The sequence below is a fragment of the Schistocerca gregaria genome, unplaced genomic scaffold (genome assembly GCF_023897955.1).
Source record: "Schistocerca gregaria isolate iqSchGreg1 unplaced genomic scaffold, iqSchGreg1.2 ptg000066l, whole genome shotgun sequence".
Classification (NCBI taxonomy): Eukaryota; Metazoa; Arthropoda; class Insecta; order Orthoptera; family Acrididae; genus Schistocerca; species Schistocerca gregaria.
In genome coordinates this window covers 12,741,427-12,813,515 of record NW_026061707.1, presented here as the reverse complement: position 1 = coordinate 12,813,515, position 72,089 = coordinate 12,741,427, and the positions used below count along the sequence as shown (strand labels likewise).

General features: G+C 44.6%; 4 non-coding genes across 4 annotated transcripts; all 4 read left to right on the top strand.

The window, feature by feature from the left end:
- The first annotated feature begins 14,833 nt into the window (after positions 1-14,833).
- Trnak-cuu (transfer RNA lysine (anticodon CUU)) lies at positions 14,834-14,906 on the top strand. Its single transcript has one exon. It is a non-coding gene; the product is annotated as a tRNA-Lys (tRNA).
- A 5,532-nt stretch (positions 14,907-20,438) lies between these two features.
- Positions 20,439-20,511, top strand: Trnak-cuu (transfer RNA lysine (anticodon CUU)). The gene has a single exon. It is a non-coding gene; the product is annotated as a tRNA-Lys (tRNA).
- Positions 20,512-32,429: 11,918 nt separating this feature from the next.
- Positions 32,430-32,502, top strand: Trnak-cuu (transfer RNA lysine (anticodon CUU)). The gene has a single exon. It is a non-coding gene; the product is annotated as a tRNA-Lys (tRNA).
- Positions 32,503-32,840: 338 nt separating this feature from the next.
- Positions 32,841-32,912, top strand: Trnat-agu (transfer RNA threonine (anticodon AGU)). Its single transcript has one exon. It is a non-coding gene; the product is annotated as a tRNA-Thr (tRNA).
- Positions 32,913-72,089: the final 39,177 nt, after the last annotated feature.

Below are 72,089 nucleotides of genomic sequence, written 5' to 3'. Positions count from 1 at the left end.
TGTAGACATGTGTGAAAGACATGTTCTGAAATGCAAGTGTTGTTGTTTGGAGAGCACATCGGTTACGTGTCAGATGTGTAGCCAAGGAGTAATGGGTCGCCATAGCTGCAAATATTAGAAGGTAATATGATGTGTTGTCAGCTGGAGTCTGATGATGCAGGCGACCGTAAGGCCGAAGTACGCAAGAGTACCGCTAGGCCGCGCCCCTTTAGCTCAGTGGTAGAGCCATGCTGTAGTAAACCAGAGGTGGTAAGTTCCATCCTCAGAGGAGGAAGACGAATTTTGGAAATCAGTTTCGCGTCGTGGCCGTGTAGCCAACGGTATCTGTGATGACGAACAATTAGCGACAGGCGTTTTACTAAGAATTACTCTCAGATGTGATTAAGGCGGATGGCGCAGATAAAGCATTTTTTTTTAACTTTATTTCAACATCAATAATAGTTATATATAATAACCCACTCCCTTAGTTGATTAGTGGGCCTGTATTATAATACAATGATTATTACAAATATGCAGCTCTTAATTCTAAATTGTAAGTGAGCTACAGGTGTTTCACAATAATGGGCACCACTAATATTATTGTCTATACCTACAATTAAATACTACTTCTTATCACTAAGTTCTAACATCTGCAGCGTCACATATGTGCCAACAGAGAGTATAAACCTACTGATAATTGCCTTGCTCTTCGAGCTAAACCCGAAGAGCATGCCCCTGGCACTGGGCAGGCCAAGATGTTATTTCGCTGCACTTTCCTAAACGTAAATATCCTAGTCTAATTCCTACAAACTAAGCTTATCCTAAGTCAAATCCGGTGCTTTCCATTTTGGTAGAGTTGACCCCTACTCCCCCTATTCCTGCACGCGGCGGATCCCAACTATGGTGGAAAGTCGGCCAGTCCGCGCCCAGGCGGTATGGGAACAGGGATCCAGACGAAATCGGTGTATATTTCTGAGTTTATTTTAATTCATGTCCCTCAGATATTCCATCAACACCTTACGTGATACCTCGTTTGCCAGAGTGTTAAGCAGTTGAAAGGTATCTTCGCGTCTTAGAAGTTGGTATGTGTCTTGGTTTGGTAGTCTGTCTCGGAGTGTGGTTGCAACATCATTGAAGAGAGGACACTCGTAGATCACATGTTCAGGAGTACCTTCCGGAACGCCACATTCACACGCGGGCGTTGCCTTCTTCCCAAACCGACATAGGTATGTCGGGTAGGGTCCATGTCCAGTGAGAAAGTGGATCAATCCCCTTGTTGGCTCAAAATACTTCATTTGCAAGCGTTCCCTCACGTCCGGAATGAACTGAAAAGTTCTACGTCCGGTTTCCTCCGTTTCCCAAGTCCCCTGCCATAATTCTTCTCCCCTTCTCATAATTTCCCTCTTATTTGCCACCCTCACCCCCATAATGTCTTCAATTTTGCCTTGATTCCCCTTTTTTGCCCAATACCAGGCTGTTTGCTCCCTTATCTTTATATCTAGTGGGCAGAGCCCCATTATGACTAACAGGGCCCCCCCTGGAGACGTTCTATAAGCCCCCACAGATCGTAATATCATACTTCTTTGCACCCTTCTCACTGCCATGGCAGGCACAACCCTCGTGAGTCTGTGCGCCCAGACTCCCGAGCCGTAACCCACCACTGAGGTTAAGATACTATTATGATATAGTTTAATGAGGTGTGGAGGGAGGTGAAATCTTTTGTGTCCTATGGAAATGAGATTATTTATAATTTGTAGGGCCTTTTGGGTTACGGTTTCAATGTGCCTCCCGAAGTTCCATTTCTCATCAATGATGACTCCTAAGTATCGTGTGTCACGTCTTCGTAATACTGGTGAACTGTCGATTCTAACTGTCGGGTTCCTGGTTAGTTGTCCTTTCAGCAGTAAGTAAGTTGACTTACTTGGTGAGACTGTCATTTTGGTGGTGTGGCACCACTGTTGAAGTTAGTCTATGGCCCTTTCTATCTTAGGTTCAATGTCATCTCGGCTCCGGCCATCGACCAACAGGAGGAGGTCATCTGCATAGGCTATCACCTCTAGCACATCCTCGCATTGTTGTAGGTTGTCCAATAAAGGCTCCATATGGATGTCCCAAAAAAGCGGTCCAAGGACCGATCCCTGGGGACATCCTTTCGTGATCACCTTACTAACTCTCTCGCTAGAGGATGATAGCCAGACCTCTCGTTCCTCGCAATAGCTCCTCAGGCAACCATATAGCGGCCCTGGACACTCTTTCTCCCGCAAGCAGGAGAAGAGCGAAGGCCACCACAGGTTGTCAAAGGCGCCACTGATGTCCACCATGATGCCCACCACGTATTTATGCGGGGTTGAGCCGCAGACCTCGGCTGCTAGGGCGATTGCATCAGATGCCGATCGCCCCGGCCTGAAACCGAATTGCCTGCTGCTCATCCCGCACAAAACTCTGTGTGCCGCCAGCCTGTCAGCCAGCAACTTCTCTAATATTTTACCAAGCAAGTCCAACAGGCAGATTGGCCTGTATGACTTCACTTCCGCTGGATCTTTATCTTGTCCTTTCTTTATAATGACAACATTTGCCTTTTTCCATCTCCTTGGGAACTGTTGTTGCCTTAGGCATTCATTATATAAATGCGTTAATGGCGCAACCAGCTAGGGGGCCAGGAATTGCACCACCTCCGCCACAATTCCGTCTGGCCCAGGAGCTTTCCCTCTTTTGAGAGATTTTATGTGTGCCGCCACCTCCTCTTCCGAGAAGGGGTAGACCGCTTCATCGTTGTTATATTGCACTTGATCCTCCTCTCGCAGTTGCCGCTGTGCTTCAGTTTCCCCGTCCGCATAGTCATCAGGCAACAGGGACTGGAGGAGGACCCCAGCAGTTTCCTGCCAGGACTCCGTCATCCCGCCCCCGTGCCTGACAGTTGATAGCACCATAGGAGAGCGGATCTTTTCCCTCACTAACTTGTAGGGAAGTCCCCATGGATCCAGCACAAGTTGACTGAGCACGTAGCGTTCCCAGCTCCGCATCCTGACCTCGCGTAGTTCCTTTTGGAACTGTTGCTTGGCCTCACTATACCGCAACTGCCATCTTTGTTTCTCCTGCCAGACGACACTGCGCTGGTAGTACCTCCTTAGCCTTCTGACAGACTGACGCAATTCCTCTAGTTCAGGCGTCCATGGTGACGGAGAGGCCGCCATGGCCCTCTTCCTGGTTGGTACAGCAGCCCTCACCGCTCTAGTTATGGCGGTCACTATGTCGTCAGTTCTGTCGTTTACGTCTATATCTTGTTGTGCGTCCCCTCCCGGTAAAGGAGGAATTTCGCACTCCCTCGCTAGCCGCTCCCAATCTGCTCTATTAAAGTTATATTGCAATTCCCACCCCATGGCCCAGCGGCACTCTCTATCCCCTATGGCGAAAGTTTTTAAATTATGGTCGCTTGTGGTGCCATTCCCTATTACCTTCCAATTTTGGAGTATGTTTGTAACATTCGGTGTTGTTAGAGTTACGTCAATATTTCTCCCTTGTCTTCCTCCCGCCGTGTAGGTAGGAGGATTGCCCGGCCTATTAGCCACCACAAGTTGTGTTGCCATAATATATTCTTCTACCTTCTCACCATTTGCATCTCGTGTGCCACTGTACCACAGGGGGGATTTGGCATTTATGTCAGCTGTAATTATCAACTTTCTCAACGCAACGGCGTGGTCACTCTCGTTAGGTGATCTAAGTGTGTTTCAATATTATCACTGTACTGAAAGTACATGTTTATTATGAAGACGATTCCAGTTGGGGAATGCAACTCCACGACGTCGCAGTGGGTAGTTGTGAATTGAGAGAGCGTGGTGACTCTCAGGAGCTTATTTGTTATTATTATCGCCGCTTTCGGGACTTCTCCTTTACTAATTATCTGCCATGTTGCGGCAGCAAAAGCGACCTTTCCAGCTTGGGAGTATGGCTCCTGTAGACAGAGCACATCTAATCTCCTCTCCTCCACCTCCCTTCGGAGTTCCTGCATTACGAGTCGGCTGTTATGTGTATTTAGTTGTCCTATGTTAAACTTTGTCATCAAGGGAAGTATGTATGTATGCGGTCATTTGGCCAGGTTTTAGACCAGTCAAATGCAATTCTTCCATTGGCTAGAACTGCCTGCTCGTAAATGTCGTCTAAGTCGAATTTCTCCCCTCTCCTTTCGAAGACTTTTCGTAGCAGGTCCCGCAGGGCTCCGAAGTCGGTGGGGAGATTCACTGATTTTAGTTGGATTCTGTCAACAGCCTCCATCACCGAGAAGGTTACCCTTCTTCCTTCTTCATGTCCTACACGAACCACATGTCTCAGGGCTGTGGTCAGGGTAGCCGGCTGTTCAAGTCTTGCTAGCTGCATAGTATATTCCAAATTAGGGTAGACCCTCACAGGATCCACAGGTGGCAATCTGACCACTGGAGTACTCTGTTCGGTAGAATTTATGCTGGAGCTAGTTACTTCATTTTCTTGAATCGGTTTCTCATGCTTGTTCTGTTTCTCTCCAGAGACTGTTATGGCCGCAGGATGCCCTTGCCGTTTCTGATGTTTTATCGGCTCTGCTCCCCGGCTTTCAGAGGAGGGAGCTGCTGCTATAGGGAGATCTGTTTGTATTGCTATGTTCACCCTTTGGGGCTCAGTTTGAATGGCTATATCTGTTGTTTCAGTTTTTTCGGCGCCCGTAAGTGATCTCAGAAATAACTTGAATTTACTTGCCCTCATAGCGTCCCTCCTCCTCTTGCTCGGGGACTTATGCTTCGGCATCCTGTTCGGTATGCCGAGTTCAGCCATAATCAGTTCTGGAGATTAATCTTTGTTCCAACATTCTGTATTTTGGGCAATTCCGACCTACGGCTCCACAAGACTTCTTCCCTCTGCTTTTGCATGGTATGCAGATTTGTGTACCTTTACAGACCTTGCGATTATGGCCACTTTCTCCGCACTTGGTGCACGCCGGCTCCCTGGTGCACAGCCTGAGAATGTGGTCCAGGTCACCACAGTTGTGGCAACGAGGTACCACGACATAGTCTCTAGTGTTGATGGCATGGAAGCCAACATAGATCCTGCCCATTGTTGTGATATTCTTCCACATCTGTGCTGTCACTTCAGCGACATGATGTACAACATCACGACCTCGTGGACCCGTTTTAAATCTAAGTTTAAAACAATTATTAAATTCTTCAACGCTTAAGTGCTCAAAATTTTGTGCCCTGATTGTCTCTGACAGCTCTTCGTTCATCATAATAGATGGCGCGTCATAAAGTATGACGAGAGGATTTATTTTTCTTGGTGGCTCACATTTCACCACTGAGTTCAGCTTTTGGTTCTTCAACAGCTTTTCTTTATGCTCTTCCGAGGCTACTTCTACGATGACTGAATTCCTACTCGGTTTGATTCTCTTTATCTTTATTTTTTCCTTCACAGGGTCCACGGTTTTCGTGAATAACTCCTGTATTTTCTTTATGCTTGTGTCTTGTCCAGGAAGTGTTCTCAAAAAGACTGCCGTATCTGGCCTCTTAGTTACCTTGTCTATAGTCTCTCTGGTGGTGTTGGGCTTGGTGGGAGCTTGCGCTGCCACTGCCGCCCAAGTTTTCACTGGCTGCTTTCTTAGTCTGTTGTTTTCTTTTACTAGTTCTTCTAGCCTTCCTTCTAGTTTTGCATGGACGATGGCCCAAGCTGCCAATTCATTTTTAATGGCTGACATTCCGGCTTGGCTGATCTTGCCATTTTTTACAGATTGCTCCATGAGCGTAGTTATTCTGGCAAGCCTTTGCATAACCGTCTCATTCTCGACCTGTCCCAGCTCGTCCTGAGGAGAGGGATCAGGCGCAGTAGACGCACGTTGAGGCGCACTCAAATCACTCATAACTGCCGTCGCCATGATTTACGAGTGATATAAAAAAGAGGTGGGAGCCCGTCTCTTACCCTGGACCGGCTCCTCTGGCATGGGGGGGGGGGGGGGGGGGGACTTCTTGCAGCTCGCCCACCGACCTCGCCCCAAGGTCAAGGCCCTCTCGAACTGCCGGGTTCAGCGCGCCGTTGCCAGCGCACTGGTCCCCATCGATGGCTCCGTCATCGGCGATTCCACGCGACGCTCCTCGGCAACTGCACCCCGCACTCTGGAGAGGCGGATGCACCTCTCGCCCTTCGCTGCCTACTAGCACGAGTTTCCACCTTTCGGCCAAGGACCCACTCCTACTCAGGTGGCGGGCCGGTCCCCCAGACGTTCGGCGGTCTGGACCCAGTTAACCGGGCCCAGGCGGTGTCACCACCTCCTGGGTTTGGCAGAACACGCCCCGGTTACCCAGGGGCGCGGCGAAGCGCCCTTGCCGACTCGCGCCGCGATCCCACGCCGACGAACGAAGTCGCCGGCATTCAGAGCTCCTGCTGGTCTGGGCCCTGCGAACTAAAGGGACAGATGTTCGTCTCTCGACACAGCTCCCCCTGTGCCACGCACCCTTCGCTTTCGCATCGGGTTGGGTGGCAGCTCTTCCTTTTGTCGCAAGGCACACCCCGGCAAGCCCGAGAAATGCCAAGCTTAACGTCCGGCACCACTTGAAGGCGGAAAGAGCAACTTGAGAAGGAGCGGCTATATATGACGCATCACTTCCCCTGTGGGCACGTCCGACTGGAAGCGATACGCCCCAGTGCGAACCTCTGTGCCTTATGGGGCGCCGGCGAGGACTGGCCCACGCCAAAAAAAAAACGCACCGCGAAACGACAGGTCCCACGCCAGACAGATCCACGTCAGACAGGTAAAGCATTTGCCAATGCGGTAAAGCATAAAATGTAATTCTGACTGCCTCGTCCCACCTTATGTTTTAGATAAAGCATTTGCCAAAGCGGTAAAGCATAAGGTGGGACGAGGCAATCAGAATTACAATTTATAGATGTATTTCTCACATATCTCAGAGCCTCTCGCGGTCGTCGTCGTCGTCGTCGTCGCCACCGCGTCTGCAGAAGTAACAAATGGCCATCGTAGCAAATGCGGCGAGGGACGCCCTGCCTTCGATTCCGAATGCACAAAGTGTGTGGTCTTGTTTCCCAGTCTATATCTGGTCGGTCTCGTAAGAGGTTGAATGTAACGAATGGGTGGGAAAGAGCAAGGGGCAGCGGCTGTGCAGAACGAAAACACAATTCCTCAGGGTGTGAGCGTTACGAGATGAGTCGTATACAAGTTATAGTTGGTCGTCAGTGACCGTGTGGCCTAATGGATAAGGCGTCGGACTTCGGATCTGAATGCTGTCACGCTCGTGTTTTTCCAGTTCTGAAAAAGAAACATACCGTTTTAATGTAGCAATTGAGCAGTAAGAAACCGTCTGAATGTTGCTGTTGACCATTTTTTGCTTGGAGTTGCTCTTGAGCTTGAAACACACACAACAAGACCGGTGTTAACTAGCGAAATGGTCGGCAGGGTGCCGTCACCGCGAGTTTTGACTGGCACTTGCACATCTAAAACAACGGCGGAAAGTAAATCGTTCGGCTTTTGAGTCACATCAAGTATGTGTGTTAATTTTGACGCCACTAGCTCTGCATGTTGTCATGCAATTAGTTTACCTCTCAGAAATGATTATGAAATAAAAGTTAAGTACGTGACGAGTGTGACGTTAGGAAAACATTAGGCAGCATGGAGAGAATCTGTATGGGACCACCCAACCCAAACGAGTACTGTGTGGCGTGCTACCTGGCAGGTATTAACCGAGGCAGCCGGCTAGCTAAGTCGGTAGAGCGTGAGACTCTTAATCCCAGTGTTGTGGGTTCGAGACCCACGCTGGGCGGAACGGAATTTTGTTCCGCTGCAGATGTAAATTACCGTTTTCTGATTAACGTGATATAATGTAAATAGCAACTTTAAACTTTGCCTACGTCACTGTCAGTCCCAAGGAAACTGTATTTGAACGTGAAGGTGATTTTGTAGACATGTGTGAAAGACATGTTCTGAAATGCAAGTGTTGTTGTTTGGAGAGCACATCGGTTAAGTGTCAGATGTGTAGCCAAGCAGTAATGGGTCGCCATAGCTGCAAATATTAGAAGCTAATATGAAGTGTTGTCAGCTGAAGTCTGATGATGCAGGCGACCGTAAGGCCGAAGTACGCAAGAGTACTGCTAGGCCGCGCCTCTTTAGCTCAGTGGTCAGTTCCGCTTCAGACGCCGTGCAGTGTGGACGTGCCTAGTCTTCCGCTCCGCCGTAGCGTTACGTATAGTGGGATATCGTTTGTTTACGTGTAGTGTTGTACCTTCTGTAAATTTTTCTCCGTCGCTGTTTCGTTCCTTGTGTTACTTTCTGTGTGTATTTCAGTGTTTTTGTTTAGCGGTTTAGACCGCGTAGTTTTTGAAAATGTCGTCTCAGGTTATTCCTCGTCAGGCTACAGTTAGTTTTGCTTTCGACAAGTCCACCCGCCATGTGCAACCTAGTTCCCTTGAGATTCATGATTGGTTAGTAGATACCTTTGGCATTAATTCGGATCAGGTGCACACTGCATATTGTGATACAGAACTCTATGTTTTCTTTGTTAAATTTATGGACCCCCTTCAGGTTGATAAATTTATTTCCAAATTTGGTCATCAGGTTCTCTTTCGGCATCGGGATGATTCTGTCAGTACCGTACTGCTTTCAAATGCTTCCATTACGTACACCAGTGTTCGTGTTTACAACCTTCCGCCGGAGGTGGATAATGTGTATCTTAAGGAGGGTTTACTCAAGTATGGTGATGTTAAGAGTATTCGCCTTGAACGCTGGTCCAGCCAACATCGTCTGCAGTGTTGCAGTGGTATTCGTTCCGTCGAAATGCACGTGAAGCAGAATATTCCCTCGCACCTGCAGATCGGTGGATATCGTGTCCATGTAACATATAGTGGTCAGGTTGGCACCTGTTTCTTGTGTAATGAGAGTGGCCACGTGCGTACCGACTGTCCGCGGAGGGTTTTTGTGTTAAAAAATTCTCTCGAACAGCGTCGCAAGTTAACGGTCGCTGACCTCGTTGCAGGTGGTTCTGCTCTTGGTGTCGAACAGTCCAGTGGTAGTAGCGCCCAGTCGCAGGTTTTGCACGCCCCTGACACAGAATTTCCTCCTTTACGTGCCAAATCTGATGTTGTTCCGTCGGTTCCTCAGGTGGGTGTGCCGCTTTTGAATAATAAACGGCGTCGCGCACAAGATGGAAATAGTACGGATGAGGATCTCCCCGAGATGCCCCAATCCGAGAGACCGACATCCTCCGAGCCACAGAGTAGTGTAGATGCTCCCTGTTCCCCTGAAGTAGCTGTTCCGGTAGCGGCTGCTGACGCCCCTCCGGCTTCCGACGCGGCTTCTCTCGAGTCGGCTCGTCGGTCGGGCCTGTTGGCGCCTCCTTCCGAACCGACTTCGTTGTCACGACAAGTTGAGCCGCAACAACTTCCTGCTTCGCTGCCCCATACCTCTGCCAGCGGAGCTGCTCCGCCTCCTTCCAACTTAGCAGCTTCGGAGCTTCCTGCTCACGTTTCGCCTCCGTGTAGTCCATGTTTGCCGGAAGCTAGTATTGGTGTAGACCAGTCCGTTTCGTCGGATGTTTCCCCCGCGCCTCCGGACCCTGACTGTGGACCGGCGCGGGTGGTGTCGGATACAGAACTTGACCCTCCTACGTCACCGGCTGCTGCCGCTTCCTTGCCCGTCAGCCGACGCAAGTTGCGCGTTCAGCCGAACGTCAATGCTGTTCGTAAAAAACCGAAACGTAAGGGATCCGCGGAAGGGGGTAGCAGTCCCCTTCCCTCGGATGCCTCCGTCTCCCCTGCTATGGACTGTGATGTTGATGCGTCGGTGTAGGTGATTTCCTCTCTCGATTTTCTCTCCATGGTTCAAGCATACACCTTTCTTACCTTAAATGTTAACCGTATTGAGTCCGACGTTCGCATTGCCTCTTTGCGGCAGTTTCTCTACGACTCCTGTGCGGACGTAGTATTTTTGCAGGAAGTATTGTTTTCTGATCTCTCTCTACCTGGATTTCAAACTGTTTTTAATGTCGCACCGGATAATTCAACAGGAACTGCTCTTTTCTTTCGAGAAGGTATTCCTGTTACTGACATTGAATTCCTTGACTCTGGCCGTGGGATTGGTTGTCGTCTTTTTGATCTCTGCCTAGTTGTTTTGTATGCCCCCTCTGGTTCGTGTCGCACTGTGGCTCGATCGCGCTTTTATAAGGAAGAGCTTATTTATCTTTTGCGCAAGAGTCCTCGGAGTCTCCTGCTCGGAGGCGATTTTAATTGTGTTTTACGCCCTGAAGACCAGTCCCCCAATTTTAATTATTGCCGAGATTTACATGACTTGGTTCGTACCATGCACCTGCGTGATGTTTGGGAACACAAATATCCAACCCTGGTGATATTTACGTATTTTACCGCGTCCTCATGCAGTAGACTCGTCAGATTCTACTTCTCTGATTTTTTATGTTATAACATTCTTTCTGTCGATGTTATTCCTACTAGTTTTTCTGACCATTGTGCTTTTACTGCAACTGTAAATCTTAGTCACCAACCAGCAAAACTTTATCGTTCCCAGTGGATGTTAAATGTTTCCCACCTTGCCGACAGTGCCATTGACGAAGTTGTAAGTGCAGTGTGGGAGCGATGTCTTCGCTCTGTCCCGCGTTACCCCTCCTTGCTCGTTTGGTGGACTGCGTTTGCCAAGCCCAAGATTCGTCAGTCTTTGATTTTTTACTGTGCCGCAAGGGCGCGTGATTTTAAGAACACGTATGAATTTTACTACTCTGTCCTGCGTGAACTGTATGACGCGGCGGGTCCTTCTCCTCTGCGGATCCATGATGTTCGTCGTATTAAAGCCAAGCTCTTGACCCTCAAACGACGACAGTTGGATGGTCTGCGAGTAAAGTCGAAATCTCACTCTCTTGTTGAAGGTGAACTGACTTCTTTGTACCACCTGCTGCGGCATCAGACTCGACGTCGTCGCACCTTCATCTCTTCTTTTATGGTGGATGATGGACGACAGCTTATTGCACAGGAGGATATGACGCATGCTCTTCATCAGTATTGCGCTAGTCTCTATTCTGCCGATGATTCTGGTGCGTCACTTTCTGATGATGTCCTTGAGGATCTTCCTGCGACGATCACGCCTGACGCGAACGGCGACTTTCTCCGGGAGTTCCAGGTAGATGATGTTTTCTATTTTATTCCTCGCTCTCCGTCCGGTAAATCGCCGGGTCCAGACGGCCTGCCTAAAGAATTTTATCTCCGTTTTTGGCCTCTTTTGGGTGGCACTTTTACGCAGATTTTAAATGAGATTGTCAGGGGGATGGATGTGCCAGCCGATTTTAAAGTAGGGAAAATTGTTTTAATTCCGGAGTCCACTGGTCGTTTATCTGCTGCCAATCTTCGTCCGCTCACATTGCTGAACTTTGATTACAAGACAGCTGCTAGAGCGCTCAATAGTCGATTGTCTTCTCTGCTTCGGGGTGTGATTGGTGCACATCAATGTTGTTTTCCTGGTAGATCTATTCTGACCCCAGTAGCCGAATATCGGGATGTTGTCTCGGTTGCGGCGGTTACAAACGTTCATTGTGCCTTTGCTTTCCTCGATTTTTACAAGGCTTTTGATCACGTCAGTCATGTGTTTTTAAATCGTGTTTTAGATACAATAGGTTTTAACGCTTCATCACGTGGTGTTCTTGGTAATTTGTATAGGGGAATAACTGCTCGGGTGTCAGTCAATGGGCAGCTGACGCCGCCCATTGCTATCCGCCGAGGGGTACCTCAGGGTATTCCGCTCTCTATGTCTCTATTCATATTGTCCCTGGAACCGCTGCTTCGGACTCTTGCTTTCAAGCTTCAGGGTATGACCCTCTCTGGTGGGAAGCACACTGTTAAGGCGTACGCGGACGATGTCGTTGTTCTCCTCCGTCAACGTGATGATATCACATTGTTGAAAGGGGCAGTTGATGCATACTGTTGTCTCTGGAGCGCGTCTCAATCAGGGTAAATGTAAGTTCCTTAATATTCGTGGGTTTCGCGATGCTGATGTCCCTTGGGCCACTTTTGTCGATCGCCATACCTCATTGGGGATTAGCATTGATCGGTGTCCCATAAAAATGGCGGCTCTTAATTGGAAATCTGTCACCGAGAAGATACAGGGGGCTCTGATGGTCCATAAGCAGCGCTCTGCGGCCATTTTGCAAAAAGTAAGAATTTTAGACACGTACGTGTTATGTAAAGCCTATTATGTTGCTCAGCTGATCCCACTTCCCATAATGGTGGCGAAAAGGTTGCGCCAATTGTCTAGCAGGTTTATATGGAAGGGTCATCTATTCAAGTTGCGTTACGAGGTTATGACGAAACCGCGTATCTCCGGAGGCTTGGGCCTCACTGACATTACTCGCAAGGCATCTGCCTTGTACGTCCGCCGTACGACTCTCATTGTTACGCAAGAAGTGACTTCAATTACATCCAGAATTTTTACTGTTCTGCGTCCGAAGAGCCTTGCTCCACCTGTCGACGTCGGTCGCCTCAATTTTAAGTTGAAACACGTCCGGGAATTTTATATTGCGGTTAGTTACCTCGGTGACGTCTTCTTGCGACGACCGGTGCCAACGACCAAGAGCTTGATTGCCCGTTGTGAGGGGCTGGCCGGTCCCAATCCAATCGAACTGGCGTCTCCATCAGTGTCCTGGAGGAACGTCTGGAAGAATGTTAGTCTGCCGATCAACTCAATGGCTGTGGCGTCCACATGGTATAGGGTAATTAATAATTTGGTCCCCACCAACGTACGACTGCACCGTATTGGTCTTTCTGACACGGACAACTGCACTCGGTGTGGTCTCCTGGACACACTTAGGCATCGATTCACCTGCAGTGGGCACCTTGCTAATTGGCTTTGGCTCAGGAAACAACTGGCTTTTGTCACTAGGACTGCCGAAACCGCTTATACCATTGACATCATCGTACGGCCCGATTCTTCCTTTTATCCGCGAACGAAGCTCAATACCGTTATGTGGTTGCTTGGACACTTCGTACATTTTGTCAATAGTTGTCATGAAGAGGATGAACACCTAACGTTTCGGCAGTACATCGTTACTGCTTACTGGAACCGATTGCGCTTGCCAGGACTCCTTAAAGATTTTGCAAATATGCTTAGCCTGACATTTGAAAGGGAGGGTGTTGGCTAAGGTCACCTGTGTGAGCCGATTTCTTTTACACTGTAGCTGGTTTTGTCGCCTTTATGTAAAATTCTTCTCTACACCTGGACTGAAGTTTACGTGGACCTTTAGGGCGAACAAGAGAAACAAACGTAAGACCAAGAACCAAAACAGTAGGGGAAATTACGACGCCGTTGTACAGGTGCCATTCGGAAAGAGGACGGTGGAATCATCGTGGCCAGGCCTCGGGTTTCGACCCCTGCCCGCTTTGTTTCCGTAGGCCTGAATCTGATTGTCACCCCTAACTTTCAAACAATGGCAGACGAAAACGACACAAAATAATGGTAAAAAAAAGAAAAAACGGGGCAGAGCACTGGTCTTGTAAACCAGGGGTCAATAAAAAAAAAGTGGCTAGGATACCTGGCTCTCACCCAGTATTAAAAAAAAAGTGGTAGAGCACTGGTCTAGTAAACCAGGGGTCGTGGGTTCCATCCTCACAGGAGGAAGACGAATTTTGGAAATCAGTTGCCCATCGTGGCCGTATAGCAAACAGTATCTGTGATGACGAACAATTAGCGACAGGCGTTTTATTAAGAATTACTCTCAGACGTGATTAAGGCGAATACAAAAAAAAAAAAAAAAAAAGTGGTAGAGCACTGGTCTAGTAAACCAGGGTCGTGAGTTCCATCCTCACAGGAGGAAGACGAATTTTGGAAATCAGTTGCGCGACGTGGCCGTATAGCAAACAGTATCTGTGATGACGAACAGTTAGCGAAACGCGTTTTATTAAGATGTGATTAAGGCGAATGGCGCAGATAAAGCATTTGCCAAAGCGGTACAGCATAAGGTGGGACGAGGCAGTCTGAATTACATTTTATAGATGCATTTCTCACATATCTCAGAGCTTCTCGCGGTCGTCGTCGTCGTCGTCGTCATCGTCGTCGCCGCCGCCGCTTCTGCAGAAGTAGCAAATGGCCATCGTAGCAAATGCGGCGAGGGACGCCCTGCCTTCGATTCCGAATGCACAAAGTTTGTGTTCTTGTTTCCCAGTCTATAGTTGGTCGGTCTCGTAAAAGGTTAAATGTAACTAATGGGTGGGAAAGAGCAAGGGGTAGCAGCTGTGTAGAACGAAAACACAAATTCTCAGGGGTGTGAGCGTTTCGAGATGAGTCGTATACAAGTTATACTTGGTCGTCAGGGACCGTGTGGCCTAATGGATAAGGCGTCGGACTTCGGATCTGAAGATTACAGGTTCGAATGCTGTCACGCTCGTGTTTTTCCAGTTCTGAAAAAGATACATACCGTTTTAATGTAGCAATTCAGCAGTACGAAACCGTCTGAATGTTGCTGTTGACCATTTTCTGCTTGGAGATGCTCTTGAGCTTGAAACACACACAACAAGTCCGGTGTTAACTAGCGAAATGGTCGGCAGAGTGCCGTCACTGCGAGTTTTGGCTGGCACTTGCACATCTAAAACAACGTCGGAAAGTAACTCGTTCGGCTTTTGAGTCACATCAAGTATGAGTGTTAATTTTGACGCCACTAGCTCTGCATGTTGTCATGCAATTCCTTTACCTCTCAGAAATGATTATGAAATAAAAGTGAAGTACGTGACGAGTGTGACGTTAGGAAGACATTAGGCAGCATGGAGAGATTCTGTATGGGACCACCCAACCCAAACGAGTACTGTGTGACGTGCTACCCGCTAGGTATTCACCGAGGCAGCCCGGCTAGCTCAGTCGGTACAGCATGAGACTCTTAATTTCAGGGTCGTGGGTTGGAGCCCCACGCTGGGCGGAACGGAATTTTGTTCCGCTGCAGATGTAAATTACCGTTTTTCTGATTAACGTGATGTAATGGAAATAGCAACTTTAAACTTTGCCTACGTCTCTGTCAGTCGCCAGGACATCTTTCGATTGTCAGTAGCACCGTTTTCGTTAAATTAGCGAGATCCGACATGTGCGAGAAAATTGTTGCATCTTGTGGTGGTATCCTAACGTTTAAACATAGCGATGGAAATGTGGGAGAAGTTGTTGTTTCGCATGCCGGCCTAGGAATACTGACTGTTCGAATTTTTGAACTTCCATGTAAAATAACCAGTGAACAGATAAACGCAGTGCTTTGTCTTTACGGTAAAATCATAAGCAATATTGCGGAACGCTGGTCTAGTGCACATAAATTCCCAGTTCTTAACGGGGTGCGGCAATTAAGAATCGAGCTGCAGAAGCACATCCCGTCTTATGTTCACGTTTGCGGGTATCGTGCGATAGTAATGTACGATGACCAGCCTCGAACATGTGCAGCATGCAACTCGACAGGTCACGTGCAAGCCGAATGCATGCAGAGGCGAGTGGCGCAGCTGCCTATCGGCGGGGCTGCCACGCCCCCCTCAATGACAACACTGTCTGTAACGTATGTGGCCGTGGCGCGTGGGCTTTCGGCTACACCCACGGTCCCACAAGTTAGTGAAACCACTTAACTGCCTGCGACTGTGAGACGAATAGAGACTGCTGAAACGCCTGATCAGAGTCAACCTAAACCAGCAGAAATATCGACGTCTATCGTAGTCACCGAAGAACGGGCATCTGCGTTGCAAACGGCTGCGTCTCCACCGGCCGATGCTACTCCACGGGGGGAATCTCAAGCAGGTGATGATAAAAGCCCACAAAAGTGTGCATCTCCCAGAAAAACTAAAAAACGGAGAGTTGCCCGCCAGGATGCCGAACTGATTGCACCGGTTCTGCGCGAAAAGGCTAAACAGATCGGTGAACAAATCAGTGCAAAAGCATCTGATAGCACAAACCATGATCATCCCTCAGCTAGTTTACCATCAGTCCTTGACAATGTCTCAGATGCTCTACCTCTGAACCCCGAACAGTCAGCTACACTTCGAGCCGACCGTGATAACCACATGATCGACCTCTATCCTGTTGAAGCGTCAATAACCACCTCGACAGGCCCACAGCCAACTAGTTGGGCAGACGATACAGAATCCAATGTCGAAGTAGACAGTATGGATACTTCAGAAACGGTGACAGCCATAACTTCGGTCCCCAAGGACGACGATGTTAATGAGAAAGGTAACGCCTCGACAGAAACTACTGTGCAAAAAGAACTCGCGACTGATCCATTTTCAAACGGAGAATATTTTTAACTCTGCCTTTACAGTGACTGTCCATAGATGTTTTTAAATTGCTTGCACAGTGCATTTTCGACGTGGTTTGCTTTTCCAGCGCTATTTATGATTGATATTGGACGGATTTTAGGCATTGCTTTTGTTTAGTCACCCACAATTCAGCCACAGGCCTATCGACTTGCTACTCTAAATATTAATAAGATACGTAGCGCTTGTAAATTACAACATTTAAAGGACTTTTTATATGCAGCTGATGTAGACATTTTATTTGTCCAAGAAGTAACAGAGGTCGGACTTGATTGCATACCAGGTTATAATGTGATTACTAATCCTGGAGCCGGTTGTGAACTAGGTACAGCTTTTATTGCCAAGGAAGGTATTATTATCACTGACGTCACAGAATTGCCGAACAGTAGGGGCATTGCGGGCACTTTTTATAACAACAGACTAATTAATGTATATGCCCCATCCGGTTCCAGTAATAGACGTCAAAGAGCAGATTTTTTTAAAGGAGAAATAGTTCCAATCTTTGGCGTCCGCCACGACAATGTTATCTTCGGAGGTGACTTTAACTGTGTCATCAGTGCAAAGGACCAGACTCCCAATCTTAACAGATCACTTGAACTGGAACGAATTGTACGAGACTTAGGCTTAATTGACTCTTGGGAGCTCAAGCATGGGGCTGCACCTGGGTTTACCCATATTACGACCCATTCGGCAAGCCGTCTCGATCGAATTTATGTCACACCTAATTTGAGGAATAACATTCTGCAGTCAGAAGTATGGCCAGTGGCGTTCTCAGATCATGCTGCATACATCTGTACTATCACTCTAGACCGACAACGAACGTATCGATACAGGGGCCTGTGAAAATTAAATATTTCACATCTTCAAGACTCGGCGTGTCAAGAAGCCTTCCTCCAAACCTGGCGAGAATGTGAACAGAGATTTGCCTCTTACAATACAGCCATTGATTGGTGGCTCAGGTGCGCCAAACCTAAAATTAGGTGGTGTTTCATGAACTACGCACGGGAAAAGAGCTTTTGGCTTCACAGGACGATCCATTTCTATTTTCATTGTCTGCGGGAACTGTATGCGCTCGGCACTTCGGCCGTCGAGCAATGTAAACGAATTAAGAAAATCCAGGCCAAAATCCTAACCCTAAGGAGGACGCAGCTAGAAGGCTACAAAGTCAGGTCGCGGGTCCAGACTACTGCACACCAAGAACTCACCTCAGTCTACCATATGATCCAAGAAAGTAGGAAAGGATCCCGTAAAATTCTGACGGAGTTAACTGCTGAGGATGGCGCAACGCTGACTACGCACAATGAGATTAAGGCGGCGGTGCTTAACTACTTCACCACCTTGATGTCAAAAATAGAAGTTAACGTGCAAGTGCGGGACGATCTTTTGAATAATTTGCACAACAGAGTCAGTCTCGCGAACGCGGAACAGCTATTAGCCGTGGCAACCGAAGACGACGTGGGATATGTCATCTGGGAAAGTGCTAAGAATAAATCCCCCGGACCTGACGGAATTCCCGCCGAATTCTATCAAAAATTCTGGAACACCATAAAGGCGAAGATCACTTGCATGTGTAACGAACTTCTAGACCACAACAACGTGATCCCCACCAGCTTCTGTGAAGGCGCAATCGTTCTAATTAAAAAAACTCAGGCGGTGCCAACGTAAAAAATCTAAGACCGATAACGCTGCTCAACAGCGACTATAAAATCTTTGCGAGACTATTGGCCCAAAGGCTTAAATCCACGATGACCAGCATCATTGGCCCTTACCAGACCAGCGTGGGCAAGGATCGGAAAATTCAACAGACTCTATGCGACTACCGTGATTTAATCTCCATTGCGGAAGTCTGTAAACTGAAATGTGCCATCATGTCCTTAGATTTCGACAAAGCCTTTGACAGGGTAAACCACCAGTATCTCTTTCGTACCATGTCTGCGATGGGTTTTCCACCTGGGTTCGTTGCCATTATACAACAGATGGTAGCGACTAATTCATCCAGAATCATCATCAATGGCCAGCCTACCCGAGCAATAGAGATAGTCAGTTCCGTCAGGCAGGGCTGCCCAATGTCCATGGCGCTTTTTGCGATTGCCATTGAGCCTTTGTTAGCTACCCTGACGAAAAGTTTACAGGGCATCGTCATACATGGATCCCGAGTTGTGTGCAAGGCGTATGCAGACGATGTCGGTTTCCTTATCATAAATAGAACTGAAGTGGAAACCGCACTACAGACAGTCAGGCAATATGAGCAAGCGTCCGGTGCACAACTAAACTGGACAAAGTCTGGAATATTCAATATTGGCCGCGGCCTAGGATCGCGCCCTCACAGGCAACTACGTTAGCTGAAGATCTTCAAGTGTCTTGGAATTGATTTTCAGCGTAATATCCGGCACACAATTGCAACCAACTATAGAAAGCTTCTACAGACTATTCGTGCCGGCATACGGTAACACAGTGTACGAAAACTAAATGAAATTCAGAAAGTCACGGTCGCAAATGTATATCTCACCTCAAAACTCAATTATATCGCTCAAATTTTACCAATGTCTGCACACACTGCAAAACGAATTATGTCAGCATTAGGACAGTTTGTCAGCCATCGTCACATTTTTAAAGTTCAGTTTGACACCTTAACGCTGGCCACAAAAAATGGTGGCTTAAAGCTTGTCGATGTTGGAAAGAAGGCGCAAGCTTTATACATATCAAAAACTTTCCACCAATGGAAACACTCAGCAGATAGTCTCGCTGCTCACCTGCTTACTGAGATAGCTCCGGCAAACCTCAGTCCACCCATCACGGTGCAACATATTCCAAACGGACTTTATCATTTAAAACGGTTTTTATTGGAGTACAGTTATGCACAGACAAGGATCCCCGTACAAGCAATGACGGCAGTGAAACGCGTGTACCAGGAACTCATGAAAGATAAGAAGCCAAATAACGTCGAAGACAAATACAATTTTTACGACTGGAAGGTAATCTGGTTGAACATCCATTGTCCACACTAGCCGTCAGCAATGCAAGCCACTTGGTATTTCGCAGTTAACAGAAAATTGGCCACTAACTCCAAACTACATAACATACACCTCGCAGAATCACCTTTATGCATCACGTGTAATTTAATAGATACTGATGAACACAGATTTGTGTGCGACAAAGTAAAAGATATATGGGCATATATCACGAACAAGTTGGCGCTCATCAGCAGAACATCTCCCAGATATATAACGCCTGCTGCCTTTCTAACGCCGGATGATACTCCGTACCCACGGACGAGAAGGAACGCACTAAACTGGTTAAAATCCGCTACAGTACACTACTTATTTACAAAAGAAGAAAAGAGTAAAGAAGACTTCTGGGTCTATCTTACAACTCAGCACCATCTGCTAATGAAAACACAAAACTACAAGGATCACTTCGCCAACTACCTGCTCAAAACTGCGACGTAAAATAAAGAAACTAACAGGTCAACTGATTGAATTTCATGTTACTGAAAGTTCAGCAGATATTCACTGCAAAAAGGCGGACCATCTATAAGGCGAATAATATATCATGTTGACCGACTCCCAAGTTACAACCACACTGAAGGATTCGATTGGCAAGATTTTCAAGCTTCATTTCGTAAGCAGAAGAAAAATAATAATAATAAAAAAAATGGATAAGGCGGCGGTCTTCGGATCCAAAGATTGCAGGTTCAAATCCTGTCACGGTCGTTTTTTTCCAGTTCTGAAAAAGAAACATACCGTTTTAGTGTAGCAATTGTGCTGTACAAAAACCGTCTGAATGTTTCTGTTGACCATTTCCTGCTTGGAGATGCTCTTGAGCTTGAAACACACACAACAAGACCGGTGTTAACTAACGAAATGGTCGGCAGAGTTCCGTCGCCGCGAGTTTTGACTGGCACTTGCACATCTAAGACAACGTCGGAAAGTAACTCGTTCGGCTTATGAGCCACATCAAGTATGTGTGTTAATTTTGACGCCACTAACTCTGCAGGTTTTCATTCAATTCCTTTACCTCTCAGAAATGATTATGAAATAAAAGTGAAGTACGTGACGAGTGTGACGTTAAGAAAACATTAGGCAACATGGAGAGATTCTGCATGGGACCACCCAACCCATACGAGTACTGTGTGACGTGCTGCCCGGCACATATTTACCGAGGCAGCCCGGCTAGCTCAGTCGCTAGAGCATGAGACTCTTAATTTCAGGATCGTGGGTTCGAGCCCCACACTGGGCGAACCGGAATTTTGTTCCGCTGCAGATGATAATAACCGTTTTTCTGATGAACGTTATGTAATGGAAATAGCAACTTTAAACTTTGCCTAGGTCTCCGTCAGTCGCAAGGAAACTGTATTTGAAGGTGAAGGCGATTTTGTAGACATGTGAGAAAGACATTTTCTGAAATGCAAGTGGTGTTGGTTAGAGAGTACATCGGTTACGTGTCAGATGTGTAGCCAAGCAGTAATGGTTCGCCAAAGCTGCAAATATAAGTCGGTGATATGAAGTGTTGTCAGCTGAAGACTGATGATCGAGACGACCGTAAGGACGAAGTACTCAAAAGAACCGCTAGGCCGTGCCTCTTTAGCTCAGTGGAAGTCGCGCCTGTGACACCGTGCTGATCGGACGTGTAAAGTGCTCCACTCCGCCACGTGTTTACAAGTCGTGATAACAACTTAAGTGTTCTCTTTATCGTGAAGTGTTTTTATTTAGTGTATATTGTTCTTGAGTTTGATTTTCATTCTTGTGTTCTTCTAGCGGTTCCTTTGCTAGTTATCGTTTTGCAATGTCCAGGTTATTTCCGAGAAAGTGTACACTCTGATTTGAATTTGACAAGTCTACCCGTTCTGTGCAGCCTAGTGCCTTGGAAATACCAGATTGGGTTGTGGATGTCATTGGAATTACCTCTGATCAAGTGCACACGGCGTATTATGATACCGAGGAATATTGCTTATTTGTAAAATTGCTGAATCCTGTATTACTGGAAGAGATTCTGACGAAACACGGAGGGAGAGCTGTTTTTCGACACCGGGACGAGTCTGTAAGTACTGTGCTCATTTCCAATGCCGATGTGGAGTATACCAATGTGCGTATCTTTAACCTACCCCTTGAAGTAGAAGATTGTTATCTGAAGGAAGTTCTGTCCAAATTCGGGGATATCAAGCAGATTCGTAACGAACGGTGGTCAAACCAGCACAGGTTACAATGTTACAGTGGCGTCCGATCAGTAGAAATGCATATAAAGCAGAATATACCCTCGCATGTTACCGTTTGTGACTATAGGGCTCATGTTACTTACAGTGGCCAAACTCCCACATGCCATATATGTAATGAGAGTGGTCACCTGCGTCATGACTGTCCCAGGCGAATGTTTGTGCTAAAAAATTCGCTACAGAAGCGTAAAAGTCTTACGTTGGCTGATGTAGTTTCGGATAACCCTATCGTAGAGGGTGAGGTCCCTAGTTCTGCCGTACCTTCGGAAGAGCTAAAAGAATTTCGCCCTGAAGAGTTTCCAGCTCTGGTAAGGAGAGACAATGGTGCTAAGCCACCCGCGAAGGTCGATGCCACGACTAATAAGAGGCGTTGAACTTGTGACAGCCGTGACTCTGATGATAAAACCTTCAGTGCGCACGAGACCGCGGAATCGGTCGTACGGGGGATCGCTTCGGGTACTAAAGTTATAACCGGTGCAGCGATTGTGGACGATTCTTCTACCGCAATTTCAAGCGTCGATACTTCCGTCGACGCCGTTCAGTTACCACAGGCTCATGTCTCAGAACTTCCGCAACAGCACACTCAGGAAAGTCAACAAGTAGATATGGCTCACGTATCTACTGGAAGTACTCACATCGCGGCTCGCCGTTATGGTATACAAACAATGTCTCCGGGAGCGGACGGTACACAACACGTGGCAACTGCTCCGACCCTAGCCTCAGAACAACATGAATGTCATCAACTCCGCGACGGTATACAAACACAGCAGCCTGGGACTGTCAGTGACAACAAACAACTTCGGGCAGCGAGTGTTGCCAAACAAGCTGATAGTGAAAGTGGTGGCTCAGCTGATCGCTCGCCAGCGGTTTCGGCGCATGCGCTCCCGGCGCAAGATGTGTCGGGAGAGACGATTGACATCACCCAAGACCCTCCCACACCTCCGACTGCAGCGGTGCTGCAGAGTGTCCGTCACAGGATCCAAGTACCGCCAAATGTTAATGCTGTCCGGAAAAAGAGTAAAAACAAAGATGCAAGAGATCAACTCAGTGACGCTCCAGACAGGAATTGCGCGGCCGCTACTCACATGGAATGGCATGGAGATGTGGGCAATTAACGGCAGTTGATCCCTCCTTCTCTCAGACGTCCTGTTATTATGTCACAGGCCTATACGATCACGACCCTCAATATTAATAAAATTTGATCAGAAGTGAAACTGCATGCATTAAAACAATATCTATATGAGCCCGGTACTGATATACCACTTTTGCAGGAGGTGTCGATGCCACAATTTACTCTTCCTGGGTTTGTCGGCATTGCAAATTTTTCCCTGGAAACGACCGTGGGCACCGCAGTCTTAATTAGAGAAGGGATTCCAGTTACTCAGATCGACAAATTGGAATCGGGTAGAAGGATCGGGATCACTGTTTTCGGCGTCACCATCATCAACTTGTACGCACCTTCTGGCAATACCTATAGAGCGGAACGAGCTACTTTTTTTCTTTCGGAAAAATCCCCGACACATTATCATTGGTGGTGATTTTAATTGTGTCTTATCCAGGAAATATCAGTCCCCAACTTTTAATTATTCGTCTGAATTAAAGCGCCTCGTGACCGACCTCAAACTTAAAGATGCGTGGGAAATTAGGTACCCGACATTGGTACGCTTCACTCACATCGTCGCATATTCCTGCAGCAGAATCGACCGGATTTATGTTTCCGATGTTATCGAGAATGATTTATTAAAAGTAGAGACGATCCCCTCCAGTTTCTCCTATCACAGTGGTGTCATCGCGTGCTTGAAATTACTTCCCCAACCCACGCGATGGTATAAAGATCAATGGAACCTGAATGTGTCTTTGTTATCGGATGTTTTGCTGGAGGAGGGGGTGCGTCGTGCTTGGGAGCAGTGCTTGCGCGCTACTCACAAGTTTCGCAGCACTATAGAGTGGTGGACTCTGCAGGCAAAGCCGAAACTGCGAAAAGTTATCATGTCATTCGGAATTGAAAGGGCGGCGGAAATCAAAAAGACGATGGAATTTTATTACACAATCTTACGGGACCTGTACGATCGTGCAGACGCGACGGCCACCAGAATTGACGACATTCGGAAAATAAAGGCAAAATTAATCAATCTGAAGAGGATGAAACTGGACGGCCTTAAGATAAAATCTAAAGTGACGTCGGTCAGAGATGATGAAGCAGCGACTCTGTACCACCTCCTCAAACATACAAGGAACAGGAGGCGGACTTTTATTGACGCCCTGAAACTCGAGGATGGAACAACGGTTGACACATAACGAGAGATTGTCACAGCACTGCACAACTATTTTGTCAAAACCTACGCATCAGTGACTCTACACGATGACTGCTATGATGGACTGTTTAGTGCCATTTCATCTACCGTAACTAGGGAAGACAATGACTCTATCTCGTTGGCCTTCAGTAATAAAGATGTTGTGGGGGTTGTCTGCAGTTCGCCGATTGGGAAATCGCCGGACCCTGATGGCTTACCAATTGAATTTTACAAGCAATATTGGCACATCATCGGGGACAAAATCACTCACGTCGTGAACGAAGTCTTGCAAGGAACGTCTGTCCCACCCTTCTTTAAGGAATGTAAAATTGTGCTTCTCCCTAAAAACAGAGGTACTAAAACTATCACCAATTTCCGGCCAATATCGTAGTTAAACTCGGATTATAAGATCGTGGCTCGCGCAATTAACATGAGACTCACGCCACTCACTGCTAAAATCATTGGCCAACAGCAGACATGCGCCTTCAGGAGAACAATTCTGCAAACGGCTGCTTTTTACCGCGACGTCATTGCGTTAACGAACGCTAGTAACATGAAATGTGGGCTGATCTTTCTTGATTTTTTAAAGCTTTTTATCTCGTAAATCATGCTTACCTTCTCGAGACTATGCAAAGATTGGGCTACTCTCGGAACACGATTGACATGATTAAAAACGCGGCCATGGGAATCACTGCAAAACTTTCTGTCAACTCACGACTGACGCGACCAATACCAATCAACCGAGGGGTTCCACAAGGGATCCCTCTGTCTATGTTGCTTTTGTACTTTTCCTTGAACCTCTGTTACAACAGTTGCAGACGAAACTCACTGGGATTACAATTTCTGGGGTAAAAAGTGTAATCGGAGCTTATGCCGACAATGTGGGTGTAGTGATTCGCGATGTCGATGATGTCACCGTATTAGAGGCTGAACTTCGGAAATACTGTCTGGTGTCAGGAGCGCAGTTAAATGAACACAAAAGCAAATTTCTGAACCTCTGTGGCCTCCAGCATTTGCGTGTTGATTATGCTAAACAAGTCAGAGAACACAAGGCTCTGGGGATCATGTTGATGGCGTCCTCTCTACAGATGATAGCGGCAAACTGGCGAGATGTAGCACGTAAAATAAATGGAGCCCTAATTGATAATTACCATCGCAGCCTCAACCAATTTGATCGCATTCAACTTATCAATGCCTGTATCTTATCAAAAGCCTACTACATGGCGCAGCTCCTGCCGCTCCCTGCTGTCATTGCTAGAAATACTATGTCGACGATAACAAATTTTATTTAGCGCGTGGAAATTTTTCGTGTATCTGCCAAAACTGCTACACTCCACCCCCTGAACGGAGGGATGGGCTTAGTCGACATCAAGAAAAAGGCAGCGGCTCTCTATGTCACAAGGACGGTCTCTATCCTTACCAACTGCCCTTCGGGCATTACGGCGCAATTATTCTATGCTGTCAGGCCGCAAAGCCTTGACCCCCCGCTGAACATTCAGACCATCAGTTACAAGCTCAAATACATCCGCGACTATTTCCTTGCATGCAGCTACATCAGTCAAGAGCTTAAATTCTCGACATTTAGCAGCTACAGCAATATTGGCATACTGGCGACAACATGAAGGACCAAATCCAATTGTTACGAAGTGCAGTGGCATCAACTGGGATATAGTGTGGCGTAATGTCAGTTCCAGGATCCTTACTTCAGCCGCTCGAACTGCATGGTACAAAGTAATCAATGAAGTGATTAGTACAAGTGAGAGGCTACATAAAATCGGACTCAGTGATACAACTCTGTGCCATAGCCGTCAACTGGTGGATACCGTTATGCACAGTTATACCTGCGGAGAACGTGCACGAAATTGGAGTTGGCTGAGAGAAAAACTAGCCATCATTACGAGGACCACAACCACCAACATACCTTCAACTATGTTGTCTCGACCCGACGTGCGATTTTATCCGCCGTCGAAAAATAATGTAGTTATGTGGTTGCTGGGCACCTATTCCAGCTATGTTTTTAATAAACTTGGTGGTGACGATCACTTAGAATTCAAGCTGTTTATGGACATCGAATTCGCAAAAACCTGCGGATATCCTAATCATGGCAACATTTTCGGCAATATGCTTAAATTAACATTTAATAGAATGGGTATAGGGTGAGACATGTGAGTGTAAGTGGGTGGGCCCGGGCCGCAGGACACCAGTGGTGCCGCGAAGAGGCCCCACTGCTTCTGTGACGCGTCCTGGTTCCCACCCCCGCCACTCGCAGACTCCAGTACGCCGGAAAATGAGGACAATTCTTGTGTTAGCAACGGAGCTATTTTTTTTCTATACTTCTCCAGAAACAATCAGAGACAAGCAAAGAAGAGTGTTTTAGTTGTTGATAAAAAAAAGCTCAGTTGGGAGAGCGTTAGACTGAAGATCTAAGGGTCCCTAGTTCGAACCCGGGTATCGGCATGCGACCTTTTTGAAGCTGACGCCTATGGAATTGCTCTGCCTTTGTGACAATGCAATTACCGCTGAGGATGTGAATTACTCCGCCCTGTAGCTGTTCTGATTGTCTAGTGCTTACAACAAGAGGGATATAGTACACACAGTCTGTAAAAAAATAAAAATAAAAAAAATAAAAGTGGCGGAGCGCTGGTCTAGTAAACCAGGGGTCGTGAGTTCGATCCTCACAGGAGGCAGACGAATTTTGGAAATCAGTTGTGCATCGTGGCCGTATAGCAAACAGTATCTGGGATGACGAACAATTAGCGACAGGCGTTTTATTAAGAATTACTCTCAGATGTGATTAAGGCGAATAGCGCAGATAAAGCATTTGCCAAAGCGGTACAGCATAATGTGGGACGAGGCAGTCTGAATTATATTTTATAGATGTATTTCTCACATATCTCAGAGCCTCTCGCGGTCGTCGTCGGCGGCGGCGGCGGCGGCGCCGCTGCTTCTACAGAAGTATCAAATGACCATCGTAGCAAATGCGGCGAGGGACGCCCCGCCTTCGATTCCGAATGCACAAAATGTGTGGTCTTGTTCCCAGTCTATATTTGGTCAGTCTCGTAAGAGGTTGAATGTAACGAATGGGTGGGAAACAGCAGCTTGGCGTCGCCCGCAGCTGTTGGTACTGTAAGTAGTACTTCAAGAAAGTGATGGAAGATGTGTTGAGACGTTACACGCTACGATTTGGATTTCCGTATGGATATGCTTGACCTCAGGTTCATGAACTCGTTGACTGGTTTTACGATCGTTTAGGACTGCGAGATGAAGTAGTTCTTGGCTTTTCATATGATTTTCTTGCGAACGCTGTGTATGTAAAATTTGTTAGTGACGATCCTTGCGTTCGTATTATGACCCTCACGGAGGGCACAGCGGATTTTGTGAATTCTAAAGGCGAAATATGCAGTGTCTGTTAGTCATGCTGGCCTAGGGCTTCGAAACGGCCGGATATTTAATCTGCCTTTCGAAGTTAGCTTCGATAGAATTCGGCAAGCTTTGTCTCCCTACAGTAATGTCCTGCAAATTCATGCCGAGCAGTGGAGGGGTTACAGACATTTCAATGTAGATAATGGCTTTAGGAATGCGAAAATTGATTTGACGAAGCACATCCCGTCCAACATTTTGGTGCAGGGTTTTCGAGCGGTGGTGATGTACGAAGGACAACCGAGAACTTGCGTAATTTGTGGTTCTACCGACCATTTAAAATCTGCTTGTCCCCGTGTCCGGGCGGGTCGACGAAGAATGCAACATCGTCTTACGCCTCTCGATGGGCAAGATGACAATCGGTTGTCTTACGCCCAGACTCTGATGGAGTCGCCTGTGACACACCCGACGCTCCACCAACCGGCTGCGGTGACCCCAGACGCCGGCGCAGTTGTTGTCAACAACTCTGCGACAACCCCCCAATGTCCCGTTCGTAGTGATGTCACCGATGCCGACAGCCACGCTGCACACCTGCAGGTTTCCACGACTGTCGGCCGTCGTGCCGACCATGCAGGACCGACTCCCGTCATTACTCCAACCATGTACGCTGAGCTGAAACAGTTGTCGGATGGTGGCGACAGGTCGCGCATTTCTTGCACCCCTGACGTTGCGCCCCACACACCCCTCCCTCCCGGCAGTGACCAATCTGAGGAAGGCTCTACGCACAGCCTCTTGACGGATACCAAAACCGTTTCTGACGCCGACGCACCTCCCCAAAGAACGGGGAAATCTAAGCGGGCGGCACGGAAGCAGAGTGAGGAGGAGATACGCACTGGAAAAGAAACTGCAGCGCACCATAAAGCAGATCCGAAAAGACGGCAGTGACCGCGGCAGCACAGATGAAATGGGTTCCGTCGCCCGCCACGTGGGGGAGGCCGATATGGACATGCATGTCGACCGTCCGAGTCCTGAGCTGATGGATACTGGCCATCAGCATACGCCATCCGAAAAGTCTTGGGCCGACGACAGTGAATAAAACGGACCCTTCCTATCCCCACCATGCAAGATTACACACTTGCCACAGTTAATTTAAATCGGATCGCATCCGATGTCAAACTTAAATGTTTGACCGACTCTCTACATGCAGCAGATATCGATATAGTTTTCTTCCAAGAAGTTGTGTCACCCAAGGTTAGAGAAATACCTGGGTATGATGCCATATTAAATCTAGGCACTGAGACGGGAACTGCGATTTTATTCAAAGCTGGCATCGCTTACCAACCTACAGCGATCTTAGAAACGGGACACGGCATTGCCGTCCAATTAGAGGATTTGCTTCTCCTGAACGTGTGCGCCCCGACAGGGTCCGCTGGCAGACGGGACAGAAGTGATTTTTTTAGGGCTGAAGTTGTGCCATTATTAACAAACATTCGTCTGAAGATCATCCTGGGTGGGGATTTTAACTGCGTTTTGCGAAAAGCAGATCAACGTCCGAATTTTAATTTTTGTCCCGAGCTACTAATGTTAACAGATGGACTGCATTTAAAAGATAGTTGGTGTCACCTTCGACCACACACGATGGGATATACCTATGTGAGCGCTGCTTCTTCCAGCCGTCTGGATAGGTTTTATGTTTCTCAAGATCTTTTAAATACCATTCGTGATTGTGAACTATGGCCGCTCAGTTTTAGTGACCACTCCGCATACCACATAACGTTACGGCATTTGCGACAGAAGACATTTTTGGGACGCGGCACGTGGCAGCTGAATGTCTCTCTGCTAGAAGAAGCGGACTTAAGGCGTTGCCTCGTTGCCACGTGGCAGCAGTGTCTCCAGAGGCAAGCTCGGTATAGGGAGCGCATTCTTTGGTGGACGGATTTTGTTAAGCCGCGGATTCAGAAATGTCTTTGCCAGTTTGCCAGGACCAGGGCTTATTGGAGGAAACAGTCTCTAGAATTTTATTTCCTCGGTTTACGCCAGCTGTACAGCGATCCCTCCGCATTGTCCGACAACCTGATCCGCATCAAGCGTATCAAAGCAAAACTTACAGCTTTAGTTCGTGAAGCACTTGTTGGTAATCGGGTACGATCGCGCTCTTCTGATGACGTTTCCCACGAGTCCACATCGTTATTCCATATCATACGGGAAAAGAAACGTGGTAAACAAAAACTTATTGCTCATCTTACGGATGCTGGGGGGCATCTGTACAATGAGCAGGGTGCTATCAAGGCGTATGTCTTCAATTATTTTCGAGAACATTATTCTGAGTCAGATACCGATCTATCGGCGGGGGATGATTTTTAACCGACATCGCCTCCACAGTGGATCAGGATGATAACGCTGATCTCTTGGCCAATGTCACCTACTCTGAAGTTAAGTCCATTATTGCGTGCGCTGCCAAGAACAAAGCTGCCGGCTTAGACGGCTTACCGGTCGAATTTTATTCACGGTATTGGGATGTGATCGGCGACGAATTGACCCAAATGTACAATGAATTGCTCTCGCATGCTGCCTTCCCCCCGCAGTTCACGCAAGGAATGGTTGTCCTGGTTCCTAAAACATCAAATCCGACTATGTTAAATGATTTTCGGCCCATTACGTTGCTTAACTCCGATTTCAAGATCTTGACTAGGATTATAAGCAACAGGCTTAAAGTGCTTCTTGGCAAAGTACTTGGCCCTTATCAGACGAGTGCAGTCAGTGGTCGATCTATGTTAAATGCCCTGTGTGAATATCGTGACCTGGCTTATTTAACTTGGATTACCAACACTGATTTGGCGTTACTGTTTCTCGACTTCGATAAGGCGTTTGACAGAATTAATCACGGATTTTTATTGCGCACAATGAGTAAAATGGGATTCAGTCAGCGTTTTCGACAGCTTATTAAGAAATGTATCTGCGGAACGTCTTCACGCGTGAAGGTTAACGGCCAGTTAACCGCCCCTGTGCCTATACGACAAGCAGTACGACAAGGGTGCCCCCTTTCCATGACTTTATTCTCGATTGCTATAGAGCCACTTCTTAAAAAGTTTTACATAACTTTACATGGGTTGCAAACGTTAAACAACAAAACGGTCTGCCACGCCTATGCCGCCGATATCAGTGTGATTATTACTACCACTGAAGAGCTGGGGTCAGTTCGTCGGATTGTCCATCAGTACTCTGTCGCTTGTGGTGCCAGACTTAATGAGCGAAAGTCCAAAATCATGCCGTTGGGTCGTAATCCGAACTCCATCGATATTTCTTGGTTGGAGAAGACCGAACATCTGTGGCATTTAGGCCTGGTTATATCACCACATCCCCAGGCAATGCTCAACGCGAATTGGGAACGCAAGCTTACCATCTTACGTGCGGTGATCAAAGAACATAACATGCGGTCTTTAGACCGGATGCAGAGGGCACAGTTTATTAATAGTTACGTTTTCAGTAAGCTCTATCATACTGCCGCTGTTTTACCAATCCCAACAGCCATTGCGAAAAAATTTTTAGCACTTGCTTGCTGGTATGTCTGGAGAGGGAACATCTTTAAAGTTTCCTTTAAAGCTACCTCGTTACTTCGTTCCCGAGGTGGCTTAGGCGTCAAAGACCTTGAATCCCAATGTGTGGCTACTTTTTTAACTCGTACTTCCCGCATACTACACAGTAACCAAAATAGCCTTACGGAACAGCTTTTCAAGACCTTACGTCCAAAGGAGTTGTCTGCGCCAACGTATGTGGGACACATTCATCCCGAGCTCAGCTATGTCTGGCGATATTATGTGGAGCTCAGCTATGTTCAGGATAACCCGCATCCGTTCCACACGGCGGAGATCTATCGTGCTCTTACTAAACGGCAGCTGAATAACCCAATTGAGAAGAAACATTTAGGCATAAACTATAGAAATATATGGAAGAACATTAGTTATCCGTTCCTTCGTTCCAGAGTTCGATCTGTTTGGTATGACGCTGTCAATAAGGTGATTCCCACTGGAGAGAAATTGCACAAAATCAAGCTGCGGCCCACCCCGTTTTGTGCCAAGTGTAACCTAGTGGAAACCCTGCCGCATCTCTTCCACTGCAGGGATCAAACACAGATATGGCAGTGGACACGAAAGAAACTCGCTGTCATTAATAGGACGTCGGATACTTCCATTCAACTTCAAGACGCGCTCCGACCGGACTGGCAGCTTTATCCTCAATCTAAGAATAATAGTTATGTCTGGCTCATGGGCCAGTTCGTCTATTACATGCTCGTCCATACAACGGCAACGCTACACGATTATCAGATGTACCTCATCGAAGAGTACTATGCGATTAAGAAATTGCGACAGTATAAAGACCAGTTCCAATATTTTCTCACTATTGCTTTAAGTGATGGAAGAATTTAAGTTTCTAAATCCATTGGGCGGAGTTTTTCTTTTTTTTCACTACTTTGTTATTATTGTTATTGTTTCCATGGATTGGTCTGCTCCGCACCGTCAGATGTGGGTGATTTGCACCATGGATCAATAGACGGTACAGAGTACATCGTGCACTCGGCCTCGAACATTTAATTGTATTTTGGTGTTCCTTTTCGTTTTGCAATGAAAGCACTTTACTTTTGGTTCCGCAGTGCGACACCCTGAAGAGGATCCTCATTTGTTTACTTTCATTTCGCATTATCTTTCATCAAAGCTGCACAAAGATTTAGTAAGAACCAGAAGTTTTCTGCAGCTTCTATTATTCCTATCAAGAGGACTTATAATACGGGAAATGGTTGTTTGGCATGTCCCTGCTCTATGGTGCCCCCACGTTACCAGCGCGCATCTTCAAACGCATAGCATGCTCAAGGTTTTGAGAAGCAGGAATCCACAATCAACCATCTGGCAACAGAATTCACCATACCAATAAACGACATGGAAACTGGGAAAATTATTTGTACGCGAAGACCAACTTAGAGTATCTGCTGTGCTGGATTTCATAGTGTGCTGCGTAATCCTAAGACCAGACATGGATTTATTTTAACATTCTGTTTATATGTATAAAAACACTGGCGCACATGATGCCACTTTAAAAATTAATACAAAAATGAATAATACACAAATAGCCATAACATAAAATCACAAAACCATGCGAATGAGTGCGGGGTATGGCAGTGACATCGTGGCCAGGCCTCAGGATGCGACGCCTGCCCGCCTTGCCGCCGACTGCCTAGCGCTGAGATACATAAAAAAATAAACAATTAAAAAATTAAAAAAAAAAATTAAAAGGCAGCCCGGCTAGCTCAGTCGCTTGAGCATGATACTCTTAATCTCAGGGTCGTGGGTTCGAGCCCCACGCTGGGCGGAACGGAATTTTGTTCCGCTGCAGATGTAAATTACCGTTTTTCTGATTAACGTTATGTAATGGAAATAGCAACTTTAAACTTTGCCTACGTCTCTGTCAGTCGCAAGGAAACTGTATTTGAAAGTGAAGGTGATTTTGTAGTCATGTGTGAAAGACATGTTCTGAAATGCAAGTGTTGTTGTTTGGAGAGCACATCGGTTACGTGTCACATGTGTAGCCAAGCAGTAATAGGTCGCCAAAGCTGCAAATATTAGTCGGTGATATGAAGTGTTGTCAGCTGAAGACTGATGATCCAGACGACCGTAAGAACGAAGTACGCAAAAGAACAGCTAGGCCGCGCCTCTTTAGCTCAGTGCCAGAGTACTGGTCTAGTAAACCAGGGGTCGTGAGTTCGATCCTCACAGGAGGCCGACGAATTTTCGAAATCAGTTGCGCGTCGTGACCGTATAGCAAACAGTATCTGGGATGACGAACAATTAGCGACAGGCGTTATATAAGAATTACTTTCAGATGTGATTAAGGGGAATAGCGCAGATAAAGCATTTGCCAAAGTGGTACAGCATAAGGTGGGACGAGGCAGTCTGAATTATATCTTATAGATGTATTTTTCACATATCTCAGAGCCTCTCGCGGCCGTCGTCGCCGCCGCTTCTGCAGAAGTAGCAAATGGCCATCGTAGCAAATGCGGCGAGAGACGCCCTGTCTTCGATTGCGAATGCACAAAGTGTGTGGTTTTGTTTCCCAGTCTATATTTGGTCGGTCTCGTAAGAGGTTGAATGTGACGAAAGGGTGGGAAACAGCAAGGGGCAGCGTCTGTGTAGAACGAAAACACAATTCCTCTGGGGTGTGAGCGTTTCGAGATGAGTCGTATATAAGTCAGTGACCGTGTGGCCTAATGGTCAGTCTGCTTTCCGCAGCGCTGCGGCGAGGACGTCTTGTTTACGTCCCGTCCGCGTGGTCGCGAGTGCTCGTAGTTGTTTACTACTGCGTTGTCGCCTGTTTGGAGTCCATCACTACCGACGCACCATGGCACATTCATACAGACAAACCACCATCAAGATCAGTTTTCAACCCGATCATGCACGACCGCGAGCTTTTGAAGTGGAACGTTTCCTACGTGACGACGTTAAAATTTTCCCGCGAGACATAATTGGTATCCATCTCTCTATCACGAGCAGTGTTGTCTACGTCAAGCTAGTAAATGACGAGGTGTGCAACAGAATCGTGAGCGCACATGCGAACGGTCTTAAATTCAAACATTCTGATGGCCATATTGGGGCGGTCTCTATCGATCACGCGGGGCTTGGCCTACGTACGATACGCGTCTTCGAACTCCCTTTTGAAGTACCACCGGACGTAGTCGGCGCGGCTTTCCAGCCCTACGGCGGAGTGATCAGCCATATGGCAGAAGAATGGACCACCTTTACAACGTACCCCGTTAAGAACGCGGTACGACAGATTAAAATTGAATTGACCAAACATGTTCCGTCCTATCTTGTCATCGGCGGATGTAGGGCGATCATTATGTATGACGGTCAGCCACGCACTTGCTCTGGTTGTGGCCAAGTAGGGCACGTCCGCTCGGATTGTCCCCGACGACGGCTTACTCAAATCCCGACAGGTGAATCTATGACTCCTTCTACGGTGACGACCCTTCCTCTCAATTACGCCGAAGTTACACGGGCAGCAACCTTTACCGATACTGACGACATTAGTCCGATAGCCGCCCCCGACGGCGAGAACATAATGGCTTCTACAGTACAGGATCCGGTCTCTACAACGGCACCCCCACCTGAAGATAATCGCCGACCGACCTTGCAAGAAGGCGTGGATGCCAGGATGGACATTGACCCACGGGTTGTGCCGACAGCGGCTTTTCTTCCAGACACCGGAGCAGCTGAAGAAATCCACCCACATTCAGATACTGAAGCACACGACCGTAAACAGCGTTCCCCGCGAAAACACAAGAGACGGCGGCGTGCTCCATCGGAGGAGTGTTTGCAGCGATCGTCTGACATGGACAGTGGAAATTCCGACGACGGTACCGGCGGTACAGAGGCCGCTGTAACTTCAAACTCAACAGATCGCCGTGGTGACGGCTTCAGCCCCTCCGACCCCACAGAACAGCAGGATAACAAGCAGGCAGCCGCTGCCGATTCCCAGCCAGAAGAGCCGATGGAGTCAGCGCCGAGTGCCGCAGCAGCCACTAACAGCCACCAACAGCCGATGGTATTTCATGGCGACTGGGCAGACGACTGTGAGGCACACTCCTTGCCCATCGTGTCGGACGACACGGGGGGAAATTTATCCCACCAGTGCTGACCCTTTCCCGCCATCAGTTAGAGTGACGAGACAGCCTTACAGGGGTACTGATGGTCAACACGGATGCTGTGGATAGACCTCAAACTTATCACATTGCAACTATAAACATCAACACTATACGGACGCGCGCTAAGTTATCCTTGCTTCAGGATATGTTGAACTCTGCTTCCATCGACATAGCCCTCCTCCAGGAAGTGTACGTCAACGACTTTCCAGGCATGTACGGTTACGATGCTTGCGTCTCTCCAGCTTCCCCAACATGCAGCGGTGTCGCTGTACTTCTTCGGGAAGGGATAGTGGCGGACGATATGATGTTTCTGCCTGGGGCAAGAGGAATGGCACTCACAGTACTGGGTGTCCGCCTTATCAATATCTACGCACCTTCCGGGACGGACAAACGTCGCGAACGTTCACGATTCTTTGCGGAAGACGTCGCCCCGCTCTTCCAAGGCCCCCACGACCGTCTGTTGTTTGGAGGTGACTACAATTGCGTACTGGCGCCCAGAGACCAACTACCACGTCATAATCCGTGCCCGGAACTCGAGACGCTAATTCGAGACCTGCAGATGGTGGACACTTGGGAACATCTTCACGGCCACCGACCGGGATTCACGCACTTCACGAGTCACTCTTCCAGTCGTATCGACAGGATTTATGTCTTACGCTCTCTCGCCGCTGGAACACAGGATGTGGAACTGTGGCCTGCAGCATTCTCGGACCACTCAGTTTACATTCGTGCCGTCACCCTGCGGCGGCGACAAATGTGGAGAAGCCGCAGCCCGTGGAAATTAAAAATCGCTCACCTGTCGTACCCGGATTGCCGCCAAGCCGTTGAGGATACGTGGCATTCGTGTGAAAATCGCCTCCGTGCGTATCCCACAACGATCCGCTGGAGGTTGGACTGCGCCAAACCGGCACTGAGGCGAACGTTGATAATCTACGGTCGCGACCATGCTACTTGGCGAAGACATACACTCGACTTTTACTTCCGGGTCTTGCGCACCTGCTATGCTATGGCGCCGTCTCCGGAACGACAAACGGCGGTCCACCGTGCCAAGGCTCAGATCCTCGCTCATATGCGACGCCACCTAGAGGGGGTAGTCATCCGCTCGAGGACGCAGGATCGGATACCTAGCGAACGCCCGTCAATGTTCCACGTCCTTCGTGAACGTAAACGACGCCAACGAGCGCTGATACGCTTCATCGATACGGAGGACGGTCATCGCCTCACCACGCAACAAGACATAAACACAGCGTTCTACAATCATTATGCCCAGCTCTATTCCGCTCAGACCCGTGATCCGACAGCACTGGAGGACGTCTCTCAGACGATTTACGGCACCGTCACCCCGGTAATAAAAGCGGCCTTGATGGAAGAAATTACAGAAGAAGAAGTGATCAACGCCATTTGAAAAGGAGCTGTCAACAAGTCTCCGGGTCCTGATGGCCTCCCCTTGGAATTTTACCGGACTTTTCAATATTTATTAGCCTCCCGATGGACGGACATCTGTCGCGAACTACTATCCCCGGACGTGCCGCTCCCTGCGGCCCTTGTGGAAGGGATGATTATTCCTATTCACAAACCGTCTGGTGGCTGACGACTGCAGGACTACCGCCCGTTGACGCTATTGAACTGCGACTTTAAGATCTTTTCTCGACTGTTGGCGGCGCGGATACGCCAGACCCTACGCAATGTTATCTCACCCGATCAGACGTCATTGGGAGGCGACAATAATATTGAAACAGCACTCAGCGAATATCGTGACTTGATCTCACTGGCGAGGGCATGTCGTCTGAAGGGTGCACTGGCGGCCATCGATTTTAGTCAAGCTTTCGACCGAGTTGACCACAACAATTTGGAAGCGGTCCTCCAACATATGCGGTACCCACAGCCATTCGTCACTGTCGTCATGCGACTACTCCGTGGCGCGACGTCCAAGGTGATCGTCAACGGCCGACCTTCGCAGCCCCTCACAATTTCTCGATCGATACGCCAAGGCTGCCCTCTGTCCACTTTACTTTACGCTGTGGCCATGGAACCTCTCCTCTGCGGCCTGCGCCAACGACTAACGGGTATGACGTTACGAGGCCACACTTTCCGATGTAAAGCGTACACTGACTACCTGCTGATTGTCATCCGCAACGGTGACGACACCGCTAGCGCACTAACTTGGATAGCGAAATATGGCATGGCCACTGGTAGTCGTATCAACGTCGCAAAATCGGTGGCGATGAACATCGGGGTCGGATTGTCTGAGAACAGTGTCACCCCCTTACAGCTCAGTGATAGTTTGAAATGTCTAGGCATTGATTTTACAGACGATATACGACGGACTGCTGCTCACAACTTTCGACGGCTTTTACGAAATGTTCGGACTGCAATTGCCAACAACCACCTACGAGACCTGGATATCGTCCAACGGTCTCAGTATGTCAACACACATTTAGCGTCACACATTCCGCACTACACCCAGATATTACCTATACCGGTGATGTTAGCTCGCCGTATACTTGCGGCTTTTGGGTCCTTCGTGAGTTCTAGAATGCTTTTCAAGATCAAATGTGAGACTCTCACCCTTCCCCCGGATCGGGGAGGGCTTGGCCTTTATCACGTTTATGACAGAGCGGTTGCCCTATTTGTGAGCACATTAGTCAAACTATGGCACCGCCGTCCGGACAGTCTGACCAGTTTGTCAATAGAAGAACTAGCACCGCCCTCCCTGTTGCCGCCTGTGCCGATACACCACGTCCCCTCTTCGCTCTTATACATCGGTGTCTTTTACCTCGAACTCAGTTACTTTCGACTTGCCTTACCAGCGACTCAACTGGCGTCGGCAAAGACGGTTTGTAGGGTCCTGCAACGTGGACGACCCGACAACGTAGTGGAGAGGAAGCACCCGAACGTCAACTGGAGGGTAGTGTGGAGGACAATTCACCACGTAACACTAGACACTGACGTCACGGCGATGTGGTATATCACTGTCAACGGTAAGCAGGTGACCAGATCAAGGCTACATGCGATCCACATGGTAGACTCACCCACGTGCACGAGCTGTGGCGTTCAAGACAACGATGAACACCGTCTTAGCTGTGGCTAGTCCACAGCAGTGTGGCACTTAGTGAGGCAAATGTCAGCATACTTCCTTCCGGTAACGCCAAATCATATCGCCCCTAAGACTACCTTATACCCGGATGAAACGTATTACCCACGGACTAAAACTAATGCAATGACGTGGTTTCGTGGACATGCAGTGCATTATTTGTTTCAAGACGGCACTAAGGACACTTTAGACTTTTGGAACTATTTGCAGGAACGACATTGCAAGATCCTCCGTAACCCAAAGTAGCGACAATATTTTTCCAATTTTTTGTGGAGTGCGTTCCACGACCCTCCACGTAGCTGGAACGTCACGGATAAGAGAAGCTAAAATTACAATACGATAATAGAACACTACACGGTACAACGTGGGATCTACTTTCATCATTACGAGAAGTCATACGTGGATGATACAGCAGATGGAGAGTTTCGTTGTGAACCCTCACACTCTGTAGCAGTATTTGTCCCGTTTCCTCTTTTTGTCCCCGGTGCGAAAAGGTCTTCGCAGTTTTAGTTATCCCATCCGGTGCAAGATGTAGCACTGGTTAATTGTGGTATGGATTCCACCCTTCAGTTTTGTTTCATGGTTTCCTTAGCCCCGCACTTTGCTCTCTTTATTTATGCCTTTTTCTACAACTATTAGCATGGTTTTAGTTACGTGCGTCCCCAACTCGACGCAAGGAGTGCACTTACTAGTTTTCTGTTCCTCACTGTTAAAAAAAATAAAAATAAATAAATGAATAAATAAAAAAATCACAATAATACACCAACTGTATCCTTTGTACCACATCACATCCCCAGGATGGGAGGGGGCAGGCATCGTGGACAGGCCTTGGGTCGCGACCCCTGCCCACCTTGCCTCCGCCAGCCCCCTCCCTGCTCCATCAAATAAATAAATAAATATAAATAAAAATAAAAATAAATAAAAAAATAAAATGGATAAGGCGTCGGACTTGAAGGTTCGAATCCTGTCACGGTCGTGTTTTTCCAGTTCTGAAAAAGAAACATATCGTTTTAGTGTAGCAATTGAGCAGTACGAAACCGTCTGAATGTTGCTGTTGACCATTTCCTGCTTGGAGATGCTCCTGAGCTTGAAACACACACAACAAGACCGGTGTTAACTAGCGAAATGGTCTCGACAGCACGGTAGCTCAGCGTGTCCGGACACAGTGTTAGCTGCCCTCTGCAATAAAAAAATAAATAAATAAATAAAAAAAATAAAAAAATAAAACTGAGTTAATGGATCAACGACGAACTGAAATGGACGTCTTACGACGTGCACAACGAGCAGATGAAACGAACAATACGATATTTTTGCCTGCACGGTAACTCAGCGTGTTCGGTCAGAGGGTTACGTACCCTCTGTCATAAAAAAACTGAGTTAATCAGTCATCAATGAACTTCATCGGATGTCTTACAACGTCAGCCCCGAGCAGATACAACGGAGAAAAGCACACAAAATGAGAGCTAAAAAAAAAAAATCTGGATAAGGCGTCGAACTTCGGATGCGAAGATTGAAGGTTCGAATCCTGTCACGGTCGTGTTTTTCCAGTTCTGGAAAAGAAACATACCATTTTAGTGTAGCAACTGAGCAGTACGAAACCGTCTGAATATTGCTGTTGACCATTTCCTGCTTGGAGATGCTCTTGAGCTCGAAACACACACAACAAGACCGGTGTTAACTGGCGAAATGGTCGGCAGCGTGCCGTCGCCGCGTGTTTTGACTGGCACTTGCACATCTAAGACAACGTCGGAGAATAACTCGTTCAGCTTATGAGTCACATCAAGTATATATGTTAATTTTGACGCCACTATCTCTGCAGGTTTTCATGCAATTCCTTTACCTCTCAGAAATGATTATGAAATAAAAGTGAAGTACGTGACGAGTGTGACGTTAGGAAAACATGGGCAGCATGGAGAGATTCTGTATGGGACCAATCAATGCAAACGAGTACTGTGTGACGTGCTACCCGGCACGTATTCACCGAGGCTGAGAGAATGTGGGTTTGGTAATATATTCATATACATACGGCCTGGGAAATCAATAAAAAAAATTCAATGTTACTTTACAATCAATGTGAGTGGCGACAATCGCAAGAGGCCTAGAACTATCTGCCCCTGAAATCCTTGCCGCCACCTGCCTGGCCCGCTCGATATATGTAGAAAGAGAGTGTTGGTTTGGTGATATGTTCATATACATATGGTCTGGGAAATCAATAAAAAAAATTCAATGTTCCATTTCAATCGTTGTGAGTGGTGGTGAGTATGAGGGGGGCACTGGATCCAGGCCTAGCACTATCTGCCCCTTAACTCCGTGCCGACATCTGCCTTGCCCGCACGATATATCTAAAACGAGAATGTTGGTTTGGTGATATGTTCATATACATATGGTCTGGGAAATCAATAAGGAAAATTAAATGTTTCTTTACAATCAATGTGAGTGGTGACCGGTATGAGGGCAGCTCTGGAACCAGGCCTAGAACTATCTGCCCCTGAAATACTTGCCGCCATTTCCCTGGGCCCTTCGATATATGTAAAAATAGAATGTTGGTTTTGTTATATGTTCATATACATGTGGTTTGGGAAATCAATAAACAAAATTCAATGTTCCACTACAATCAATGTGAGTGGTGACGAGTATGAGAGCAGAACTCGAACCAGGCCTAGCACTATCTGCCCTTAACTCCGTGCCGCCATCTGCCAGGCCCGCTCGATATATATATAAATAAAATGTTGGTTTGGTGATACGTTCATATATATATATGGCCTGAGAAATCAATGTAAAAACTTCCATGTTCCTTTACAATCAATGGGAGTGGTGTTGGGTATTAGGGAGGCACTCAGACCAGGCCTAGAACTATCTACCCCTGAACTCCTTGCCGCCATCTGCCTGGACTGCTCGATAAATGTAAAAAGAGAATTTTGGTTTGCTGACATGTTCTTATTCATATAGTGTGGGAAATTACTAAAGAAAATTCAATGTTCCTTTACAATCAATGTGCGAGATGGCAGGTATGAGGGCAGCACTGGAACCAGGCCTAGAGCTATCTACCCCTGAACTCCTTGCCGCCATCTGCCTGGGCCGCTCGATATATGTATAAAGATAATGTTGGTTTGGTGATATGTTCATATACATATGGTCTGGGAAATCAAAAAAAGAATGTTCAATGTTCCTTTACAATCAACGTGAGTGGTGATGAGTATGAGGGCGGCACTGGAACCTGGTCTAGCACTATCTGCCCCTTAACTCCGTGCCGCATTCTGCCTGGCCCGCTTGATATATGAATAAAGAAAATGTTGGTTTGGCGATATGTTCATATACATATGGTCTGGGAAATCAATAAAGAAAATTCAATGTTGCTTTTCAATCAATATGAGTGGTGACAGGTATGAGGGCGGCACTGGAACAAGGCCTAGGTCTATCTGCCCCTAAATCCTGCTGCCATCTTAATGGCCCGCTCGATATATGTATAAAGAGAGTGTTCAGTTGGTGATATGTTCATATACATGATGATGATGATGATGAGTCCCATACTCCGTTTACCGAGCGTAGGGGAGCGACGCGGGAGACCCGCGCCGCCATACTAGGCAAGGTCCTAGTGGAGGTGGTTTGCCATTGCCTTCCTCTGACCGTAATGGGGATGATTGATGATGATGATGAAGACGACACAAACACCCAGTCATCACGAGGCAGGTGAAAAATCCCTGACCCCGCCGGGAATCGAACCCGGGACCCCGTGCTCGGGATGCGAGAACGCTACCGCGAGACCACGAGCTGCGGACCTGGTCTGTGAAATCAATAAAGAAAATTCAATGTTCCCTTACAAACAATATGAGTGGTGACAGGTATGGGGGCAACACTGGAACCAGGCCTAGAACTATCTGCCCCAGAAATACTTGCTGCCACCTGCCTGGCCCGCTCAAAACATGTATAAAGAAAATGTTGGTTTGGTGATATGTTCATATACATATGGTCTGGGAAATCAAAAAAAGAAAGTTCAATGTTCCTTTACAATCAACGTGAGTGGTGATGAGTATGAGGGCGGCACTGGAACCAGGTCTAGCACAATCTGCCCCTTAACTCCGTGCCGCATTCTGCCTGGCCCGCTTGATATATGAATAAAGAAAATGTTGGTTTGGCGATATGTTCATATACATATGGTCTGGGAAATCAATAAAGAAAATTCAATGTTGCTTTTCAATCAATATGAGTGGTGACAGGTATGAGGGCAACACTGGAACCAGGCCTAGAACTATCTGCCCCAGAAATACTTGCTGCCACCTGCCTGGCCCGCTCAATATATGTATAAATAAAATGTTGGTTTGGTGATATGATCATATATATATGGCCTGGGTAATCAATATAAAAAATTCAATGTTCCTTTACAATCAATGGGAGTGGTGTTGTGTATTAGGGAGGCACTCAGACCAGGCCTAGAATTATCTGCTCCTGAACTCCGTGCCGCCATCTGCCTGGACTGCTCGATAAATGTAAAAAGAGAATTGTGTTTCCTGACATGCTCATATACATATGGTGTGGGAAATTAATAAAGAAAATTTAATGTTCCTATACAATCAATTTGAGTGAAGACATATACGAGGGCGGCACTCGGACTAGGCCTAGAACTATCTGCCCCTGAAATCCTTGCCGCCATCTGCATGTCCCACTCGATATACGTATAAGGAAAATATTGGTTTGGTGATATGTTCATATACAAATGGTGAGGGAAATCAATAAAGAAAATTCAATGTTCCTTTACAATCAATGTGAGTGGTGACAGGTATCAGAGCAGCACTCTAACCAGGCCTAGAACTATCTGCCCCTGAAATCCTTGCCGCTATCTGAATGGCCCCCTCGATATACGTAAAAAGAGAGTGTTGGTTTGGTGCTATGTTCATATACATATGGTCTGGGAAATCAATAAGGAAAATTCAATCTTCCTTTACAATCGATGTGAGTGGTGACACATATGAGGGCAGCACTGGAACCAGGCCTAGAACTATCTGTCCCGGAAATCCTTGCCCCCATCTGCCTGGCCCGCTCAAAACATGTATAAAGAAAATGTTGGTTTAGTGATATGTTCATATACATATGGTCTGGAAAACCATAAAGGAAATTCATTGTTCCTTTACAATCAATCTGAGTGGTGAAGTGTGTGAGGACAGCACTTGATCAGGCCTAGAACTATCTGCCCCTGAAATCCTTGATGCCATCTGCATGGCCCGCTCGATATATGTATAAGGAAGATCTTGGTTTAGTGATATGTTCATTTACATATGGTCAGGGAAATCAATAAAGAAAATTCAATGTTCCTTTACAATCAATGTGAGTGGTAACAGGTATGAGTGCAGCACTGGAATAAGTCCTCGAACTATCTGCCCCTTAACTCCGTGCTGCAATCTGATCGGCCCACTTGAAATATGAATAAAGAAAATGTTGGTTTGGAGATATGTTCATATACATATGGTCTGGGAAATCAATAAAGAAAATTCAATGTTGCTTTTCAATCAATATGAGTGGTGACAGGTATCAGGGTGGCACTGGAACAAGGCCTAGGTCTATCTGCCCCCTGACTCCGTGCCGCCATCTGCCTGGCCCACTCGATATATGTATAAACTAAATGTTGGTTTGGTGATATGTTCATATACATATGGTCTGGGAAATCAATAAAGAATATTCAATGACCCTTTACAATCAATGTGAGTGGTGACACGTATGAGAGCAGCAGTGGAAACAGGCCTAGAATTATCTGCCCCTGAAATCCTTGCTGCCATCTGCCTGGCCCACTCGATATATGTTTTTTGGTGATATGTTCATATACATATGGTCTGGGATATCAAGAAGAAAATTCAATCTTCCTATACAATCAATGTGAGTGGTGACGGGTATGAGGGCGACACTGGAAATAGGCCTAGCAATATCTGCCCCTTAACTCCGTGCCGCCATCTGCCTGTCCCGCTCAATATATGTGTAAAGAGAGTGTTCGGTTGGTGATATGTTCATGTACATATGGTCTGTGAAATCAATAAAGAAAATTCAAAGTTCCTTTACAATCAATGTGCGTGATGCCAGGTATGTGGGCAGCACTGAACCAGGCCTAGAACTATCTACCCCTGAACTCCTTGCCGCCATCTGCCTGGGCCGCTCGATATATGTATAAAGATAATGTTGGTTTGGTGATATGTTCATATACATATGGTCTGGGAAATCAAAAAAAGAAAGTTCAATGTTCCTTTACAATCAACGTGAGTGGTGATGAGTATAAGGGCGGCACTGGAACCAGGTCTAGCACTATCTGCCCCTTAACTCAGTGACACCATCTGCCTGGCCCGCTCAGAACATGTATAAAAAAATGTTGGTTTGGTGATATGTTCATGTTCATATGGTCTGGGAAATCAATAAGCAAAATTAAATGTTCCTTTACAATCAATGTATGTGTAACAGGTATGAGTGCTGCACTGGAACCAGGCCTCGAACTATCTGCCCCTTAACTCCGTGCCGCATTCTGCCTGGCCCGCTTGATATATGAATAAAGAAAATGTTGGTTTGGCGATATGTTCATATACATATGGTCTGGGAAATCAATAAAGAAAATTCAATGTTGCTTTTCAATCAATATGAGTGGTGACAGGTATGAGGGCGGCACTGGAACAAGGCCTAGGTCTATCTGCCCCTGAAATCCTGCCGCCATCTTAATGGCCCACTCGATATATGCATAAAGAGGGTGTTCAGTTGGTGATATGTTCATATACATATGGTCTGTGAAATGAATAAAGAAAATTCAATGTTCCCTTACAAACAATATGAGTGGTGACAGGTATGAGGGCAACACTGGAACCAGGCCTAGAACTATCTGCCCCAGAAATACTTGCTGCCACCTGCCTGGCCCGCTCAATATATGTATAAATAAAATGTTGGTTTGGTGATATGATCATATATATATGGCCTGGGTAATCAATATAAAAAATTCAATATTCCTTTACAATCTATGGGAGTGGTGTTGCGTATTAGGGAGGCACTCAGACCAGGCCTAGAATTATCTGCTCCTGAACTCCGTGCCGCCATCTGACTGGACTGCTCGATAATAGTAAAAAGAGAATTTTGTTTCCTGACATGCTCATATACATATGGTGTATGAAATTAATAAAGAAAATTTAATGTTCCTATACAATCAATTTGAGTGAAGACATATACGAGGGCGGCACTCGGACCAGGCCTAGAACTATCTGCCCCTGAACTCCTCTCCGCCATCTGCCTGGCCTGCTCGATATATGTATAAAGAGAATGTTGGTTTAGTGATATGTTAATATACATATGGTCTGGGAAACAATAAAGTAACTTCATTGTTCCTTTCCAATCTATAGGAGTGGTGACGGGTATTAGGGAGGCACTCAGACCAGGCCTAGAATTATCTGCTCCCGAACTACTTGCCGCCATCTGCCTGGCCTCCTCGATATATGTATAAAGAGAATGTTGGGTTGGTGATATGTTCATATACATAGGGTCAATAAAGAAAATTTAATGTTCCTTTACAATCAATGTGAGTGGTGACAGGTATGAGAGCGACACTTGGACCAGGCCTAGAACTTCCTGCCTCTTAATTCCTTGCCGCCATCGGTCTGGCCCGCTCGATACATGTAAAAAGTGAATGTTGGTTTGATGATATGTTCATATACATATGGTCTGGGAAATCAATAAAGTAAATTCAATGTTCCTTTATAATCAATGTGAGTGGTGACGGGTATGAGGGCGGCACTTGCAAGAGGCGTAGAACTATCTGCCCCAGATGTCCTTGTCACCATCTGCCTGTCCCGCTCGATATACGTAAAAAGAAAATGTTGGTTTAGTGATATGTTCATATACATATGGTCTGGCAAATCAATAAAAAAATTCAATGTTCCTTTACAAACAACGTGAGTGGTGACGAGTATGAGAGCAGCACTCGGACCAGGCCTAGAAATCTCGGTCTCTGATCTCCTTGCCGCTATCTACCTGGCCCGCTCGATATATGTAAAAAGAGAATGGTGGTTTGGTTTTATGTTCATATACATATGGTCTGGGAAATCCAAAAAAATTGAAGTGTTCCTTTACAATCAATGTGATTGGTGACGGGTATGAGGGAGGCACTCGGAAAACACATAGAACTATCTGACCGTGAACACCTTGCCGCTATCAGCATAGCCCGCTCAACTTATGTATAAGGAAAATGTTGGTTTGGTGATAGGTTCATATACTTATGGTCTGGGAAATCAATACAAAAAATGAAGGGTTCTTTTACAATCAATGTGGGTGGTGACGGTTTAAGAGGGCGGCACTCGGACCAGGCCTAGAACTATCTGCCCCTGAACTCCTTACTGCCATCTGCGTGGCCTGCTCAATATATGTATAAAGAAAATGTTTGTTTGGTGATATGTTCATATACATAAAGTCTGGAAAATCAATAAAGAAAATTCAATGTTCCTTTACAAATAATGTGAGTGGTGACGGGTATGAGGGCGGCACTGTGATCAGGCCTAGAACAATCTGCACCAGAACTACTTACCACCATCTGCCTGGCCCTCTCGATAAATGTATACAGAAAATGTTGATTTGGTGATATGTTCATATACATATGGTCAATGAAATCAATAAAGACAATTCAATGTTCCCTTACAATCAATGTGACTGGTGATGGTTATGAGGGCACCACTAGGTTCAGGCCTAGAAGTATCTGCCAGTGAACTCCTTACTGCCATATGACTGACCCGCTCGATATATGTATAAAGAAAAACTTTGTTTGGTGATATGTTCAGATACATTTGGTCAGGAAAATCAAAAAAGAAAATTCAATGTTCCTTTACAATCAATGTGTGTGGTGACGGTAAAGATGGTGGCACTCGAACCGGGCCCAAAACTATTTGCACCTGAACTCCTTGCCGCCATCTTCCTGGCCCGCTCGATATATGTATAAAGAGAATATTGTTTTGGTGATATATAAATATATATATGGTCTATGTAATCAATATAGAAAATTCAATGGTCCTTTACTATCAATGTAGTGGTGACGGGTGTGACGCGGCACTGATTCTAGGCCTTGAACTATTTGCACCTGAACTCCTTAGTGCCATCTGCCTGGCCCTCTCAATAGATGTGTAAAGATAATATTTGTTTGGTGATATGTTCACATACATATATTCTGGGAAATTAATAAGAGGAAATTCAATGTTCCTTTACAGTCAATGTGAGTGGTGACTGGTATGAGGGCGGCACTGGGACCAGGCGTAGAACTATCTGCCACTGAACTCCTTACTGCCATCTGCTGGCCCGCTCTATATATGTATAAAGAAAAAGTTGGTTTGGTGATATGTTCATATACATATGGTCTGGGAAACCAAAAAAGAAATTTCAACGTTCCTTTACAATCAATGTGTGTGGTGACGGTATTGATGGTGGCTCTCGGACATGTCTCAGAACTATCTGCACCTGAACCCCTTGCCGCAATCTGTCTGGCCCACTCGATATATGTATAAAGAGAATGTTGGTTTGGTGATATGTTCACATACATGTAATCTGGGAAACCGATAATGAAAATTCAATGTTCCTTTACAATCAATGCTAGTTTTAACGGGTATGAGGGCGCCACTAGGGACAGGCCTAGAACTATCTGCCCCTGAAATCTTTACTGCAATCTGTCTTGCCCGCTCAATATATGTATAAACAAAATGTTGGTATAGTGATATGTTCATATACATATGGTCTATGAAATCAAAAAGAAAATTCAATGTTCCTTTACAATCAATGTGAGTGGTGAGGTGTATTAGGGCACCACTAGGACCAGGCCCAGAACTATCTGCCCCTGAACTCCTAACTGCCTTCTGCCTGGCCTGCTCGATATATGTATAAAGAAAATGTTTGTTTGGTGACATGTTCATATACATATAGTCTCAATAAAGAAAATTCAATGTAACTCTAGAATCAATGCGAGTGGTTACGGGTATGAGGGTGGCACTGGGACCAGGCCTAGAACTATCTGCCCCTGAACTCCTTACTGCCTTCTGCCTGTCCTGCTCGATATATGTATAAAGAGAATATTGATTTTGTGATATGTTCATATACTTATTGTCTATAAAATCAATAAAAAAATTCCATGTTCCTTTAAAATCAATGTGACTGGTGACGGGTATGAGGGCACTACTAGGACCAGGCCTAGAACTATCTGCCCCTGAAATCCTTACAGCCATCTGTGTGGCCCGCTCGATATATGTATAAAAATAATGTTGGTTTGGTGATATGTTCATATACATATAGTCTGGGAAATCAATAAAGAAAATTCAATGTTCCTTCACAAATAATGTGAGTCGTAACGGGTATGAGGTTGCCACTGGGACCAGGCCTAGAACTATCTGCCCCTGAACTCCTTACTGCCATCTACGTGGCCCGCTCAGTATATGTATAAACAAAATTTTGGTTTGGGATATGTTCATATACATATAGGGTGTGAAATAAATAAAAAAAATTCAATGTTCCTTTACAAGCAATGTGAGTGGTGATGGGTATGATGGAGGCAGTGGGACCAGGCCGAGAACTATCTGCCCCCAAACTCCTTACTGCCATCTGCCTGGATCGCTCGATATATGTATAAAGAAAAAAGGAAATATTGGTTTGATGATATGTTCATAAACATATAGTCTGGGAAAACAATATAGAAAATTCAATGTACCTTTACAATCAATGTGAGTGATGACGGGTATGAGGGCACCACTAGGACAAGGCCTAGAACTATCTGCCCCTGAACTCCGTTTTGCCATTCGCCTGGCCCAATCGAAATATGTATAAAGAGAATATTGGTTTGTTGATATGTTCTTATACATATGGTCTATGAAATCAATAAAGAAAATTCAGTGTTCCTTTACAATCTATGTGAGTGGTGAGGGGGATGAGGGCGACACTGGGCCAGGCCTAGAACTATCTGCCCCTGTACTCCTTACTGCCATCTGCCTCGCCCTTCGATATATGTATAAAGGGAATATTGGTTTGGTGATATACTCATATACATATAGTCTGGGAAATCAATAAAGAAAATTCAATGTTCCTTTACAATCAACGTCAGTGGTGACGGGTATGACTGCGGCACTGGGACGAGGCATAGAACTATCTGCACCTGTACTGCATACTGCCATCTGCCTGGGCCGCTCGATATATGTATAAAGAGAATATTGGTTTGGTGATATGTTCTTATACATATGGTTAAAGAAATCAGTAAAGAAAATTCAATGTTCCTTTACAATCATTGTGAGTGGTGACGGGTATGAGGGTGGCACTGCGACCTGGCCTAGAACAATCTGCCCCTGAACTCCTTACTGCCATCTGCCTGGCCCACTCGATACATGTATAAAGAAAATGTTGGATTGGTGATATGTTGATGTACATATGGTCTATAAAATCAATAAAAAAAATTCAATGTTCCTTTACAATCGATGTGAGTGGTGAGGGGTAAGAGGGCGGCACTGGGACCAAGCCTAGAACTATCTCCCTCTGAACTTCTTATTGCCAACTGCCTATCCCGCTCGATATATGTATAAAGAAAATGATGGTTTGGTGATATATTCATATTCATATCATTTGGGAAATCAATAAAGAATAATTAATGTTCCTTTACAATCAATGTGGTGGTGACAGGTATGAGGGTGGCACTGAGACCAAGCCTAGAACTATCTGTCCCTGAACTCCTTACTGCCATCTGCCTGTCGCGCTCGATGAATGTATAAAGAAAATTTTGGTTTTGTGATATGTTCATATACATGTGGTCTATGAAATCAATAAAGAAAATTCAATGTTCCTTTACAAACAATATGAGTTGTGATATGTATGCGGGTGGCAGTGGGACCAGGCCTAGAACTATCTGCCCCTGAAATCATTACTGCAATCTCTCTTGACCACTCGACATATGTATAAAGAAAATGTTGGTTTGGTGACATGTTCATATACATATAGTCTACGAAATCAATAAAGAAAATTCAATGTTTCTTTACAATCAATGTGAGTGGTGACGGGTATGAGGGCGGAACTGGGACCAGGCCTAGAAAAATCTTCCCCTGAACTACTTACTGCCTTCTGCCTCGCACACTTGATATATGTATAAAGAAAATGTTAGTTTGGTGACATATTCATATACATATAGTCTGGGAAATAAATAAACAAAATTCAATGTACATTCACATTCAATATAAATGGTGACGCGTATGAGGGCGGCACTGGATCCAGGCCTAGAAATATCTGCCCCTGAACTCCCTACTGCAATCTGCCTGGTCTGCTCGATATATGTATAAGGAAAACCTTGGTTTGTCAATATGTTCATATACATAGGGTCTGCGAGATCAAAAAAGAAAATTCAGTGTTCCTTTACAATCAATGTGGGTGGCGACGGGTGTGAGGGCGGCAGTGGGACCAGGCCTAGAACTATCTGCCATTGTACTAATTACTGCCATCTGTCTGTCGAGTTCAATATATGTATAAAGAGAATATTGGTTTGGTGATATGTTCATATATATACAGTCTGGCAATTCAATAAAGAAATCTCAATGTGCCTTTACAATCACTGTGAGTGGTGACTGGTATGAGGGCGGCACTGGGAACAGGCCACGAAATATCTGGCCCTGAACTCAATACTGCCATCTGTCTGGACCGCTCGATATATGTATAAAGAAAATGTAGGTTTAATGATATGTTCATTCTCATATAGTCTGCGAAATAAATAAAGAAAATTTAATGATCCTTTACAATCAATGTGGGTGGTAATTGGTATGAAGGCGGAACGGGTCCAGGCCTAGAACTTTCTGCCCTGAACTAATTACTGCCATCTGCCTGGCACGCTAGATATATGTATAAGGAAAACGTTGGTTTGGTGATACGTTTATATACATATTGTCTATGAAATCAATAAAGAAAATTCAATGTTCCTTTACAATCAATGTGAGTGGTGAGGGGTATGAGGGTGGCACTGCGACCAGGCCTAGAACAATCTGCCCCTGAACTCCTTACTGATATCTGCCTGGCTCACTCGATACATGTATAAAGAAAATGTTGGATTGGTGATATGTTGATGTACATATGGTCTATGAAATCAATAAAGAAAATTCAATGTTCCTTTACAATCAATGTGAGTGGTGACGGGTATGAGGGCATTACTAGGACCAGGCCTAGTAACACCTGCTCATGAACTACTTACTGCCATCTGCTGGCCCTCTCGATATATGTGTAAAGAAAATGTTGATTTTGTGACATGTTCATATATATATATATATGGTCTATGAAATCAATAAAAAATATTCAATTTTCCTTTTCAATCTATGTGAGTGGTGACGGGTATGAGGGCGGAACTAGGACCAGGCCTAGAACTATCTGCCCCTGAACTCCTTACTGCCATCTGCCTGCCTCGCTCGATATATGTATAAAGAAAATGTTGGATTGGTGATATGTTGATATACATATGGTCTATGAAATCAATAAAGAAAATTCAATGTTCCTTTACAATCAATGTGAATGGTGACGGGTATTAGGGTTGCACTTGGACCAGGTCTAGAACTATCTGCCCCTGAACTAATTACTGCCATTTGCCTGCCATGCTCAATACATGTACACTCCTGGAAATTGAAATAAGAACACCGTGAATTCATTGTCTCAGGAAGGGGAAACTTTATTGACACATTCCTGGGGTCAGATACATCACATGATCACACTGACAGAACCACAGGCACATAGTTGCAGGCAACAGAGCATGCACAATGTCGGCACTAGTACAGTGTATATCCACCTTTCGCAGCAATGCAGGCTGCTATTCTCCCATGGAGACGATCGTAGAGATGTTGGATGTAGTCCTGTGGAACGGCTTGCCATGCCATTTCCACGTGGCGCCTCAGTTGTACCAGCGTTTGTGCTGGACGTGCAGACCGCGTGAGACGACACTTCATCCAGTCCCAAACATGCTCAATGGGGGACAGATCCGGAGATCTTGCTGGCCAGGATAGTTGACTTACACCTTCTAGAGCACGTTGGGTGGCACGGGATACATTGCGGACGTGCATTGTCCTGTTGGAACAGGAAGTTCCTTTGCCGGTCTAGGAATGGTAGAACGATGGGTTCGATGACGGTTTGGATGTACCGTGCACTATTCAGTGTCCCCTCAACGACCACCAGAGGTGTACGGCCAGTGTAGGAGATCGCTCCCCACACCATGATGCCGGGTGTTGGCCCTGTGTGCCTCGGTCGTATGCAGTCCTGATTGTGGCGCTCACCTGCACGGCGCCAAACACGCATACGACCATCATTGGCACCAAGGCAGAAGCGACTCTCTTCGCTGAAGACGACACGTCTCCATTCATCCCTCCATTCACGCCTTTCGCGACACCACTGGAGGCGGTCTGCACGATGTTGGGGCGTGAGCGGAAGACGGCTTAACGGTGTGCGGAACCTAGCCCAGTTTCATGTAGACGGTTGCGAATGGTCCTCGCCGATATCCCAGGAGCAACAGTGTCCCTAATTTGCTGGGAAGTGGCGGTGCGGTCCCCTACGGCACTGCGTAGGATCCTACGGTCTTGGCATGCATCCGTGCGTCGCTGCGGTCCGGTCCCAGGTCGACGGGCACGTGTACCTTCCGCCGACCACTGGCGACAACATCGATGTACTATGGAGACCTCACGCCCCACGTGTTGAGCAATTCGGCAGTACGTCCACCCAACCATCCGCATGCCCACTCTACGCCCTCGCTCAAAGTCCTTCAACTGCACATGCGGTTCACGTCCACGCTGTCGCGGCATGCTACCAGTGTTAAAGACTGCGCTGGAGCTCCATATGCCACGGCAAACTGGCAGACACTGACAGTGGCGGTGCACAAATGCTGCGCAGCTAGCGCCATTCGATGGCCAACACCGCAGTTCCCGGTGTGTCCGCTGTGCCGTGCGTGTGATCATTTCTTGTACAGCCCTCTCGCAGTGTCTGGAGCAAGTATAGTGCGTCTGACACACCGGAGTCAATGTGTTCTTTTTTCCATTTCCAGGAGTATATAAAGAAAATGTTGTATTGGTGATATGTTCATATACATATAGTTTGGGAAGTCAATAAAGAAAATTCAATGTTCCTTTAAAATCAATGTTAGTGGTTACGTCTATGAGTGTGGCACTAGGAACAGGCCTAGAACTATCTCACCCTGAACTCTTCACTGTCATCTACCTGACCTGCTCGATATATGTATAAAGAAAATGTTGGTTTGTGGATATATTCATATACATATAGTTTGGGAAATCAATAAACAAAATTCAATATTCTCTTACCATCAATGTGAGTGGTGACTGGTTTGAGCGCTGCACTAGGACAAGGCCTAGAACCATCTTCCCATGAACTCCTTACAGCCATCTTTATGGCCCGTCGAGGTATGTATAAGGAAAATGTTGGTTTGGTGATATGTTCATATACATATATTCTGGGAAATCAATAAAAGAAACTCAATGTTCCTTTACAATCAATGTGAATGGTGACGGGTAAGAGGGCGGCACTGGGACCAGGCTGAGAACTATCTGCCCCTGAACTTCTTACTGACAACTGCCTATCCCGCTTGACATATGTATGAAGAGAATATTGGTTTAGTGATATGTTCATATACATATACTCTGGGAAATCAATTAAGAAAATTTAATGTTCCTTTACAATCAATATTAGTGGTGACGAATATGAGGGCACCACTTGGACCAGGTCTATAAATTTCTGCCCGGAAACTCCTTACTGCAATCTGCCTGGCCCGCTCGATATATGTATAAAGAAAATCTTGGTTTGGTGATATGTTCATATACATATAGTCTGGGAAATCAATAAAGAAAATTTAATGTTCCTTTACAATCAATGTGAGAGGTGACGGGTATGAGTGCTGCACTGCAAACAGGAATAGAACTATCTGCCCCTGAACTCCTTATGGCTATCTGCCGGGCCCGCTCGATGTATGTGTAAAGAAAATGTTGGTTTGGTGATATGTTCATATACATATAGTCAGTGAAATCAATAAAGAAAATTCAATGTTTCTTTACAATCAATGTGAGTGGTGACGGGTATGAGGGCACCATTAGGAACAGGCCCAGAACATTCTACCCCTGGACTCCTCACTGCCATCTGCCTGCCCCGCATGATATATGAATAAAGAAAATCATGGTTTAGTGATATGTTCATATACATATAGTCTGAGAAATCAATTAAGAAAATTCAATATTTCTTTACAATCAATTATGGTGGTGATGGGTATGAGGGCGGCACTGGGACCAGGACTAGAACTAACTTCCCCTGAACTCCTTCTTGCCATTTGCCTGGCCCGCTCAATGTGTGTACAATGAAAATGTTGGTTTGGTGATATGTTAATATACATATGGTCTATAAAGTCAATAAAGAAAATTCATTGTTCCTACAATTAATGTGAGTGGGGACGGGTATGAGTGTGGCACTGGGACCAGGCCTAGAACTATCTGCCCCTGAACTCCTTACAGCCATCTGTCTGGCCCGCTCGATATATGTACACAGAAAATGTTGGTTTGGCTTTATGTTCATATACATATAGCCTAGGAAATCAATAAAGAAAAATCAATGTTCCTTTACAACAAATGTGAGTGGTGATGGGTATGAGGGCGCCACTGTAACCAGGCCTAGAACTATCTGCCCCTGAACTCCTTAATGCCAGCTGCCTGGCCCGGTTTATGTATGTATGAAGAAAGTGTTTGTTTGGTGATATGTTCATATACATATAGTCTGGGAAATCAATAAAGAAAATTCAATGTTCCTTTACAATCAATGTGAGTGGTGACGGGTATGAGGGTATCATGGGACCAGGCCTAGATCTATCTGCCCTTGACCTCCTTACAGCCATCTGCATGGCCCGCTCGGTATATATATAAAGAACATGTTTTTATGCCGATATGTCCATATACATATAGTCTGTAAATCAATAAAGAAAATTCAATGTCCCTTTACAATCAATGTGAATAGTGAAGTGTATGAATTCGGAACTGGTACCAGACCTATAACTATCTGCCCCTGAACTCCTTACTGCCATCAGCCTGGCCCACTCGATATATGTATAAAGAAAATGTTGGTGTAGTGGTATGTTCATATACATATAGTCTGCGAAATTAATAAAGAAAAATAATGTCCATTTACAACCAATGTGAGTGGTGATGTGTATGAGGGCGGCACTGGGACCAGGCCTAGAACTATCTGCCCCTGAACACCTTACTGCCATCTGCCTGGCCCGCTCGATACATGATTAAAGAGAATATTGGTTTCGTATTATGTTAATATACATATGGCCTATAAAATGAATAAAGAAAGTTCAATGTTCCTTTACAATCAATGTGAGTGGTGACGGGTATGAGGGCACATACATCACCAGGCCTGGGACTATCTGATCCTGAACTCCTTACTGATATCTGCCGGGCCAGCTCGATATATGCATGAAGAAAATATTTGTTTGGTGATATGTTCATATACATATAGTCTGGGAAATCTATAAAGAAAATTCAATGTTCCTTTACAATCAATGTGAGTGGTGAACGGTATGAGGGTGGCACTGGGACCAGGCCCAGATCTCTCTGCACCTGAACTCCTTACTGCCATCTGCCTTGCCAGCTCGATATATGCAAGATGAAAATGATGGTTTGGTGATATGTTCACATACATATAGTCTGGGAAATCAATAAAGAAATTTCAATGTTCCATTTGAATCAATTTGAGTGGTGACGGGAATGAGAGCATCACTAGGACCTGTCCTAGAACATTGTGCATCAAAAATCCTTACTGCCATCTGCCTGGGAAGCTCAATATATGAATAAAAAAATGTTGGTTTGGTGATATGTTCATATACATATAGTCTGAGAAATCAATATAGGAAATTCAGTGTTCCTTTACAATAAATGTGAGTGGTGACGCGTATGTAAGCGGCAAGGGGAACAAGCCTAGAACTATCTGCCCCTGAACTCCTACTGCCATCTGCCTGGCTCGCTCAATATATGTATAAAGAAAATGTTGGTTTGGTGATATGGTCATATCCATATAGTCTGGGAAATCAATTAAGAAAATTCAATGTTCCTTTATAATCAATGTGAGTGGTGACGGGTATGTGGGCACCACTAGGACAAGGCCTAGAACTATTTGCCCCTGACCTCCTTACGGCCATCTGCCTGGAAAGCTCGAAATATGAATAAAAAATGTTGGTTTGGTGATATGTTCATATACATATAGTCTGAGAAATCAATATAGAAAATTCAATGTTCCTTTTCAATCAATGTGAATGTTGACAACTATGAGGCGGCACTGGAACCAGGCCTAGAACTATCTGCAGCTGAACTCCATACTGCCATCTGCCTGGGATGCTTAATATATGTATAAAGAGAATTTTGGTTTCGTGTTATGATAATATACAAATGGTCTATAAAATCAATAAAGAAAATTCAATGTTCCTTTACAATCATTGCGAGTGGTGACGGTTATGAGGGCGGCACTTTGACCAGGCCCAGAAATACCTGCCCCTGAACTTCTTACCGCCATCTACCTGGCCCACTCAACATATATATAAAGAAAATGTTGGGTTGGAGATATGTTCATATGCATATGGTCTATGAAATGAATAAAGAAATTTCAATGTTCCTTTACAATCAATGTGAGTGATAACGGGTATGTGGGCGGCACTGGGAGCAGGCCTAGAACTATCTACCCCTGAACTCCTTACTGCCATCTGCATGGCCTGCTCGATATATGTATAAAGAACATGTTTTTATGCTAATATGTTCATATACATATAGTCTGGGAAATCAATTATGAAAATTCAATTTTCCTTTACAATCAATGTGAGTGTTAACGGGTATGAAGGCGTAACTGGGACCAGGCCTAGAACTATCTGCCCCTGAACTCCTTTCTGCCATCTGCCTAGCCCGCTAGATATATGTATTAGGATAATGTTGTTTGGTGATATGTTCATATACACATTTTCTATGAAGTCAATAAAAAAAGTTCAATGTACCTTTACAACCAATGTGAGTGGTGTCGTGTGGGAGGGCACCACTAGGACAAAGCCTAGAACTATCTGCCCCTGAACTCCTTACAGCCATCATCCTGGCCCACTCGATATTGTATAAAGAAAATGTTCGTTCGGTGGTACGTTCATATACTTATAGTCTGGGAAATTAATAAAGAAAAATAAAGTTCCTTTACAACCAATGTGAGTGTTGACGGGTATGAAGGTGGCACTGTAACAAGGCCTAGAACTATCTGCCACTGAACTCCTTACTGCCATCTGCATGGGCCACTCGATATATGTATAAAGAAACTGTTATTTTGGTGATATATTCACATACATATAGTCTGGGAAATCAATAAAGAAAATTCAATGTTCCTTTATAATCAATGTGAGTTGTGATGGGTATTAAGGCACCCCTAAGACCAGTTCCAGAACTATCTCCCCTGAACACCTTACTGCCATCTGCCTGGCCCGCTTGGTATATGTATAAAGAAAATGTTGGTTTGGTGATATGTTCATACATATATAGTGAGGGAAATCAATAAAGAATATTCAATGTTCCTTTACAATCAATGTGACTGGCGACAGGTATGAGGGCAACACTGGAACCAGGCCTAGAACTATCTGCCCCTGGTCACCTTACTGCCATCTGTCTGGCCTGTTCGACATTTGTATAGAGAAAATGTTGGTTTGGTGATATGTTCATACACATGTAGTCTGGGAAATCAATAAAGAAAATTCAATGTTCCTTTCCAATCAATGTGAGTGGTGACAGGTATGAGGGTCGCACTGGGACCAGGCCTAGAACTATCTGCCCCTAAACTCCTTACTGCCATCTGCCTACCCCCTCGCTCGATATATGTATAAAGAAAATGTTGGTTTGGTGATAAGTTCATATACATATGGTCTATGAAATCAATAAAGAAAATTCAATGTTCATTTACAATGAATGTGAGTGGTGACGGGTATGAGGGCGGCACTGGGTCCGGGCCAAGAACTTAATGCCCCTGAATTCCTTACTGCCATTTGCCTGGCCTGCTCGATATATGTATAAAGAAAATGTTGGTTTCGTGATATGTTCATATACATATAGTCTGGGAAATCAATAAGGAATATTCAATGTTCCTTTGCAATCAAGTTGAGTGGTGACGGGTATGAGGGTGGCACTGGGATAAGGCCCAGAATTATCTGCCCCTGAACTCCTTGCTGCCATCTGCCTTTCCAACTGGATATATGTATAAAGGAAATGTTTTTTTTTTTGATATGTTCATATACATATGGTCTATGAAATCAATAAAGAAAATTCAATGTTCCTTTACAATCAATGTGAGTATGAGTGCGGCACTAGGACAAGGCCCAGCTATTACTGCCACTGACTGCTTGCCGCAATCTGCCTGGCTCACTTGATATATGTATAAAAAGATAGTTGGTCTTTTTGATATTTTCATATACATATGGTTTGGGAAATCAAGAAAAAAAATTAATTGTTCCTTTACAATAAATTTGAGTGGTGACGGGTAAGAGGGGGCACTGGGACAAGGCCTAGCACTAACTGCACCTGCCCCCTTGCCGCCATCTGCCTGGTCCACTTGATATATGTATGAAGAGACAGTGGTATTTTGATATGTTCATATACATATGGTTTGGAAATCAATAAAAAAATTCAATGTACATTTTGAATCAATGTGAGTAGTGATGGGTGTAACGGTGCACTGGACAAGGCCTAGCACTAACGGAAAATGACTCCTCGCCGCTATCTGCCTGGTACAATTGATATATGAATAAAAAGAAGGTTAGTTTGGTGATATGTCCATATACATATGGTCTGGGAAATCAATAAAAAGTATTCAATGTTCTTTCACAATCAATGTGAGTGGTGACGTGTATGAGGGCGGCATTTGACAAGGCCTAGCACTAACTGCCCATGACGCCTTGCAGCGATCTACCTGGCCCACTTGATATGTGTATAAAGAGAATGTAGGTTTTTTGGTTATGTTCATATACATATGGTTTGGGAAATGATAAAACAACTTCAATGTTCCTTTACAGTCAACGTGAGTGGGATGAATATTAGGGCGGCACTAGAACCAGGCCTAGCACTAACTGCCCCTTACTCCTTGCCACAATCTGCCTGGCACACTTGATATATGTTTAAAGAGAATGTTGGTATTTTTTTTATACGTTTATCTACATATGGTTTGGGAAATAAATAAAAAAAATTCTTTGTTTCTTTAGAATCAATGTGAGTGTGACGGGTATGAGGGGGCACTGGGACAAGGCCTAGCACTAACTGCAAGTGACTCCTTGCCGCCATCTGCTGGGGCCACATGATATTTGTATAAAGAGAAAGTTTTTTTTATATATTTTCATATACATATGGTTTGGAAAATAATTAAAAAAAATTCAATGTTTCTTTAGAATCAATGTGAGTGGTGACAGGCATGAGGGGCCACTGGGACAAGGCCTAGCACTAACTGCAACTGACTCCTTGCCGCCATCTGCCTGGCCCACTTGATATGTGTATAAAGAGAATGCTGGTTTTTTTGCTATTTTCATATATATATGTTTTGGGAAATCAATAAAAAAAAATCAATGTTTCTTCAGAATCAATGTGAGTGGTGACGGGTACGAGGGGGCACTGGGACAAGGCCTAGCACTAACTGCCCCTGACTCCTTGCCACTAGCTGCCTGGCCCATTTGATATATGTACAAAGGGAAAGTTGGTTTCTTTGATATGTTCATTTACATATGGTTAGAAAAATCAATAAAAAAAATTCAATATATCTTTAGAATCAATGTGAGAGGTGACGGGTATAAGGGGGCACTGGGACAATGTCTAGCACTAACTGCCCCTGACTCCTTGCCGCCATCTGCCTAGCCCACTTGATATATGTATAAACAGAAAGGTGGTTTCTTTGCTATTATCATATGCATACGTTTTGGGAAATCAATAAAAAAAATTCAATGTTTCTTTAGAGACTATGTGAGTGTTGACGGGTGTGAGGGGGCACTGGGACAAGGCCTAGCACTAACTGCCCCTGAAGCCTTGCCGCCATCTGCCTGACCCTCTTGATATATGTATAAAGAGAAAGTTGGTTTTCTTGATATTTTCATATACATATGGTTTGGGAAATCAATAAAAAGAATTTAAAGATTCTTTAGAATTAATGTGAGTGGTCAGGGGTATGAGGGGGCACTGGAACAAGGCCTAGCAGTAACTGCATGTGACTCCTTGCCACCATCTGCCTGGCCCATTTGTTATATGTACGAAGAGAAAGTTGGTTTTTTTGATATGTTCATATTCATACGGTTTGGGAAATCAATAATAAAAATTTAATGTTTCATTAGAATCAACGTGAGTTGTGTTGGGTATGAGGGGGCACTGGGACAAGGCGTTGCACTAACTGCCCCTGACCCATAGCTGCCACTTTCCTGGCCCATTTGATATATGTATAAAGAGAAATTTGTTTTTTTTATAGGTTCATTTACATATGGTTAGGGAAATAAATAAAAAAAATCAACTTTTCTCTAGAATCAATGTGAATGGTGACGGGTATGAGGGGGCACTGGGAAAAAGCCTTGCACTAACTTCCCCTGTTCCATGCCGCCATCCTCCGGGACCCCTTGATATATGTATAAAGAGAAAGTTGCCTTTTTTTAAATATATTCATATACATATGGTTTGGGAAATCAATAAAAAAATTGAGGGTTTTTTTAGAATGAATGTGAGTGTTGATGGGTATGAGGGGCTCTGGGACGCCGCCTAGCACTAACTGCGCGTGACACATTGCCGCCATTTGCCTGGCCCACTTGATATATGTATCAAGAGAAAGTTTGTTTTTTTGGCTAATTTCATATACATATGGTTTGGGAAATCAATAAAAAAAATTCATTGTTTCCTTATAAACAATGTGAGTGGTGACGTGTATGAGGGGGCACGGGTACAAGGCCTAGCACTAACTGCCCGTGACTCCTTGCCGCCATCTGCCTGGCCCACTTGATATATGTATAAAGATAAAGGTGGTCTTTTTGCTATCTTCATATACATACGGTTTGCGAAATCAATAAAACAAGTTCATTGTTCCTTTAGAATCAATGTGAGTGGTGACGGGTATGAGGGGACACTGGGACAAGGCCTTGCACTAACTGCCCGTGACTCCTTGCCCCCACCTGCCTGGCCCTCTTGTATATGTATAAAGAGAAAGTTGGTTTTCTTGTTATTTTCTTGTACATATGGTTTGAGAAATCAATAAAAAAAATTCAATGATTCTTGAGAATCATTGGGAGTGGTGACTGGTATGAGGGGGCGCTGGGACAAGGCCTAGCACTAACTGCCACTGACACATTGCCGCCATCTGCCTGGCCCACTTGATATATGTATAAAGAGAAAGTTGGTTTTTTTGATATTCTCATATACATATGATTTGAGAAACCAATAAAAAAAAGTCATTATTTCTTTAGAGGCAATGTGAGTTGTGACGGGTATGAGGGGGCACTGGGACAAGGCGTAGCACTAACTGCCGGTGACTCCTTCCCGCCATCTGCCTGGAACGTTGGATACAGGTAAAAAGAGAAAATTGGTTTTTTGATATGCTCATTTACATATGTTTTGGAAAATAAATAAAAAAAATTCAATGTTTCTTTAGAATCAATGTGAGTGGTGACGGGTGTGAGGGGGCACTTGGACAATGCCTAGCACTAACTGCCCCAGACTAATTACCGCCATCTGCCTGGCCCACTTGATATATGTAAAAAGAGAAAGTTTGTTTTTTATATGCTCATTTACATATGGTTCGGGAAATAAATAAGAAAAATTCAATGTTTCCTTCAAATCAATGTGACTGGTGACTTGTATGAGGGGGCACTCAGACAAGGCCTAGCACTAACTGCCCCTGACTCCTTGCCGCCATCTGCCTGGCTCATTTGATATAGGAATAAGGAGAAAGTTTGTTTTTTTATATGTTCATTTACATATTGTTAGGAAATAAATAAAAAAAATTCAATGTTTCTTTAGAATCCATGTGAGTGGTGACGGGTGTGATGGGGGCACTGGGACAAGGCCTAGCACTAACTGCCCCTGACTCCTTGCCTTCATCTGCTAGCCGACTTGATATATGTATAAAGAAAAAGTTAGTTTTTTTTATATGTTCATTTACATATGGTTAGTGGAATAAATAAAAAAAAATTCAATGTTTCCTTAGAATCAATGTGAGTGGTGACGGTTATGAGGTGGCACTGGGACAAGGCCTAGCACTAACTGCCCGTGAATCCTTGGCTCCAACTGATTGGCCCACTTGATGTATGTATAAAGAGAAAGTTTTTTTTTATATGTTCATTTACATATGGTTTGGGAAATCAATAAAAAAAATTCAATGTTTCTTTATAGTCAATGTTGGTGGTGACGGGTATGAGGGCGCTGGGACAAGTCCTAGCACTAAATGCCAATGACTCCTTGCCGCGATCTGCCTGGCCCACTTTATATATGTATAAAGAGAAAGTTCGTTTTTTTGCTATTTTCATATACATGTGGTTTTGGAAATCAATAAAAAAAATTCAATGTTTCTTTAGAAACAATGTGAGTGGTGACAGTTATGGGAGGTCACTGGGACATGGCCTAGCACTAACTGCCCTTGAACACCTCGCTGCCATCTGCCTGGCCCACTTGATTTATGTATAAAGACACAGTGGTGGTTTGATATGTTCATATACATATGGTTTGGAAATCAATAAAAAAATGCAATGTAACTTTAGAATCAATGTGAGTGGTGATGGGTGTAACGGTGTACTGGTCAAGGCCTAGAACTAACTGAAAATGACTCCTCGCCGCTATCTGCCTGGTAGAATTGATATATGATTAAAGAGAAAGTTGGTTTGGTGATATGTCCATATACATATGGTCTGGGGAATCAATAAAAAGTATTCAATGTTCTTTTACAATCAATGTGAGTGGTGACGTGTATGAGGGCAGCAATTGACAAGGCCTAGCACTAACTGCCTCTGACGCCTTGCAGCGATCTACCTGGCCCACTTGATCTGTGTATAAAGAGAATGTTGGTTTTTTGGTTATGTTCATATACATATGGTTTGGGAAATGATAAAACAACTTCAATGTTCCTTTACACACAACGTGAGTGGGATGGGTATTAGAACGGCACTAGAACAAGGCCTAGCACTAACTTCCCCTTACTCCTTGCCACAATCTGCCTGGCACACTTGATATATGTATAAAGAGAATGTTGGTTTTTTTTTTTATACGTTTATTTACATATGGTTTGGGAAATAAATAAAAAAAATTCTTTGTTTCTGTAGAATCAATGTGAGAGTGACGGGTATGAGGGGGCACTGGGACAAGGCCTAGGACTAACTGCCCCTGACTCCTTGCCGCCAGCTGCCTGGCCCATTTGATAGATGTATAAAGGGAAAGTTGGTTTCTTTGATATGTTCATTTACATACGGTTTGGGAAATCAATAAAAAAATTCAATGTTTCTTTAGAATCAATGTGAGTGGTGACGGGTATGAGGGGGCACTGGGACAAGGCCTAGCACTAACTGCCCCTGACTCCTTGCCGCCATCTGCCTATCCCTCTTGACATATGTATAAAGAGAATGTTGGTTTTTTTTGATATTTTCATATACATATGGTTTGGAAAATCAATAAAAAAAATTCAATATATCTTTAGAATCAATGTGAGAGGTGACGGGTATGAGGGGCTACAGGGACAAGGCCTAGCACTAACTGCCCCTGACTCCTTGCCGCCATCTGCCAGATATATGCCTTGATACATGTATAAAGAGAAAGTTGGTTTTTTGATATGTTCATTTACAAATGGTTTGGGAAATAAATAAAAGAAATTCAATGTTTCATTAGAATCTGTGTGAGTGGTGACGGGTATAAGGGGGCACTGGGACAATGTCTAGCACTAACTGCCCCTGACTCCTTGCCGCCATCTGCCTGGCCCACTTGATATAGGTATAAAGAGAAAGTTGGTTTTTCTTTGAAATATTCATATACATGTGGTTTGGGAAATCAATAAAAAAAATTAAATATTTCTTTAAAATGAATGTGAGTTGTTTCATGTATGAGGGGGCACTGGGTCAAGGCCTAGCACTAACTGCCCGTGACTCCTTGCCGCCATCTGTGTGGCCCACTTGATATATGTATAATGAGAAAGTTGTTATTTTTTTATAAGTTCATATACATATGGTTTGGAAATCATTAAAAAAAATCTATGTTTCTCTAGAATCAATGGGAGTGGTGACTGGTATGAGGGGACACTTGGACACGGCCTAGCACTAACTGCCCCCGACTTCTTGCCGCCATCTGATTGGCCCACTTGGTAAATGTATAAAGGGAATGTTGGTTTCTTTGATATGTTCATTTACATACGGTTTGGGAAATCAATAAAAAAATTCAATGTTTCTTTAGAATCAATGTGAGTGGTGACGGGTATGAGGGGGCACTGGGACAAGGCCTAGCACTAACTGCCCCTGACTCCTTGCCGCCATCTGCCTATCCCTCTTGACATATGTATAAAGAGAATGTTGGTTTTTTTTGATATTTTCATATACATATGGTTTGGAAAATCAATAAAAAAAATTCAATATATCTTTAGAATCAATGTGAGAGGTGACGGGTATGAGGGGCTACAGGGACAAGGCCTAGCACTAACTGCCCCTGACTCCTTGCCGCCATCTGCCAGATATATGCCTTGATACATGTATAAAGAGAAAGTTGGTTTTTTGATATGTTCATTTACAAATGGTTTGGGAAATAAATAAAAGAAATTCAATGTTTCATTAGAATCTGTGTGAGTGGTGACGGGTATAAGGGGGCACTGGGACAATGTCTAGCACTAACTGCCCCTGACTCCTTGCCGCCATCTGCCTGGCCCACTTGATATAGGTATAAAGAGAAAGTTGGTTTTTCTTTGAAATATTCATATACATGTGGTTTGGGAAATCAATAAAAAAAATTAAATATTTCTTTAAAATGAATGTGAGTTGTTTCATGTATGAGGGGGCACTGGGTCAAGGCCTAGCACTAACTGCCCGTGACTCCTTGCCGCCATCTGTGTGGCCCACTTGATATATGTATAATGAGAAAGTTGTTATTTTTTTATAAGTTCATATACATATGGTTTGGAAATCATTAAAAAAAATCTATGTTTCTCTAGAATCAATGGGAGTGGTGACTGGTATGAGGGGACACTTGGACACGGCCTAGCACTAACTGCCCCCGACTTCTTGCCGCCATCTGATTGGCCCACTTGGTAAATGTATAAAGGGAATGTTGGTTTTTTTTAAATGTTCATTTACATATGGTTAGGAAAATAAATAAAAAAATTTAATGTTTCTTTAGAATCCACGTGAGTGGTGACGGGTATGATTGGGGCATTGGGACAACGCCTAGCACTAACTGACCCTGACTACCTGCCGCTATCTGACTGGTCCACATTATATATATATAAAGAGAAATTTTTTTTATGTGTTCATTTACATATGGTTTGGGAAATCAATAGAAAAAATGTATGTTTGTTTAGAATCAATGTGAGTGGTGGGGGGTATAAGGGGTCACTGGGACAAGGCCCAGCACTAACTGCTCCTGACTCGTTGCCGCCATCTGCCTGGCTCTCTTGATATGTGTATAAAGAGAAAGTGTTTTTTTTATATGTTCATATACATATGGTTTGGGAAACCAATAAAAAAAACTTCAATATTTCTTGGGAATTAACGTGAGTGGTGTCGGGTATGAGAGGGCACTGGGACAAGGCCTAGCACTAACTACCCGTTGCTCCTTGCCGCCATACGCCGCTCCCACTTGTTATATGTATAGAGGGAAGGTTGGTTTTTTTAATATGTTCGTATACATATGGATTTAAAAACCAATAAATAAACATCAATATTTCATTAGAATCAATGTGAGTGGTGACGGGTATGAGGGGGCACTGGGACAAGGCCTAGCACTAACTGCCCCTGACTATTTGCTGCCATCTGCCTGGCCCACCTGATATATGTATAAAGAGAGAGTTGTTTTTTTTTTAATATGTTCATATACATATGGTATATGAAATCAATAAAAGATATTCAATGTTTCCTTAGAATCAATGTGAGTGGTTACGGGTTTGAGGGGGCACTGGAACAAGAGCTAGCACTAACCGCCTGTGACTCATTACCGCCATCTGAATGGCTCACTTGATATATGTATAAAGAGAAAGTTGTTTTTTTTTATATTTTCATATTAATATGGTTTTGTTAAATCAATAAATAAAATTCAATATTTGTTTATAGTCAATGTGCGTGGTGAAGGGTATGAGGGGGCACTAGGAAAAGGCCTAGCACTTACTGCCACTGACTCCTTGCCGCCATCTGCCTGGCCCACTTTATATATGTATAAAGAGAAAGTTGCTTTTTGATATTTTCATATACATATGGTTTTGGGAATCAATAAAAAAACTTCAATGTTTCTTTAGAATCAATGTGAGTCGTGACGTGTATTAGGGGGCACTGAGACAAAGCCTAGCACTTACTGCCCCTGACACCTTGCCACCATCTGCCTGGCACAATTGATATAAGTATAAAGAGAAATTTGTTTTTCTTTGATATGTTCATTTACATATGGTTAGGGAAATCAATAGAAAAAATTGTATTTTTCTTTAGAATCAATGTGAGTGGTGGCGGGTATAAGGGGGCACTGGGACAAGGCCCAGCACTAACTGCCCGTGATTATTTGCCGTCATCTGATTGGCTCATTTGATATATGTATAAAGAGAATTTAGTTTTTCTTGATATGTTCCTTTTTATATGTTTGGGAAAATAAAATAAAAAAAAAAAAACAATGTTTCATTAGAATCAATGTGAGTGGTGAAGGGTATGAGGGGGCACTGGGACAAGGCCTAGCACTAACTGCCCCTGACTACTTGCCGCTATCCGCCCGGCACATTTGAAATATGTATAGAGATAAAGTTGGTTTCTTTATATTTTCATTTACATACGGTTTGGTAAATAAGTAAAAAAAAAGTCGTAGTTTCTTTGGAATCAATGTGATTTGTGACGCGTATCAGGGGGCATTGGGACAAGGCCTCTCACTACCTGCCCCTGACTACTTGCACGCCATCTGCATGGCCCATTTTATATATGTACAAAGAGAAAGTTGATTTTTTTTTGATATGCTCATTTACATATGGTATGGGAAATAAATAAAAAAATTCAATGTTTCTTTAGAATTAATGTGAGTGGTTACAGGTTTGAGGGGGCACTGGAACAAGACCTAGCACTAACCGTCTGTCACTCCTTACCGCCATCTGAATGGCCCACTTGATATATGTGTAAAGAGAAAGTTGGTTTTTTTGATATTTTCATATAAATATGGTTTTGTTGAATCAATAAAGAAAATTCAATATTTCTTTATGGTCTATGTGCGTGGTGAAGGGTATGAGGGGGCACTAGGAAAAGGCCTAGCACTTACTGCCACTGACTCCTTGCCGCCATCTGCCTGGCCCACTTTATATATGTATAAAGAGAAAGTTGCTTTTTGATATTTTCATATACATATGGTTTGGAAATCAATAAAAAAAATTTCAATGTTTCTTTATAATCAATGTGAGTCGTGACGTGTATTAGGGGGCACTGAGACAAAGCATAGCACTTACTGCCCCTGACACCTAGCCGCCATCTGCCTGGACCATTTGATATATGAATAAAGAGAAAAGTGGTTTTTTTTGGTATGCTCATTTACATATGGTTTTGGGAAATTTATAAAAAAAAATTCAATGTTTCTTTAGAATCAATGTGAGTGGTGAAGGGTGTGAGGGGGCACTAGGACAAGGCCTAGCACTAACTGCACCTGACTCCTTGCCTCCATCTGCTGGCCCACTTGATATATGTATAAAGAGAAAGTTGGTTATTTTATATGTTCATTTACATATGGTTAGTGAAATAAATAAGAAAAATTCAATGTTTCCTTAGATCAATGTGAGTGGTGAAGGGTATGAGGGACTACTTGGACAAGGCCTAGCACTAACTGCCATGATTCCTTGCCGCCATCTGCCAGGCCCACTTGATATATGTATGAAAAGGAAGTTGATTTTTTTGGTATTTTCATATACATATGGTTTTGGGAAATCAATAAAGCAAATTCAATATTTCTTCTGAGTCAATGTGAGTGGTGAAGGGTATGAGGGGGCACTAGGACAAGGCCTAATACTTACTGCCCCTGACTCTTTGCCACCATCTGCCTTGCCCACTTGATATATGTATAAAGAGAAAGTTGGTATTTTTGATATTTTCATATACATACGGTTTATTAAATCAATAAAATAATTCAATGTTTCTTTAGAATCAATGTAAGTTGTGACGTGTATAAGGGGGCACTGTGACAAGGCTTAGCAAAAACTGCCCCTGACTCGTTGCCGCCATCTACCTGGCCCACTTGATTAATGTATAAAGAGAAAGTTGTTTTTTTAATATGTTTATATACATATGCTTTGGAAATCAATAACAAAATTCAATGTTTCTTCAGAATCAATGTGAGTGTGATGGGTATGAAGGTGCACTGGGACAAGGCCTAGCACTAACTGAATCTGACTCCTTGCCGCCATCAGCCTGGCCCATTACATGAATGTAAAAAGAGAAAGTTGGTTTCTTTCACATGTTCATTTACATACGGTTTGGGAAATAAATAAAAAAAATTCAATGTTTCTTTAGAATCAATGTGAGTGGTGACGGGTATGAGGGGGCACTGGGACAAGGCCTAGCACAACTGCCCCTGACTCCTAGCCGCCATCTGCCTGGCCCATTTGATATATGTAGAAAGAGAAAGTTGGTTTTTTTGATATAGTCATTTCCATACGGTTTAGGAAATAAATAAAAAAAAATTAATGTTTCTTTAGAATCAATGTGAGTGGTGACGTGTATGAGGGGGACTGGGACAAGGCCTAGCACTAACAGCCCGTGACCCCTTGCCGCCATCTGCCTGGCAAATTTGATATATGTTTAAAGAGAAAGTTGGTTTTTTTGATATGTTCATATACATATGGTTTGCGAAATCAATAAAAAAAATTCTATGTTTCTTTAGAATCATTGTGAGTGGTGACAGGTATGAGGGCGCAATGGAACAAGGCCTAGCACTAACTGCCCCTGACTCTATGCCCCCATCTGCCTGTTCCATTTGATATATGTATAACGAGACAGTTGTTTTTTTGATATGTTCATTTACATATGGTTTGGGAAATAAATATTAAAATATTCAATGTTTCTTTAGAATCAATGTGAGTGTTGATAGGTATGAGGGGGCACTGGGACAAGGCCTAGCACTAACTGCCCCTGACCCCTTTCCGTCATCTGCCTGGCCCATTTCATATATGAATAAAGAGAAAGCTTTTTTTTTTTATATGTTCATTTACATACGGTTTTGGAAATAAAAAAAATTCAATGTTTCTTTAGAATCAAAGTGAATGGTGACGGGTATGACGGCGCACTGTTACAAGGCCTAGCGCTAACTGCCCCTGACTCCTTGCCGCTATCTGCCTGGACCACTTTATATATGTATAAAGAGAAAGTTGTTTTTTTTTATATTTCCATATACATATGGTTTGGGAAATCAATAAAAAAAATTCAATATTTCTTTAGAATCAATGTGAGTGGTGACAGGTATGAGGGGCACTGGGACAAGGCCTAGCACAACTGCCCCTGACTCCTTGCCGCTATCTGCCTGGCCCATTTGATATATGTATAAAGAGAAAATTGGTTTTTTTGATATAGTCATTTCCATACGGTTTAGGAAATAAATAAAAAAAATTAAATGTTTCCTTAGAATCAATGTGAGTGGTGACGGGTATGAGGGAGCACTGTGATAATAACTAGAGCTAACTGCCCCTGACTCCTTGCCGCCATCTGCCTGGCCCATTTAATATATGTATAAATAGAAAGTTGTTTTTTTTTATATGTTCATTTACATATGGTTTGGGAAATAAATAAAAAATTTCAATGTTTCTTTAGAATCAATGTGAGTGGTGACGGGTATGAGGAGGCACTGGGACAAAGCCTAGCAAAAGCTGAACCTTGACTCCTTGCCGCCATTTGCCTGGCCCATTTGATATATGTATATAGAGAAATTTGGTTGTTTTGATATGTCCATTTACATATGGTTTGGGAAAGAGATAAAAAAAATTCATTGTTTCTGTAGAATCTATGTGAGTGGTGATGTCTGAGGTGGCACTAAGCCTAGCAAAAATTGCACCTGACTCGTTGGCGCCATATGCCAGGCCCACTTAATATATGTATAAAGAGAAAGTTGGTATTTTTTATATTCTTATATACATATGGTTTGGGAAATCAATAAAAATATTCAATTTTTCCTTAGAATCAATGTGAGTGGTGACGGGTATGAGAGGCCACTGTTACAAGGCCTAGCACTAATTGCCCCTCACTTCTTGCCGCCATCTGCCAGGCAAACTTGATATATGAATGAAGAGAAAGTTCGTTTTTTTGATATCTTCATATACATATGGTTTGGGAAATCAATAAAAAAAAATTCAGTGTTTCTTTTGAATCTATGTGAGTGGTGACAGGTGTGAGGGGGCCTGGGACAAGGCCGAGCAGTAACTGCCCCTAACTCTTTACCGCCATCTGCCTGGCTCACTTGATATATGTATAAAGAGAAAGTTGTTTTCTTCATATGCTCATTTACATATGGTTTGGGAAATAAATAAAAAAAAATCAATGTTTCTTTAGGATCAATGTGAGTGGTGATGGGTGTGACTGGGCACTCGGACAAGGCCTAGCCCTAACTGCCCCTGACTCCTTGCCGCTATCTGCCTGGCCCACTTGATATATGTATAAAGAGTAAGTTGGTGTTTTTGATATTTTCATAAACCTATGGTTTGGGAAATAAGAATTGAAATTTCAGTGTTTCTGTAGAATCTATGTGAGTGGTGACGTGTCTGAGGTGTCACTAAGACAAGGCCTAGCAAAAACTGCCCCTGACTCGTTGCTGCCATATGCCAGGCCCACTTAATATATGTAAAAAGAGAAAGTTGGTTTTTTGATATGTTCATTTACATATGGTTTGAGAAATAAATAAAAAAAGTTCAATGTTTCTTTAGAATCAGTGTGAGTGGTGACGGGTATGAGGGGGCACAGTGACAAGGCCTAGAACAAACTGCCCCTGACTCCTTGCCGCTATCTGTCTGGCCCTCTTGATATATGTAAAAGAGAAAGTTGATATTTTTTTTTTTCATATTCAAATGGTTTGGGAAATCAATAAAAAAAATTGAATGTTTCTTTGAATCAATGTGAGTGGTGACGGGTAAGAGGGGACACTACGACAAGGTGTAGCACTAACTGCCCCTGACTCCTTGCCGCCATCTGCCTGGCCCACTTGATATATGTATAAAGAGAAAGTTGGTTTTGTTTATATGTTCATTTACATATGGTTTTGGAAATCATTAAAAAAAATTCAATGTTTCGTTAGAATCAATGTGAGTGGTGACGGGTATGAGGGGGCACTGGGAGAAGGCCTAGCACTAACTGCCCCTGACTCCTTGCCGCCATCTGCCTGGAGCACTTGATATATGTTTAAAGAATATGTTGGTATTTTTGATTTTTTCATATACATATGGTTTGGGATATCAACATAAAGAATTCAGTGTTTCTGTAAAATCAAAGTGAGTGGTGACGGGTATGAGGGGGCACTGTGACAAGGCCTAGCACAAACTGCCCCTGACTGTTTGCCGCCATCTGCCTGGCCCACTTGATAAATGTATAAGGAGAAAGTTGGTTGTTTTGATATGTTCATTTTCATACGGTTTGGGAAATAATTAAAAAAATTCGATGTTTCTTTAGAATCAATGTGAGTGGTGACAGGTATGAGGGGGCACTGGGACAAGAGCTAGCACTAACTGCCTTTGACTCATTGCCGCCATCTGCCTGGCCCACTTGACATATGTATAAAGAGAAAGTTGTTATTTTTGATATTTTTATATACATATGGTTTGGGAAATCAATAAAAATATTCAATGTTTCCTTAGAATCAATGTGAGTGGTGACGGGTATGAGGGAGCACTGTGATAAAAACTAGAGCTAACTGCCCCTGACTCCTTGCCGCCATCTGCCTGGCCCATCTAATATATGTATAAATAGAA